General features: G+C 46.0%; 3 protein-coding genes and 2 long non-coding RNA genes across 6 annotated transcripts in view; 3 read left to right on the top strand and 2 right to left on the bottom strand.

The window, feature by feature from the left end:
* The first annotated feature begins 16696 nt into the window (after positions 1–16696).
* On the top strand, positions 16697–29633 carry LOC126983341 (protein obstructor-E-like). Its single transcript, XM_050836056.1, has 6 exons — positions 16697–16864; positions 24500–24730; positions 25725–25928; positions 26378–26573; positions 26959–27141; positions 28710–29633. The coding sequence occupies exons 1-6, from the start codon at positions 16813–16815 to the stop codon at positions 28966–28968; spliced, it is 1125 nt and encodes a 374-aa protein (XP_050692013.1). The 5' UTR covers positions 16697–16812; the 3' UTR covers positions 28969–29633.
* Positions 29634–33701: 4068 nt separating this feature from the next.
* Positions 33702–45442, top strand: LOC126983340 (protein obstructor-E-like). Its single transcript, XM_050836055.1, has 6 exons — positions 33702–33866; positions 36984–37193; positions 40528–40728; positions 42655–42850; positions 43157–43462; positions 43994–45442. Exons 1-6 carry the CDS (start codon positions 33821–33823, stop codon positions 44226–44228), a joined length of 1194 nt encoding a protein of 397 aa, XP_050692012.1. The 5' UTR covers positions 33702–33820; the 3' UTR covers positions 44229–45442.
* Positions 45443–52755: 7313 nt separating this feature from the next.
* LOC126983334 (protein obstructor-E-like) lies at positions 52756–68388 on the top strand. Of its 2 annotated transcripts, none has more exons than XM_050836051.1 (5): positions 52756–52920; positions 58779–59027; positions 63565–63777; positions 64321–64537; positions 67986–68388. In XM_050836051.1, exons 1-5 carry the CDS (start codon positions 52875–52877, stop codon positions 68098–68100), a joined length of 840 nt encoding a protein of 279 aa, XP_050692008.1. In that variant the 5' UTR covers positions 52756–52874; the 3' UTR covers positions 68101–68388. The 2 variants fall into 2 exon arrangements, with proteins under 2 accessions (XP_050692008.1, XP_050692009.1); XM_050836052.1 differs by lacking the exon at positions 67986–68388 and adding an exon at positions 65696–66438.
* Positions 64544–70673, bottom strand: part of LOC126983339 (uncharacterized) — an 89595-nt gene continuing 83465 nt past the window's right edge. The window contains exons 4-5 of the long non-coding RNA XR_007735803.1: positions 70503–70609; positions 64544–65297 (exon numbers count right to left, since the gene is read on the bottom strand). This is a non-coding gene — a long non-coding RNA (uncharacterized LOC126983339). The remainder of the gene's footprint in view (positions 65298–70502; positions 70610–70673) is intronic.
* Positions 68259–69916, bottom strand: LOC126983338 (uncharacterized). The gene is made up of 2 exons (XR_007735801.1): positions 68593–69916; positions 68259–68456 (listed from the first exon to the last, which is right to left on the bottom strand). It is a non-coding gene; the product is annotated as an uncharacterized LOC126983338 (long non-coding RNA).

The following is a 70673-nucleotide window of genomic DNA, read 5'->3' as shown; positions in this document are numbered from 1 at the left end:
GTGAAGTTCCCACGACCCGCAAAGAAACTGCGAGAGCCGCCGGTCAACTTCCCGGGCGGAGAGACGTCCCTAAAAACAGTGTTGACAGCCTTGGTGATCGCTTTATAGAGGTGAACAGTGAACACCAAACGGTCACGAAATGAAAGAATATTTTTCACTTTTAAATACATTTTCTATTATTTAATGAAATATTTTTATATGCCTATGGTCTCAAATTTTACTATATAACAATAACGGCATATATAGTGTATTCATTAAATTTCACATAAGAGTTTATTTCTTTCCCTATTAAACACACACACACACACACACACACACACAGGCTTAGATTACTGGGCAGCACCAGCCTGAAATCGTTACAATGAGTTGATAAAAGATACATGGATAGATAGATAGATAGATACAGTGAAAAGTAGATAGCTAAATAGATAGATTAGTTGTGAAAGAGAGAGAGAGAGAGAGAGAGAGAGAGAGAGAGAGAGAGAGAGAGAGAGAGAGAGAGGACGAAGGGGGGAGGTGTAGGGGGAGAACAAAGGTCGTAAAGGGAGACACAGGGAGAGGAATGAGAAGTTTGAAACGAAGGTCAAGGAGGTCAACCCTGGTCATTGTGGGAGGGGGGAGGAGGAGGAGGAGGAGGAGGAGGAGGCCGCATTGTCCCCTACCAAAACCTCCCGAGGGAATTAGAAGCTTCTTGATGTTCGCTTTAAAGACAATTATCAACATATTATTATTATTATTATTATTATTATTATTATTATTATTATTGTCATCGGACGTTCTTACCTCACACATGAAATCTATATATATAAAATCCATAACAAAACATAACCAAAATACTGCAACTAATGAACTAAACTATAATATAAAGGAAAGAAAACAATATAAATAAGAAATAATCGGTTGTTATTTCCTTCCTCTCTTGTGAATCCCTTCCAAACCTTCCCCTTCCTCCCTTGCCCTCTCCATTCCCTTCCTCTCCCTTCCCTTTCCCCTGTTTCTTTTTTTTTCCTTCCCTGTGGCTCCCTTCCCCACCTTTCCCTTCCTTTCCTTTCCTCCCTTCCCTTCCTTCCCCTCCATTCCTTTCCCTCCTTATCTTCCCTTCCTTTCCCTTTCCACCGTTTCTTTTTTTCTCCTTCCTTGTGGCTCCCTTCCCTACCTTTCTCTTCCTCCCTTCCTTTCCCTTCCTTCCCCTCCATTCCTTTCCCTCCTTATCTTCCCTTCCTCTCCCTTTCCACCGTTTCTTTTTTTTTCCTTCCCTGTGGCTCCCTTCCCCACCTTTCCCTTCCTTTCCTCCCTTCCCTTCCATTCCTTTCCCTTCCTTCCTCTCCATTCCTTTCCCTCCTTATCTTCCCTTCCTTTCCCTTTCCACTTTCTTTTTTCCTTCCTTGTGCCTACCATCCCTACCTTTCTCTTCCTCCCTTCCTTTCCTTTCCTTCCCTTCCTTCCCCTCCATTCCTTGCCCTCCTTATCTTCCCTTCTTTTCCCTTTCCACTGATTCTTTTTTTCCTTCCCTATGCCTCCCTTCCCTACCTTTCCCTTCTTTTCCCTTCCTCCCCTTCCATTCCTTTCCCTCCTTATCTTCCCTTCCTTTCCCTTTCCACTGATTCTTTTTTTCCTTCCTTATGCCTCCCCTCCCCACCTTTCCCTTCCTCCCTCTCCCTTCCCTTCCCGACTACTTCACCTCACACAAGAAGACTATCAACACCTAAACCTAGCACAACGTAGACTAGCAACCTGAAAAAATAAAAATAAAAAGTAGGTAAAACAATGAAAGAAAAAACATTAGATTACACAGACGAAATAAAAAGACAAAAAGAATAAAACCCCATGAATTTTCTCCTCATATAACACAATAAATCAAACCATAACAAAACCTAGAAAATAGATTAAAAAAAAAGTAAATAAATGAATGACAGAAAATAGAAATTAATAAAAAAACTGATCTTTCTCACCTCAACAAGTATAAACAAAAGAAAACAAGTATATTAAGCAAGTAATCAACCTATGAATGAAATTAGTGAAAGACGAGCCACATGGAAGTAGAAAAAAACATAAGGAAAATAAACAAAGCGATCATCAGCAGGCCGTTCTCACCCCACACAGCGCCAATTAAATGAGCATCACGTTCTCAAGCGACGCAACGGCCGCTCCGACAACAGACAGCGATGGATGCATAGATAGGCGCCGCTAGATAGATAGGGAGATAGAGGGCCAGAGAGGTGGGGCGCCGGGCCAAGGTGAGAGTAATGAATCACCTACCTGTCGCTTCCTCTACCCCTAAACCCTTCCTCCTCCTCCTCCTCCTCCTTTTCTACTTCTCCCGACTCCGCCTCCTCTTCCTCCTCCTCCTCCTCCTCCTCTTTACACCACTGTTTGCCTTTTCTTCTTCTCCTCTTCTCCCTGTTTTCGCTTGTTCAATTTTTCTGTTTTTTTTCCCATCTTATCTCACTACCTTGTCTTCTCTCTCTCTCTCTCTCTCTCTCTCTCTCTCTCTCTCTCTCTCTCTCTCTCTCTCTCTCTCTCTCTCTCTCTCTCTCTCTCCACACAACGTAATAAAAGCAAAAAAACAGCTTCCATACGCGCGCGAGAGAGAGAGAGCGAGAGAGAGAGAGAGAGAGCGAGAGGGAGAGAGAGAGGGAGGAGGGAGGGAAGCCAGGAGGAGGGAGAGAGAGAGAGAGGGAGAGAGAGAGAGGGAGGGAGAGAAAGGGAGAGACGGAAAGGGGTAAATGGAGGAGGAATGGAGGAAAGGGAGGGAGAGAAAAGGGAAGTCTTATCTCCATTATCTGTTTAGCGTGATTGTCTTTCTCTCACCGCCCAAGGGAGGGAGAGAGAGAGAGAGAGAGAGAGAGAGAGAGAGAGAGAGAGAGAGAGAGAGAGAGAGAGAGAGAGAGAGAGAGAGAGAGAGGGAGAGAGAGAGAGGGGGGAGGGGGGGGAGAGGTAAGTTACAGGGGGATGCAGTGAAAGGATTGAGGGGGGGGGAGGGGGAGAGAGGGAAGGGAGGGAGGTAAGGGAGGAGTGGATTCTTATCTCCGTAAATGCTTCTGTTCACTGCTGGGGTGCGAAAGTCCCCCTTCTCTCTCTCTCTCTCTCTCTCTCTCTCTCTCTCTCTCTCTCTCTCTCTCTCTCTCTCTCTCTCTCTCTCTCTGTTCCTTTCCTTTATTTCCCTTCATCCCTTCCCTTCCTCCCCTCCCATCCATTCCTTTCCCTTCATTCCTTCCCCTCTGTTCCTTTCCCTTCCTGCCCTCCCATCCATTTCTTTCCCTTCCCACTGACTCTCCCCTTCCTTTCCTTCCTCCCTATTCTAATAACTTCCTCCCTTCCCCTCTGTTCCTTTCCCTTCATCTCTTCCCTTCCTCCCCTTCCATTCATTTATTTCCCTTTCCCCTTTCTTCCTTTCCTTCCTCCCTATTCTAATCCCTTCCTCCCCTCCCCTCCATTCATCTCCCTGCCTCCCTTCCCATCCACTCCTTTCCCTTTTCGTCTCCCCTCCCTTTCCCTTTCCACCGACTACTAACTTCCTTCCCCGTCCCCTCTCTTCCCCTCCCTCCTCCACCATCCATCACCCCCCCCACCCTGTGCCCCGCCAGCCAGCATGTAGCCCTCAAGTATGAAATATGACGCTCGTTGACCCTTGATGAAGGCGTAAACGGCGACACGACTGGAGCGGGGAAGGAAGGCGGCCTGCAGGACACCACCCAGGCCAGTGCAGGACGTGGGAAGGCCGACCAGAGGCTTTAATTCAACAATGCAGCCGCGGACACTCATTTTCTTTCTCTTTTCATGGATTTCCCAAGATTTCTTTCCTCTTTTCTGGGATTCTTCGTTTTCTTTCCTTTTTTCAGGGATTTCTTACTTTTTCTTCCTCTTTTCACGGCTTTTTCACGTTTTCTTAATCTTTTCATGGATTTCCTTCACGTTTTCTTTCTCTTTTAACGGATGTACCTAACGTTTTCTTCCTCTTTTAATGGATTTACCTAACGTTTTCTTCCTCTTTTAATGGATTTACCTAACGTTTTCTTCCTCTTTTAATGGATTTACCTAACGTTTTCTTCCTCTTTTAATGGATTTACCTAACGTTTTCTTCCTCTTTACACGGATAAATACTAATACGACCTATGGATTCTTGGAACTCTCTCTAACGCTATGTTTGTGAAGGACACTGAATGCTAAGCCACAACAAAGTGTCTAATTCAACAATGCACCTGAGAAGGGCCATGGCACTATACACACATGGGATCAACTATCTCCAAAGGCTAAGAAGATCAGTCGGGTTCTAATGAGGGTCTTTTTAGGTTCATGATGCAGAGGAATGGTCAGACTACAACCAGGGCCATAAAACTACCTGATGTATCCTTCCTTACCTCATGTATCCATATAACAAGAGCGATAGTTTGTTAGTGTGCCTCAATGGATCTTTGCCAAATCCGTCCTGTGTCCCGCCTCGCTCTTGTGTTTACGGTGAGGGCTAATGCACCACGCTCCACACACACACACACACACACACACACACACACACACACACACACACACACACACACACACACTCCATATTGCGTAAGGGAAGGTTGAACGACATTATGCAGTCCTACAGGGAATAACAAACTGTCCCCCTGCACGCACACACACACACACACACACACACACACACACACACACACACACACACACACACACCTCACTCATGTCTGTGTTCCTTCACCCAACACCCAACGTTCATCACTGACACGGGAGGAGGAGGAGGAGGAGGAGGAGGAGAGAATGAGAAGTGAGAAGGGGACAAAAAAGAGAAAGAAAAAAGGAAATACACATGACTGAAAATACGAGGAGGAGGAGGAGGAGGAGGAGGAGGAGGAGGAGGAGGAGGAAGGAAAACTGAGATGAGGACAAAAAGACAAAAAAAGGGGAAACATAAGCAACTAGAAACAAAAACTCAGCACATATGCCTCTCTCTCTCTCTCTCTCTCTCTCTCTCTCTCTCTCTCTCTCTCTCTCTCTCTCTCTCTCTCTCTCACACACACACACACACACACTAGTCCCTCCTCCCCCTCCCCCTCCCCCACCACCCCACACAAAGCCCCTATAGAGTAAGCAAGAGAAGGATCAGAACCCCTTAAAAGGAGGTTCAACTTCGAGAGATAGAGGACTGAATGCCACTGAGGGGACGAACAAGGGGAGCCACTGAGGAGGAGGAGGAGGAGGAGGAGGTGAGGGTGGCACTGTGTGAGAATGAAGGGAGGAGGGAGATGAAGGGTGAGAGAGAGAGAGAGAGAGAGAGAGAGAGAGAGAGAGAGAGAGAGAGAGAGAGAGAGAGAGAGAGAGAGAGAGAGAGAGAGAGAGAGAGAGAGAGAGGGAGAGAGAGGAAGCTGGGAGGGAGGGAAGGGGGGATAAGGGGGGTGAGGGGGGATGTGACACTCCTGTTAGGTGGGACTTAATGGTGTTCTTCCGCTAGTTAAGAGCGAGACAGTGGTGGTGGTGGTGGTGGTGGTGGCATAACAGTGGTAGTGGTGGTGGTGGTGTTTTTTTTCTATATTATTTTCCTTTATTGAGTTTCTCCTTTTGTTTTTGCTTTCTTCATTTCTTTTTCATTTTTTCTTTTAATTTCCTTCATTATCGTTGTTTCTGGTGGTGGTGGTGGTGGTGGTGGTGGTGTTGGTGTAATACAGGTCGTCGTGGTGGTGGTGGTGGCGATGATGTGTGGGTGGTGATGGAAATGTTGGTGGTAGTGATGTTGGTAGTGATAGTTTAATAGTGGTGGTGGTGGTGGTTGGGGTGATGTTATTTGGGTGGTGGCAGTGATATGTCGGTGGTTGGTATGGTGGGGAGAGGGGGTAGCAGTAGTGGTGGTGGTGGTGGTGGGGATGAGGTGGTGGTGGTGCAGGTGGTGGTGGTGATGTGTGGGTGGGTGGGTGGTGGGGGTGGTGGTGGTATTTGGGTGGTGGTAGTGATGTGTCGGTGGTTGGGATGGTGGAGAGAAGGGGTAGCAGTAGGAGTGGTGGTGGAGGTGGTGGTGGTGGTGGTGGAGGGGATGATGTGGTGGTGGTGGTGATGTGTGGGTAGTGGTGGTGGTGGTGGTGGTGATCTGGGTGGTGGTAGTGATGTGTCGGTGGTTGGTATGGTGGGGAGAAGGGGTAGCAGTAGTAGTAGTGGTGGTGGAGGTGGTGGTGGTGGTGGTGGTGGAGGGGATGATGTGGTGGTGATGTGGGTGGTGGTGGTGGTGGCGCATCGGAAAGGAGAAAGAAAAATAAACAAAAAGAAAGAACCAAGTATAATTAAACCTTATCTGAAATCCGATCAGTAAATATTCCACAACAAAAAAAGATCAATCAACCAGTTATTAAAGAGGAGAGGAAGAAAAGAGGAAAAGAAAAAAAACGATAATGAACGAAAAGAAGGGAAGACCCAATAAAGAGGAAAAGTAGAAAAACAACGATAATGAACAAAAGAAGGAAAAATATGATAAAGAAAGAATCGATTAAAGAAAATAGGAAAAGAAAGTCGCAATAAAGAGGAAAAGTAAAGAGGAATTAAGAAAATCAAAGAAATATAAGAAAAAAAAAACAAGCAAAAAACGACAAAAACAAACAACTGAATTAAAAAGACTGCAAACAACAACAAAAAAGAAGAAATAACATGCATGAAAATAAACAATAAAAACCAGTAAGTTACAAAAATAAACCACATCTCAAACATCAAATAAACACAAACAAACAAACACACAAAGAAAACAGAAAGACTCCCAACAACAGCCTTCGTCTCCGCCGCCACAAGCACCACAAGCGACTAACAAGCCAATGAGGGGTCGAGCTCGTTAACCAATCAGGGACAAGCTCATTATTCGCGCGGTAACCTGACCAATGAAGGGAGTGCCTGTGCCGCGCCTCCACCAATGGCAGGGCTCCGCGGGCACCCTCCTGGCCTGTAATTGGTTCAGAGGGAGGGAAGGAGGGAGGGAGGGAGGGAGGGGCTAACAGAGGGAAGGTGATTAGAGCAGGTGATGGCTAATTAACACTGACACCAGGACGTATTAGCTTACACACACACACACACACACACACACACACACACACGCACACACAAGCACCCATGCATTCTTATATACCCAAGCTCACATATACAAATCTACATCCATGCATACACACATATATGCATATCATCATCCATACATACATACATACATACATACATACATAAAAACATACCTGTATACTTTCATACATATCATCTTACACACACACGTACAAGCACACACACTTTCATACATGCATACATACACATATACACACACTTCATCATGCACACACTTCACCCAAACACCTCTCCCCCCCCCCCCCCAGTGTGATATGCAGCCCCTCGCATGCACGGCCAGACAAACATATAAGGGCACTCACACGGCGCTATCTCCACAACCCGCCTAGGCTTTCACACACACACACACACACACACACACACACACACACACACACACACACACATACATGGGGGCATCGTAACCTCGCCTAAATACCCGCCAATCATGTGTCCCAAGCCTCTGTGTTTGGAAAGTGAAGTGAATCAGCATGAAGACCAAATATACAAGAAGCCTTTAAGTTATCATGAACAAAAACACTTTACTTTTATGCATCAGTGTGGTTGTAGTCTTAACCATATCAGAAGGTCAATCAAAATCACCCTTTTCTTTTATTAACCATTTCATTATATATATCAAAGTATTTGCGATTAGTTTATGCATCATCTATTTTGGGGGGTTTATATCATGGAACAAATTTGGCCCGTCGCTGCTACACGGTAAAGCCACAAATTTGGCCCGTCGCTCCTACACGGTAAAGCCACAAATTTGGCCCGTCGCTCCTACACGGTAAAGCCACAAATTTGGCCCGTCGCTGCTACCGGGTTAACATTCTACAGCTTATCTAAGAAAGCGAGGAAGCGAAGAATAACCGAGGGAGGAGGAAAAGTGCGAAATGGCTCGGGGAGGTGGAGGCCGCCAAGCACCTCACTCTGATACAGGACCAGCCCCTCACCCGATCATATTTGTATACTTAATATTTTCTCCCATATCCATTACTTCTACCGCCCCCCTCCTCAGAACTCCCCAAAAAATAGTGCTGCAGTAAAAGCTAAACAAAAAAAATGTATATACAAAAAACTGATGGAGGAAAATCCCGCAAGCAAATATCGATAGCTTGTTATTCGAGAGGTTTCTTTTTACTCCTCTCGAAAACGTCCCCGCCGTAGGAAAGAGGAGACAGCGAGGAAGGGAACTCGAGAGACAGAGCTAAATGTATTCCCGATTATGAAGCAAAGACGCATAACCAGCCGTAGGAAAGAGGAGACAGCGAGGAAGGGAACTCGAGAGACAGAGCTAAATGTATTCCCGATTATGAAGCAAAGACGCATAACCCGCCGAAGGAAAGAGGAGACAGCGAGGAAGGGAACTCGAGAGACAGAGCTAAATGTATTCCCGATTATGAAGCAAAGACGCATAACCAGCCGTAGGAAAGAGGAGACAGCGAGGAAGGGGACTTAAGTGACAGAGGGCTAAATGTATTCACCATTATGAAGCAAAGACGCATAACCCTTCGTAGGAAAGAGGAGACAGCGAGGAAGGGAACTCGAGAGACAGAGCTAAATGTATTCCCGATTATGAAGCAAAGACGCATAACCAGCCGTAGGAAAGAGGAGACAGCGAGGAAGGGAACTCGAGAGACAGAGCTAAATGTATTCTTGATTATAAAGCAAAGACGCATAACCAGCCGTAGGAAAGAGGAGACAGCGAGGAAGGGAACTCGAAAGACAGAGCTAAATGTATTCACCATTATGAAGGACAGACGCACATGCCAATATATACCCGAAAGCACTCCAAAAACCGTGTCTGCTTGGCCGCTGAAGTGCACGAGTGAAGGTGTGAGGTTACAAAGATATAAACTTAAATATACATAATCTCTGTGAAGCAAAGTGAAGCACATCCCCTTAAACATAGTGCTTAAGCTGCGTCTGCTCCTTGTAATCATTAGACTTCAAGGGGACGATAATTTCCTCTCATAATGCATAGTTAAGTGTTCTCTCTCTCATGAAGGCAGAGATGTATGTTCGTTCCACTCAACCCAAAGAAAAAGTCGCGGCCATTCCTTATAAACATTCAGCTACAAGAGGAACTGCGTGAGAGGGAAACATTGGGTCTAATTCCCTCTCATGACTCATAGTAAAGTGGGCTCCCTCTCGTCTGTCCCTCTCAACACACAGTAGAAGTCGTGGCTGTTCCTTGTAAACATTTGAGTCTAGAAGAGAACATGGCTTTTGTCCCACTCAACACTCAATAGAAACCGCGTCTAGTCCCTTGTATACACTCAGCGTCAAGGCGAAAGATGAAGTGCACCAGGGAAAACGTGAGGCGTGAAGGGGACACTCTCCTGTTTTTGCCGCCCACCTACAAAACGAGCGTCACTTGATCCTGGTGTAAGAGATTCCAACAGCAGGGGGTTCCTGGGAGGCGCCACGGAGGGAGGGGGGGCGTGGGTGGACGGAAGGGGGAAGAGTGAGTGAGTGAGGGAAAGTGGGAGGGCGTGGGCGGAGGGGGAGCGTGGGTGGAGGGAGGGAGAGGCGAAAGGAGAGTGTGGGTGCGATGGTAACGGGACGGAGGAAGGGACTTGGGGGTGCAAAAAGTGTTGGATACGACCCTTTCTTGCCATCACCCGGGACCGTGGAGTCAAATAGCTCTTCCGGGAGGGAGGAGGAGGAGGAGGAGGAGGGGGAGGGAGAGAGGAGCCTTAGATGACGCTATGCAGTAAAAGTGAAGGGAAGATAAGAGGGGAAAGGCTTAAGTAGGAATATTAAGTAATTTGTTTTTTCTCTTAAAAATCTTTACTGACAATGTTTATATTTTCTCCTTTTCTTCCTTTCCCCTCTCTTTTTCCCTTTCCACGCCATTCTCTCTCTCTCTCTCTCTCTCTCTCTCTCTCTCTCTCTCTCTCTCTCTCTCTCTCTCTCTCTCTCTCTCTCTCTCTCACACACACACACACACACACACACACACACACACACACACACACACACAATCCTTTCTCCCAAGCTTTCTTCATTTAACTTCTCCGTATCGTTTTTGCACTTTTTGTCCTCTCTTCTTCTTCCTCCTCCTCCTCTTCCTCCTCCTCCTCCCCCACTATCCATCACACCCTTCTCCTCCCCCATCCCGCCTACATCACCAACGCTAAAGATTTCGTTTGCCTGACACCCAACTCCTTGTGACCCGCCCATACGTAACACCCCTCCGCGGCACCCCCCTCTCTCTCTCTCTCTCTCTCTCTCTCTCTCTCTCTCTCTCTCTCTCTCTCTCTCCCACTTGAGGTAGAGTGATCGGCTGCTTCCTGAGGGCGAGCGGCAGCCTCCAAGGGGAATATTGCAATAATAAACCTTTCCCATCCTGCAGTCTGCTCTCTCTCTCTCTCTCTCTCTCTCTCTCTCTCTCTCTCTCTCTCTCTCTCTCTCTCTCTCTCTGTCTATCTATGTATCTACCTATCTATCTTTTTGGTCATCTATTTATATCCTATCTATCTATCTATCTATCTATATTTGTATTCTATCTATATATCTATCTATATCTCTCTATCTACCTATTTATTTATATATCTATCTATTACCAACCTTTCCCTCCCTCTATCTCATTCTCCTTAGCTATCTATCTCTTTGGCCATTAACTCATCCCTGAATCTTTCTATCTAATTATCTATGCCTATTTATCAACCCATTCTCTCTCTCTCTCTCTCTCTCTCTCTCTCTCTCTCTCTCTCTCTCTCTCTCTCTCTCTCTCTCTCTCTCTCTCTCTCCGTCGGGTTCCCACCAGCCCCCGCCAGAAGCCGTCTCAGTCTCAATTCTTTGTTTTTACTGTCGCGGGTCTAACACTTTGCTCCTTACGTTACATGAGCGTCTGGTGGTGGTGGTAATGGTGGTGGTGGTGGTGGTGAGGGATGATTGTGGTGGTGGGCGATGGTTGTAGCGGTGGTGGTAGCTGTGGCGGCTGTAATGATGGGAGTGATTGTGAGGTGGTGTTGGGGTGATTGTGGTAATGATGGTGGTGGTGGTGGTGGTAGTGGTCTTAGTGATGGTGGTGACTGTGGTGGTGATGGTGTGGGCGCTGGTGGTGGTGGTGGTGGTGGTAGTGGTCTTAGTGATGGTGGTGATGGTGTGGGGGGTTGTGTTGGTGGGTGGGATGGTGGTTGTTGGGCATGGTTGTGGTGGTGATGATGGTGGTGCTAATGGTGGTGGATGTGGTAGCGAGAGATGCTGATGGTGGCGGTGGTAGTGGTGGTGGTGGTGGTGGTGGTGGTGTTCTGGTTGTGAAATGAATATCGAGGTCAAATCAAACACAGCTTAATCTATTGTCATCAAGGGTATTTCCAAGCTGATCCATTGGTAACATTTATCATCATTACTCTTAAACCATGTAAATATCAGGGCAAGGAGAGTTCAGACCCACAAGTTATAAATTAAAAGACTAAAAGAGAACGAGAAGAATAAAGTTAAGGATAGGATGAAGGATTAAGGAAAGAGTTAAGGATAAATTGGATAATATAACAGCCAGATCCCACAAGTTATGAATCTTAAGGACATGATGAAGGATTAAGGAAAGAGTTAAGGATAAATTGGATAATATAACAGCCAGATCCCACAAGTTATATATCAAGAGACTAACAGAGACCGAGAAGGATAAAGTTAAGGACAGGATGAAGGATTAAGGATAGGATGTAGGATTAAGGAAAGAGTTAAGGATAAAATTGATAATATAACAGCCAGATCCCACAAGTTATAAACCAAGAGACTAACAGAGACCGAGGAGGATAAAGTTAAGGACATGATGAAGGATTAAGGATAGGATGAAGGATTAAGGAAAGAGTTAAGGATAAATTGGATAATATAACAGCCAGATCCCACAAGTTATAAACAAAAAGAGACTGACAGAGACCGAGAAGGATAAAGTTAAGGACATGATGAAGGATTAAGGATAGGATGAAGGATTAAGGAAAGAGTTAAGGATAAACTGGATAATACAAGAGGGATCATTAGGGTAAACAAAGTCACGTAAACCAACAAAATCAAGAAGAGAAAAAATACTTGGAGCAAAAAATAGCGTGAAATACTTAGTTATATTTAAGTTAGTATGGTGCCGTTGAGTGTGTGTGTGTGTGTGTGTGTGTGTGTGTGTGTGTGTGTGTGTGTGTGTGTGTGTGTGTGTGTGTTATTTGGCGCGTATACTAACATGCAAACCCCTCCTCACACACACACACACACACACACAGGAATACAGACAGACACAGACAGACAAAAAAAGATAGACACAGACCCCCCCCCCCCCCCGGGCAGCATCCCTCATAACGGCATAATGGAGGGAGACGTCCATCACAATACAACCACTTGCTCTCTCTCTCTCTCTCTCTCTCTCTCTCTCTCTCTCTCTCTCTCTCTCTCTCTCTCTCTCTCTCTCTCTCTCTCTCTCTCTCTCTCTCTCTCTCTCTAACGGTAGGCGTGCATGACCTCTCTTGTCCCTCAGGCCACTCCATAAGGCGGTGACCTGGGCGAGGAATTTATAGTGGGAGATAAATATATTTTTAGAGTCGAGGGAGGGAGGGAGGAAGGGGGAACACAGGCATACACTTCTTGCCTCTTCCTTGCACACTCCTTGCCCCCTCTTACAAGTCTACTGTATTAACAACCTCTATATCACAAACCCACCTTCCTGCCCACTCTCTCTCCCTATACTTTTGATATGTAATAATGAAAACAAGGAGGAACACAGGCATACACTTCCTGCTCCTTCCTTGCACACTTCTTGCCCCCTCTTACATAGTCTACTGTATTAACAACCTCTATATCACAAACCCACCTTCCTGCCCTCTCTCTCTCCCTACACTTTTGATATGTAATAATGAAAACAAGGAGGAACACAGGCATACACTTCAAGAAAACAAGAGTAAGAAGAACAATATCAAGAGGAAAAGGTAGAAAATAAGGAGTCTACAAGTTCCCAGTCAACTTCCACAGTGCAAGTCCAGTAAACTCAAATAAAATCACCTGTCCTCCTAATCCATGAATCCATCTAACATTTCCTTGAAGGTGTCTATCGTACTGACACGCACCACATGACCTCCAAGCCTGTTCCACTCGCCCATCACTGCACGCGTTAACTAATTCTTGCCTGTGGCGTTTTAAAATCTGAGAAAGGAGATGCATACAGGAAAAGAGGAAGGAATTCTACCGTACAGACACCCACCACATGACCTCCAAGCCTGTTCCACTCACCCATCACTGCACACGTTAACTAATTCTTGCCTATGTCGTTTTAAAATCTGAGAAAGGAGATGCATACAGGAAAAGAGGAAGGAGTTCTATCGTACAGACACGCATCACATGACCTCCAAGCCTGTTCCACTCAGCCATCACTGCACGCGCAAACTAATTCTTGCTCGTGTCGTTTTAAAATCTGAGAAAGGAGATGCATACAGGAAAAGAGGGAGTTCTATCGTACAGACACGTACCACATGACCTCCAAGCCTGTTCCACTCACCCATCACGGCACACGTAAACTAATTCTTGCCTGTGTCGTTTTAATGTATGAGAAAGGAGATGCATACAGGAAAAGAAGAAGGAGGTACTATTCTGCACTTCATCCTATCTCCGCAGACTCCTTCTATCCTTGCTCCCCTTCACCCCGAGACTATATATCTAAATTTGCTGCCACTTTTTATCCAGTACTGAAAGCCTGGCTGCATTTTTTTTTACAACAAAGGAGACAGCTCAAGGGCACAAAAAAAAGGAAACAATAATAAAAAAGCCCGCTAGTCGCTGCTCCTAAAAAAAAGAATCAGATGAGGTGGCCGAAAGAGGTCAATTTCGGGAAGAGAGGTGTCCTGATATTCTGATCCGCCAACACCAGCCTCGCCATCCAACTCCTCCCGTCCTTTCCCTGCCTCCAGTAATGACAATGATACTGAAAATCAGACTATAACAACATGTACAGGAAGAAAGCATCATATGAGAAGGCAACCCGTAATATTTGTAGGTAAAGTTAGCAGACAATCCGCAGAGTTTGAAAATATTGTTTAAGTTTACCATAAAATAAGCCGTTTTCTTTAGTTTTCAAGAGATGATAAAAGAGAATTAGGTTACCTTTAGGAATTTATGATATACTATGACAAATTCAGATTATTAATTTGATTTTGTTTTCCCCTTTACAGTCAGACGCTCTAACCTGCACGTAATCTCGGTGCTAATTTATGTACCTCTGATTGGCCTTAACCTGTGGCGGGTAAGAAGCCATTCACTCCAGCAGAGACATCTGGGTTACCTTCCCAAGTTTCCCCAAGAATACTTTTATCGACTTTACAGTGTTCAGTTTACGAGTATATGTACTAATATTGAATCAGATGCTTCTCTCTCTCTCTCTCTCTCTCTCTCTCTCTCTCTCTCTCTCTTTTAGATAATGCTCTACTTTTCAGAATGGTATATCAATAATTTTCTACGAGCTCCTCTTTGATACCGCTGACCAAACCCTGAGACTGTTCATGTAGCTTGGGAGATGATTGGGAGAAAGCCTTTCTTCTTCTTTCTTATATTTTGTAACAACCCAATTAGTCAGTCAACCCATCAGAGTTAAGGAATAAAAAAAATAAAAATAAAAACGTAGGATTAGTGCAAGGGTTGTCGTCACACTATGATAACCGTGATAGGGAGGCATGATGGATGGGTGGGTGGAAGCCTTCCACCCACCCATCCATCATGCCTCCCTCCCTCCCACTACTGTTGTGACGGCGGCCCTTCCACTAATCCGACGTGACCCTCAAGTGAAGAAAAATTGAGACGGCGTTAAGAAAAGCCTTCAGTCCTCCTCCTACCCGCCCACCCACTGAGCCTCCCTCTCCCTGCCCTCACCAAGTAATGACTGCAACACTTAACCAACGTGAACCACAGGAACGAATAGGAAAAAAAGGGTTATACGGCATGAAAACCCTCTCTTTACCCCTCTCCTCCGCCCCTTCACACAGCCCATAAGTTAAATACCTTACGTGTAGAAAAATAAAATATCGTCACCTTGGTAAACAAAGCGCCTAAGTCATTATTTTCTACTTTACAGGAAATCAGAAAAGAACTGTCATTATCTTATTTGTCTTAAGAGTTAGGCAGGAATGAAAAGGCCAATTCTAGAACACTCAAACCCTGAATGGCCATGGCAACTGTACACAAATGGCCGTCTCATGTTGAAAAATTGATGTAGACAAAAACCTGGAAATCTCTGAAAAATGACTTAGGCGATTATTTTATGAGGGTGACGATATGCTAAGATTTATAAGACATGACAGACCTCCCTCCACCTCTTCATTTCACCCTCCCATCCACCAGGACTACCAAGCCCTACCTTACCCTACATATACAGAGACTAAGGCACTGGCACTCATTTTACGTGGACCTCAGGCGAAGGAAAATGATACACATACTTCAGATACTCCCCATCCTCCCTGACCAGAGATACGACGCTTGATTAATCCGACCGAGTATTAGGAGACTGCACGAGGCCAATCACCCAGTTAGTTAACAAATGGCAGATCTTAAGAAGCAGTTCGTGACCTACTGTTCTCCATGTACATAAAAGCATAAACTTACAAGATTACATGAGAAAAGTCAGTCAGTCATCACAAGACAGCTCCTGAGAACCAGCTATTCACTATCAGTTCTCCACATCCACAAATACACAAGGAAATAATAAAACTCCAACTATTTCCTACACTACTAGTCTACTACACCTCCCTTTTTGTTCTTAAATATTACATTCTCTATCAATGTCTTGAAATTCCTTCTTTAAAAACGATTAAAAAAGTGCTCACCAACCACCCCGAGCGATCATCTATTTCCTCTGACTGACGGTGGCTGAGTGGTTAACGTGCTGGGCTCACATTCCCCACGCTACCACCTGGGATTTTTCAGTCACCGCCGAGTGGCCTAAGACTACCCACATGCTGTCCAGAAGACCACCCGGACTCTAGAAGAAACCGTCCAGAGAATCAAGAATGAGTTCCGGGGGGGCAGCATGAGCCAAGCATAGCTGGCGCCACTATAAAAAAAAAATGCCTGCGCTGTGACGGGCCTGGGTCGACCATCTGGACCCTGAAGAAAGCCTACCGGCGCTATAGGCGGGGATGTAAAAAAAAAAATTAAAAAAATAAAAAACCTGCTCTCAGACCCTCACTACCCATTTATTTGTGTTCTTATAATGTTACATCCTTTTTTAAGTCAATATCCTGCATGCCCTGCGTCACTACAACCATGAAAAAACATGAACACCACCTCCCCGTGATGTATGTGGCCTAGGTATGCGCCTCAACCCTTGCTCTTCACCTCCTCACCGCCACCACCTTCAAGTCATTGCTGGAGACTCACAACCCGCTGTCTTGCATGCCATAGAGGCTCAAAACAGCACGAAGTAGACCGGTGTTTAGACAACGATAACCTGTGTACTGATAAAGCAAATGAACTTCTACTGTAATATCGGCAAGTAAAGGCAAGTATCGGATTAGGTACAGTCATCGTTTTGTGTGTACTAGCAACATGAAACTAAGAAAATGACCTAAAACCCGCAACCAACGACTTCAAAGTGTCATCAGAAATAGCCCAATCGAGTGGAAAACCGCCTGGAAATGGTGGGGCAAGGAATAGTCACGGCGCGGGCACGGTGCTCGGCGCAAGAATAGTGTCGGAGGTGAGAGGAAAATTTCTCGTCTGAAAGGTTTGCCGCGAGGGCCGAGGCTGTGGCGTGTCAGTGTGAAGATGTGGTCCACTGTGGTAGCGCCCCTCCTCCTCCTCCTCGTCGTCGGCCTGGGTACGTGCTGAGGCGGTCTTGTAAGCAATTAACACAGTATGGATTTCTTAGCCTTTGTAAAGTGACGAAGCACTTTGGATATTTGTAAAAGCCACGGCTCACTCCCTTTGATTTTTTTTTTTTTTTTTTTCAAAGCGATGTGGTGTTCCGTGCGCCTCCACGTGATATTAATTGTGCTGTGCGTTACCTGCTAGTCGCATTCCTCTATAACACAACTTTACTAACCTTCAGTGAGCTATAAATAAAATAAAACAACTTTTTATAATTGATGTGAAGGTGTTCAGTGAGCCTCCACCTGTTAATTGTTCCGAGCGGTACCTGGCAGCCATATTTCTCTGTAACGCACCTAAGTGATTTATGAGTGTGACATGTAACACCATCTACACCATTCAATAAGAAACATGTGTAAGCTCTGTGTTGACCAACCGACTGACCCCTCGGAGGGCCTCATACTGACACCAAACTTGTAAAAGACAGATGCCGACAATAAATACTGAAAAGCCAATTTAATTTTCAGTGTAGACTTTTCTCATCACATAAATCGACGTGCGTTTGATCCCGCTTGTGTGTGAGTTAAAAGGACAAGTGGAACGCCAAAGGGGAGAACATTAGATTCGAGACAAATTGAAGTTGTCTCGCTTAAATAGAAGAATGGAAGACAATAGATGAACTAAATTGACAGGAAAAACGCGTAGACTTTTGTATAATGAGGAAGAAAGGAAGGAAAGAAGGATTGAAGAGCGGAGGGAAGAGACGAAGGAATGAAGGAAGGGGAGGAAGAAAAAATAGAAAGACGAAATTAAACTCATCCATTACTTAAGTCCTTTTTATAATGAACTTAAAAAAAACCTGCCTTCCTCTTCATTAAGCAAAACAATCGTATAGAAGTTTGCCTCAGACTTAAAAACACACGTAATATGAAGTGTCGCGCGTTATTGGTCAAACATTCAAGTCTTTCCTTTGGTCGGACAGAAACGGAAAAAGAAAAGAAATAAGAATGAAAAGAAAAAAAGAAGAAAAAGCGGAGGTCGAGTAACTGGTTCAGCGGAATTCAGAGACAAAAAAAAGTGTGTTCTCGCCTTTGTCACTAAAACAATGCCAACCAGACCTTTTTCTTTTCTTTTCTTTTCTTTTATTTTTGTAACATGACATTTTATGGATCTTTCTCGTCTCACTACTTTTTACATTCTTCTTTGACCCTGTTTATCGGCGTGTTCTTGTTCCCCTTTACGGCTGATGGGATAAAAGGTTACTATATTAATCTCTCTCTCTCTCTCTCTCTCTCTCTCTCTCTCTCTCTCTCTCTCTCTCTCTCTCTCTCTCTCTCTCTCTCTCATGACAGTTAAAATACTCTCAAGTTAACTTTCTCTTTACTCTTTCTTTTTACCTTCCTTCCTTCCTCCCTTCCTTCAATCTTTCACTTTTCATTGTTTCCTCCTTCTTTCCTTCATTTATTCCTTCCTTCCTTCTTCCTTCATTCTTTCCTACCTTTTTTACCTCCCTTCCTTCCTCCCTTCCTTTTTTCTTTCGCTTCTTTCCTTCTTTCTTCCTTCTTCCCTTCATTTATTCCTTCCTTCCTTCATTCATTCTTTCCAATATTTTTTCTCCTTTCTTCCTTCCCTTTGTGTTTCTCCGTGTTTCTCCTCCTCTCATCACTCTCTCTTCGTCTCTCTCTCCCTCCCCTTCCCTCCCTTGTGTTGGCCACGACTCAAGAGAAACCTGAAACTCACGAGTGAAAGTATTTAGACAGGCACCGCGGGCTCACACTTTCCTTTCTGCATTCACTCACGCTGCTATGACTGGCAGGGAGACAAGAGGGAGACCACGACTTTGCGCTAAGGTCCCGAGACGCTAAATAAGACACGTTAACTGTACGGGCTTGGGAGTGGTATTTTCTCATATTAAAAACTTAAGACGAACAGGACACATAAGAGGGTAGAGATGCGTGCTACAAGATCTCTATGTGTTATGCTGAGTAAGAATAGTTGTGCTAGAGGCTTGGGAGAGGTGGGCATGGTAGTAAAATGTATAAGAGCCACTGGTTTAGAGCGGCTGACAGGTTGATACCGATTTAAAACTTAGTAAAGAATAGCCGGTAGACGAACAGGATATATAAGAGGGTAGAGATGTGCTACAAGATCTCTATGTGTTATGCTGAGTAAGAATAGTTGTGCTAGAGGCTTGAGAGAGATGTTAAGACTAATAATGAGAGAATCGAAAGAGAGGATCAGATGATATATATGAATCCAACGCTCTAGAGAAGGAAGAAAGATAAATAAACAGTAACAAAGACGCCAAAGATGATAATACACAATGCTAAAATGCCAAACGAGTGCCAGAACAGTGCCAAAAAGTGCCAACCAAAAGGACGCTCAAACATGCCATAGAATCTAACTCCAAGGATACCGGGTGAGTTAAGGATCCTACCCAATGCTGCCAAAGGATCCGAGAGGGTGCCAGGATGTCTCAAGGGGAGGAAGAGAGGGAGGGGGGGGGGGGGCGAAGACAAGTATACAAGATGGCTCCGTTACCTGGTTGACCTTGGCTTGGGGGGGGAGGGAGGGGGGGGAGAGGACGTCTGGGATGGTGTGAGAGAGAGAGAGAGAGAGAGAGAGAGAGAGAGAGAGAGAGAGAGTGTTAAAAGGAGGTGACGCAAGAAACAATAGAGAATAAAAAAATGTCATGGAGGTAGGAAGGAAAAGGAAGAAATTTAGTTAAGAAAATACGAGTAATTTCTGGAGGAGGGGGAGACAGAAAAAGAATGAGGAAAGATGGTAGAGAAAATGAGGTGTGAGGAGAGAGAGAGAGAGAGAGAGAGAGAGAGAGAGAGAGAGAGAGAGAGAGAGAGAAAATGGAAGAGATGGGAGAGAGGAGAAATAGAAGAGAGGAAGGGAAGGGAAAGAAAATGAAGAAAGAAATGGGAGAAATGTGAGATGAGACTCGAGAGAAAAAAAATATTAAGGGGAGGATACTGGAAGAAGGAAACGAAGGAGAAGAAAAGGAGAGAGGAATGAGAGAGAAAATGGAAGAGATGGGAGAGAGAGGAAGGGAGGGAAAGAAAAGGAAAAAGAGAGAAATGGGAGAAAAAAAGGCGATATTAGAAAAAAAGTAAAGGGGAGGAATTTGATAACTTAAAGAAAACAGAAAGTAGCAGAAAGAGAAAGGGAGTCGAGGGGTAGGGAGGAGGTGTGAGGCGTTGTGAAGGTAGAAGGCAGAAAAAAAAGGGAGAGGAAAAGGATAGCGAAGGGGGAGGGAAGGGGAAGGGGGCAGAGGGGAAGAAGGGGAGGGGGACGACTTCCTACATTCAGGTCGTCGTCGAGGGTCGTCGTCTGGCTACTCTTGACACAATTCTGAACTCTTTTTTTTCTTGCCCTTTAAAACTTTCATCCATTTTTCCAGTTACTGAATTTGGTTCCCGCTCGTTAGAAAATATCGGTTGTGTAAGGAATAGTCAGTCAGTCAGTCTCTCTCTCTCTCTCTCTCTCTCTCTCTCTCTCTCTCTCTCTCTCTCTCTCTCTCTCTCTCTCTCTCTCTCTCTCTCTCTCTCTCTCTCTCTCTCTCTCTCTCTCTCTCTCTCTCTCTCTCTCTCTCTCTCTCTCTCTCTCTCTCTCTCTCTCTCTCTCTCTCTCTCTCTCTCTCCCCTATCTTCCTATCTATCTATCTATCTATCTATCCATCTATCACCTGGCCGGAAGAGAAAGCAAGCCACCCCTCATCGGCCTCGCACGTGCAGTACACAAACACGCCAAAGATCAATTATTATCGGGTCGAAAATGCCACGGCCGCCCACCAACCCACACCGACCCCCTTCACCTCGCTGGGCTCCGTATTGCCGGGAAGGGGTAGCGGCGGCGGCGGCGGGTAGAGTTAATTAGACAGCCAACACCATACACCTGTACACTCCTATGCTGTCTCTCCTTAAGCCCTTAATGTACCTGCCTTCCCTTTTCCCCTAGCTGTACATTCTCTTTTCTCTTCCCCTTACTGTACCTCGAACCTACACTCCTATACTGTCTTTCCTGAACCACTTACTGTGCCTCTCTTCCCTCTTCCCCTTGCTGTATATTCTCTTTCCTTTCCTCTTACTGTATCTCAAACCTGCACCATATACCTGTTCACTCCTATGTTGTCTCTCCTCAACCCCCTACTGTACCTGTCTTCCCTTTTCCCCTTGCTGTACCTTCTCTTTCCTCATAAGAAAACCCAAAGTGAAGAAGTAATGGATATAGAAACTCAGATTGCTTGATGATTTCCACCTATAGCACTGACCAAAGAATTTTCACCAACTGTCTAAATATTCAAGTCACCCCTAACTTCCAACGGCTTAGGTCAGGAGGAGTCTGGCGCCGGCACGGGCTAAGCAAGTCACACAAGTCATACATCAGGGCAGTCTCTATTATTAACATTCTTGCCCTCCACTAACGGGCCGGGGCTCTCAAGAACGGCTACCGACGCTATGAATTACCCTCAGGAAAGCCAACTAAAGAAAACGCGAGGCTTGTGGAACTTGCTGTAGAGTTATGATGAAGGTCCATATAATTAAATGTCTCGGGCTGCCATTATGATTCTCTCCTAAGGCCCCAGAGAAGATTAACCGGGTGTTCATGGGTGGGTTTTCTCGTTCAAGGTGCAGAAGTCGGGTAAAACTATCACTGGGATCACGAAACAGTCCATGAAAAGCCCGGCATCTTCTACGAGAGGGTTTTCAAACAGGGGAAGTGACTTAAGACCCACAACCTATTTTTCTTTCTATTGGGTGAACAGTGTATCGATATGAACACACACACACACACACACACACACACACACACACACACACACACACACACACACACACAGTAGCGGGGCGCCTCGTCTGACCAGAGAGCAATAAGGAAACAAAAGCAAGGCTGACTGACCCCTTCGCTTCCTGCTGCGGTGCTGGAGGCGAGGACGGGAGGAGGAGGAGGAGGAGGAGGAGGAGGAGGAGGAGGAAGAGATGAAGCAGGAGGAGGTAGAGGGTGTACAAGGTCATGGTGATAATTACAAGGTGGAGTGTAATCAGAGTGGGTTATGAAGAGGAGGAAGAGGAGGAGGAGGAGGAGGAAAAGGAGGAGGAGGAGGGTTAGTGTTCTTGTTTAAAGGTAAAGGTCACGAGCAGGACGTTCTTATGGATGTTGCAAGGTCTCTCTCTCTCTCTCTCTCTCTCTCTCTCTCTCTCTCTCTCTCTCTCTCTCTCTCTCTCTCTCTCTCTCTCTCTCATTACCTTGTCATAATTACCTGAGTTTCCCTTCTTTTGCCAGCACCAAACTTGTCCCTCCCTCCTCCCTCTCCTTCCTTCCTCATACCTTTCTCTCTCTCTCTCTCTCTCTCTCTCTCTCTCTCTCTCTCTCTCTCTCTCTCTCTCTCTCTCTCTCTCTCTCTCTCTCTCTCTCTCTTCCTCTTCACCTTGTCACAGTTACCTTCGTCTCTCTTCTTTTGATACCACATAATTAGTTTTGCCTCCCCCATCCCCTACCATCCTTCTCTCCTTCCTTCTCTCCTTCCTTCCTTCCATCCTCTCACCCAACCGCAATTATTCCCTTCCTCGTTCTCACCTAATTTCTCTCTCCTCAACTTTACCTTGTCGAAATCATCCCCTTCCTCTCATAATTTTTGCAGACGGGACAGAAATGGGGGGGGAATGGGGAGAGGAATGGGGAGATGAGGATGGGACGGAAAAATAAAGGATAGGAAAGAGAGGAAGAGGATGGAATGGGAAGACAGGAGGAGGAGGATGAAAGGAGGATAGGAGGGGAGAGGAAGTTATTTACCATGTGGGAATGGGAAGACAGGAGGAGGATGTAAGGAGGAAGAAAGGGGAGAGGAAGTTATTTACCAAGTGGGAATGGGAAGACAGAGGAGGATGAGAGGAGGAAGGGAGGGGAGAGGAAGTTATTTACCATGTGGGAATGGGAAGACAGGAGGAGGATGAAAGGAGGAAGGGAGGGGAGAGGAAGTTATTTACCATGTGGGAATGGGAAGACAGAGGAGGATGAAAGGAGGAAGGGAGGGGAGAGGAAGTTATTTACCATGGGGGAATGGGAAGACAGAGGAGGATGAGAGGAGGAAGGGAGGGGAGAGGAAGTTATTTACCATGTGGGAATGGGAAGACAGAGGAGGATGAAAGGATAGGAGGGGAGAGGGAGTTATCTACCATGTGCCGTCTTCATCAATAAATTTAACTTTAATATTTCTCTAACAGTAAAGGAGGCAGCTCAAGGACACAACAAAAATGAAGATAAAAACCACTGTCTATTTATATTACCTTTCCGTTGTATTAACTAACCACAAAATGCGTTAATTCGTCATTCGGCCTAGTGGATAAGGTGGTGAGCTTGGGATCGGACTGATGTCGACGCATGGGTTCGAATCCCCACCAGTGCTACCTTGAAACTTTGTGTCATTTGCCGAGTGGCTTAAAATCACCTACATGTCACCCTGACACCCGAGTTCTAGTTGCATAGCAATAAAGATGAGCTTTGGGAGGGTAACATGGGCCTTTCAGGTGCCACTATAAAAAACCCGCGCCCGCACCACTAACGGGCCTGCCTCTGAGCAACACCGAAGAGGCAGAATATTATGGGCTAACACGTAAAAAAAAAAAAAAAAATATTCATTCATTCCTCTTTTCATAGACCAGTTTTTGCCTTGACATATAGTCGGGGTTTCCATCTCCCTATTCAAAACATGGCAGCCCCCACACTGCCCCGCACTCCACCAACAACGTTAACATTAAAAGCATAACATGGACCGTAGAACAAGTGTCTGATCGTGTAACCGTCGATTTCCTGTCATAGAGAAGATGGCGCCACTATAAACACTTGCCTGCGCCATGACGGGCTGGGGCCGAACATCATCCAGGCCCCTCAACCAAGCCTACCGGCGCTATAGGCGTAGACGTAAAAAAAAATTTAAAAAAAATAAAAATAATAATAATAATAATAATAATAATAATAATAATAATAATAATAATAATAATAATAAAAAAATGTTAGGTAACACTCCCTGTCTCTCTAAGGGCAAGGACATGCTCAGCTAAGGGATAACTTAAATAACCTCGTGGAAAACTGGTATCCCCTTAACAGTCTCCTCCCATAACTTTACCATCCAAGATCGTTCAAGAAATGAGGCTCCACACGAGTTTGCACGACACGTCGCTCATCGCCGATCTGTCAATGAGCGCGATCGTTTGTTACCGTGGTTAGTGTGTTCCGTTGTGAGACATGCAGTGTATCTCACAACGCAATCCATCGCCCCCGCCCAGCCAATGACCGTGGCCGCCGACCAGCTTTTTTTAGTTATTCTTACAACGTTATACAGACTTAAGACTATGCTTAGCACAGTCTGTGGTTGATATACGTATTGATATGTTGGTTTAAGACGAATGATATTGACCTCAGACTAAACTTAGCACCGCCTGTATATTGGTGTATTGATATTTGTATGGCTGTGGACGCCTTATTACTGCTACTACTACTACTACTACTACTACTACTACCACCACCACCACCACTATTACTACTTCTCTCTAACTTCCTTGTCCTTTCCTTCCTCCTCTACCTCTTATCACCGTCACCACCACCTTTGTCTCCTAACCGTGTCCTCTCCCCCCAGCCGAGGGCCAGCGGCCGGCCACGCAGGGTAAAGACAGGGTCGTGTCGGAGTGCCCGCTGCCCAACGGCTTCTTCGCCGACGCCCAACAGTGTGACAGGTACTACGAATGTGTGGACAACGTGATCACCGAGAAGGTGTGCCCCGACGGCCTCGCCTTCGTGGACCACAACCCCCGCGCCGAGAAGTGTGACTACATCAGCGCCGTGGACTGCACCGGCCGACCCGACCTCCGTGAGTACCGTGTGCAGCGGGGCTTCAAAGCGGCCTTTCAGTTTTATTGTAAGCATCACCCTTTTGCTTGACACTACTACGGGTTATGAGCCTCCCGCTGTCGAGTAATTAGTTATCTATTTGTTAACAAGTCGAGCCCAAGAGTAATAGCTACGACCCAGTACTTGGGGGCGGCCTGTGCTCTGGAGAACATGGTCCAGGGCCTCGCTGTGACGCTGCGGACCAAAGGTTAGGAAGCAGCGGGGCAAGGAGGAGATTTACAGAAAACAGTGAGATGAAAGTCAGGCAAAATTTGAGAGGTGGTACCATCAAATGTATGCGTGTGAGGCTGTGCTGTCCGGCCTGAGCTGTGTGGCGTGCAGGTTCCCGCAGCGACGCTTTGGCCTGGAGGTTTGGAAGCATGTGAGGAGCGGGGGAAATTTTTATGGAAATAATAGGACAAAGGTCAGGCATAATTAAACATCTTGGTAAGGGCGAAACAGCTGCCTCACACGTGCTGAGCCATACAGACCCTCACGGCCCACCCAAAAGCAAAAACATCATTATATTCCTAATTATAAAACCTTCCACAGAATTATAGCTAAGAACCACAATACAGAGTCGCCCAAAGCTTAGGTGAACGGGTCGCCACACATTGATTCCCAGAGAAACTATAGCAGCACAATATGTAGCTGAGGATGAATATAATTAAAGAGAGATAATATTGCATTTTTACCGTAACCTCTGCATTGTAAGGTTTATGTAGCAATACTCTATTTAATCGTTTCCCAATGAACACACTACCGTCTCCCTGATGCTCCTGTGATGGCGTCCTGTGGGCCGCCCTGCAGACCTTAACACATGCAGAGGGATCATGTATCCCAGCCTCCCCGTCTGTCTGCCTCCCATTCCTATCTCCTCCACCTTACCCTTTATCACTAACTCCCCTTTCAACTATTTTCCTAACCTGCTATCAGATGTTATCAGGCCTAATAATCTCTCGTTCAATCCCCAGAGCCAGCTCAGCCTGCGGGCGCGTGCCTGCGACAGAACGGCTACTTCTACCACCCGGACCCGACCATCTGCAACCAGTTCTTCTTCTGCAGCGAGGGCAAAGGCAACCTGGTCACCTGCCCCGTCGGCCTCGTCTTCAACACCAAGACCAACAACTGCGTGTGGGCCGATGAGGCGGGACGCACGGGCTGCGCAAGCGACACCGGTGAGTGTGGCGGTGTGGCGGTGTGGGGTGGCGGTGAGGATGACTCTAAGGACGCAGAGCTGTGTGTGTGTGTGTGTGTGTGTGTGTGTGTGTGAAGGGGGAGGGGGGGGGGGCTACAGTCATGGATTCGAGCAGTGTTTGGTACTAAATTACAAGTAAGAGTACAATACATCCTAAATCAAAGTGCAAGTATTTAATTTGTAATTGAACTCGAGTACAAGTTTAAATACTACTGCAGTGTGCTTGAAGCCAAGTTTTACTACTTGTTAATCACTTTAAGCATTGAAATTTGTTCTTGGAATTTCTTCTAGCAGTATAATCATAAGGAAGGATAGAAGGCTAGAAAAATGAAGTACTCTAACACCAGAGAGAGAGAGAGAGATTTGGGGGACGCTGGAAAGGTCTTTGTCCTGCGGTGCACTGATAACAGCTGCCCCTTCCACCCCCAGGTAACCCCGCCTTCGAGTGCCCTAAGGTGACCCACGACGTGGCCGTGACCCACCCGCGCTACGCCGACCCCAGCGACTGCCAGTTCTTCTACGTGTGCATCGACGGCGTGAACGCGCGCAGGAACGGCTGCACCTTGGGCCAGGTCTTCAACGACCTCGTCGGCACCTGCACACCGCCGGCAGATGTACCCGAGTGGTGAGTCGTTAGGGCCCGCCGCGGTGGGAACCATTATCTCTCTCTCTCTCTCTCTCTCTCTCTCTCTCTCTCTCTCTCTCTCTCTCTCTCTCTCTCTCTCTCTCTCTCTCTCTCTCTCTCTCTCTCTCTCTGCTCTATTATGTCTCTGCTATGTCTGTCTCTGCTATGTCTGTCTCTGCTATGTCTGTCTCTGCTATGCCTGTCTCTGCTCTGTCTCTGCCCTGTCTGTCTGTCTCTCTCTCTCTCTGCCGTCTCTGCCGTTTCTCTCTGACCTGTCTGTCTCTCTGCCGTCTCTCTCTGCCCTGTCTCTCTGCCCTGTCTCTCTCTGCCCTGTCTCCCTCATCTCATCTCTGCCCAGCTAACTCTCATCATCTCATCCCCGCAGCTCCAACTACTACAACGATTACTTCGACGATTACTTCAGCAAGCTGAGCCCCGGCGGACGGCCCAGCGGGGACATCATCGCCGCCGCGTTCGAGGCAGGCTACGACATTCCCCTCGCCGCCTTCGGCAAGGGCGACAGGACGCCCAACAGGCGCCCAGGCACCGACGCCGCCCCCGCCGGAGTGTAAGTGGCTGCCAACGATATTTTTTAGTTATTCATTTGTACTTTATAATTTAGTTCAGCTCACTTCTTTATTCGTATAATCACTGTACGTTCGTTTCCCAGTGACCTAATCGATCTTAAAATAACATATATCAGTTTTATTTGTAAATGATGAAAATAAGAGAATAAATACTGATCTAAATCAACAATCATATACACAAGATATTATACAATCATCTCTCGTTACGTTGCGGTTCACAGAGTATCTAGAAAAGCTTTGACCCCTTCACACTACAAGTTACTTACTGTCCACTTTGCCATGACATATCTATATCTACTTATTTATCTATTATCTATCTGTTTATATCTATCTATCTATAGGGTATCTTTAAACACGCAACGGGCATTATCATAACAAAAAATCGACAAAGAAAGAGCTCACTTTGTTAAACAGAAAGTTTCATTACTGAGGAAGCATATACGAATTTTTCAACAAATACGAGACACAAATATGGTGACATTTTGTTTCTTAGTAAGGTAATGTTATGATCATCTTCAAACATTGACAGCCGGGAAATTAAGAAGACAAATCAAAAACAAAAACATCTTACTCTGATAATTAGTCTCATTATTGCAGAAGCACATCGTCACCCTCATAAAATAATCGCCTAAGTCATTTTCAGCAATTTCCAGGTTTTTGTCTACATAAAATTTCATCGACGCCCATTTCTGTATAGTTGCCTTCGCCATTCAGGGTCCGAGTGTTCTAGAATTGGCCTTTACATTTCTGCCTAAATCTTAAACCAAATGAGATAATGACAGTTCTTTTCTGATTTCCGGTAAAGTAGAAAATAATGACTTAGGCGGTTTGTTTACGAAGGAGACGATATGTGAATTTGCAGAGTAAATAAATATAACTGGTTTGTGGTTAGGCTAAGTTTAGAGTATCTTCAACAACATAACAGGCAACAAATTATCGCAGAAAAAGAGGTCACTTTGTTATATGATCATTAAGCTTCATTGCTGCGGAAGCATTTATGAATTTTCTGAATTCAAAATTAGGCTAACTGTTTGTGCTATAGTTAGAGAAGGTTAAGGGAATCTTCAAACACATGAGAGGCAGAAACTTGTAGTAATAATCATCAAAGAAAGAGCTCATTTCGTTGTACAGAAAGTCTCCATGCTGATTAAAAAGTAGACTAAACACAGATCATAACTGTTTGGGCCGTAGTTACATCAAGCTTAGAGTATCTTCAAACTCATGAGGCAGAAACTTGTAGTAATAATCATCAAAGAAAGAGCTCACTTCGTTGTACAGAAAGTCTCCATGCTGATTAATAAGTAGACTAAACACAGATCATAAATGTTTGGGCCGTAGTTACATCAAGCTTAGAGTATCGGGCTTTTTTTTCATAAGTAGCGGGCTTTTTTTCACATTTGTCTCCTTTTTTTAGGCCCTTGAACTGACTCCTCTGCTGTAAAAAAAAAAAAAATAAATAAATAAAAATCTTCAAACTCATGAGAGGCAGGAACATTAAGGAACAAGCTCCCTGCCCGCACCACCTGACACTTACGGCTTACACCCTCAGGTCGGGCGGCCCGCGCAGGAGACGACCATCCTCCCGAACCGCCGCCGCCCCTGCCGCCGCCCCCGCCCCGGCCGCGCCACAAGCCCCTCTTTCAGTCCCCATCCCTACCCAAGCCGCTGCGCCTGCCGATAGCTTCACCCTCTCCACTGACTTTGGAGAGCCCGCACAAGACGCCCCCGCCCCCGCCCAGGCCGCAGACCCACCCCGACGCCGCCGCCCCCTCGTCAACGTCAGAAAAGCACCTAGGCCTCAAGAGTAGGACAGTTGTAGTAAACCTTCTTTAGCAATGTTTTAGTTTATACTGCAGTGAACTTCCCTCAGACAACACTCAGACACACCTGCTGACGACGACGGTCTCCACGGATGCCAGAGGAGAGTGGAGAGGTACCTATTCATCTCTAGAAGTAATTGGTCACGCAGCTTCTTAATTCTTTCGATACTCACGGAAACTATCTTATCTTTGAGTCCTCAGCAGCTATACAACGCCACAGAAACATTACGCCATTAGGGTACGGCCACATTACACGCGGTTTGCTGCGAGAGTAGAGGGTAGCGGGACGCCTAGCGGGTCAGAGGCAAGAACAAACACATGTTATCTAATCCGAGTGGCAATACAGGACGCGGGTAGCGGGTTCCCTCCAAGCTTACCCGCTACCCGCGTCCTGTATGGCCACTCCTATTAGATAACATGTGTTTGTTCTTGCCTCTGACCCGATAGGCGTCCCGCTACCCTCTACCCTCCCAGCAAACCGCGTGCAGTGTGGCCGTACCCTTAGAGTCTACATCCGGACAGCCTGTATACGCGGCCAAACTCCCTGACCGATCACGTTCCTCGGTGGCACCATTCCTCTTAGTAGATGCCGCAAAAAAGCATAAAGACATAGGCTACCATGTGTAATATACAATAAAACACAAGACAATTAACCGTACGTCATTACCCTTACTAATGTTACTGATATGTTTGAGTAGCGGGCATTTTTTCACATTTGTTACCTTTTTTTGTGTGCCCTTGAGCTGACTCCTCTGCTGTAAAAAATAAATAAATAAAAAAAAAAAAAGTTAACTAAGCCTATACAATACCAGGGAGGCCTACATTATATCAACTATGAAAAATATATACCTGAAGTCAAAGCCAAACTAGAAAAACGCAGCATCAATTAGCATGGCACACATATCAAGTCAGCTCGGTCGAGTTCGGAAATATCAACAACTGAGGGCGTTAGAAGCACCCCCTCTACCTCCAACTCTTTCCCTCAATCGTCGTAACAAGAGCAGGCACCTTCATTTTTGGGGTCCACTGACGAGCCACTAAACTAAATGAAATGTAAATCTCCTGAAATATCAACAAATGAGGGCGTCAGAAGCACTCCCTCCTCCTCCAACCTTTTCCCTCACTCGTCCTAATAAGAGCAGGCAGCCTCATTCATCGGGTCCACTGACGAGCCACTAAACTAAAGAAATGCAAAGCTCCTGAAATATCGACAACTGAGGGCGTCAAAAGCACTCCCTCCTCCTCCAACCCTTTCCCACACTCGTGCTAATAAGAGCAGGCAGCCTCATTCATCGGGTCCACTGACGAGCCACTAAACTAAAGAAAAGCAAATCTCCTGAAATATCGACAATTGGGGGCGTAAAAAGCACTCCCTCTTCCTCCAACCCTTTCCCTCACTCGTGCTAATAAGAGCAGGCAACTTCATTCTTTGGGTCCACTGACGAGCCACTAAACTAAAGAAATGCAAAGCTCCTGAAATATCGACAACTGAGGGCGTCAAAAGCACACTCCCTCCTCCTCCAACCCTTTCCCACACTCATCATAATAAGAGCAGGCAGCCTCATTCATCGGGTCCACTGACGAGCCACTAAACTAAAGAAATGCAAAGCTCTTGAAATATCGACAACTGAGGGCGTCAAAAGCACTCCCTCTCCCTCCAACTCTTTCCCTCATTTCTTTTAGTGTTTAGGGTAAGAGCAGGCAACCTCATTCTTCGGGTCCACTGACGAGCCACTAAACTAACGAAATGCAAATCTCAAACCTCCCGAAACAAGGTCACCGAGAGGGCGTCACCGTCAAGATATATATGAGAAATACCTCGATGCTTTTACTGTACCAAACTCCCGTGCCTGACATTTACTGACGGGACACTAGCCTAACGAAATGCAGATCTCAAACCTCCCGAAACAAAGCCACCGGGAGGGCGTCGCCTTGAAGACATAAATGAGAAATACTTAGATGCTTTTACTGTGCCAAACTCCCGTGTCTGACATTTTACTCGTTGTTTTGGTTAGGAGTGCAGCCTCACCCACGCCGAAGGAAGAGGGTGACCTGCTCCTCTCCCCCCCTCCTCTATCCTCCCTCACTACTGTTAAACTAGACTTAGAAATGAACGGATCAGAGGAACAGTTAAGGCGATAGAAGTGTCAACAGCTATGAACGAGAGGAGATTGCAGTACTATGGATATGTAGTGAGGGAAAACGAGTATTACGTAGACAGGAGAGTGTTGGAGATGAAGGTTGCAGGAGTAAGGAAGAGAGGACGGCCTAGTAGATGGATGGATTGCAAATAAGAAGAAAAAGAAAGTTTCGTTTAGTCGGCGCAACATGTGGTCATATGCCGGAGACAGACAAAAGGGGAAGGAATTATAGGAGAAGGGAACAGATACCGGGAGACGGGACACAACCCCCGATTAATACCTGGTACCCATTCACTGCTGGGTGGACATGGGCGTAGGATATCGGAAAAGCCGCCCAATTTTTTCCATTCCGCCCGAGCATATAAGGAGAGAGCGATGGGATAGGACGAACGGGACGCAAATAGTAGGAGTAAATAGGGATGACATAACAGGAAAAGACAAATAAACGTTGAAGGCAGAGGATACAAGAATAAAGAAGAGAGGAAAGCCAAGATGGGAAGAATGAGTAACAGAAGACGACCGCGAAGGAATTGGATGAACGGGATGTGAAGGGTAGGTGTAAATGGAAACGGCATAGCAGGAACAGCGGCCAAAGAGGAAAGATTAGAAAAGCTGAAGAAGTTGCGACGGTTAACCAGAAGCCATTACGTGTTTCCTCGACGCTGCAGTGCCCGAGTTATGCAGCGCCACGAACTATACTTTCAAAGTCAATATTGCCCTTTTGTCCTCCCGGTGCCTCGCTCTTTCCAAATCCAAGAAGAAAAACAAAACGACTTTCTGGGCGTCAAACTGCGATGCTTGACCTTTTGACCACTTACTTATCATTCTGCTGTTTTTTTTAATCCAGTTTCTTGTTATTTCTCAATCCAAGAAAAGGTTCAGTAAGGGAATTAATTTATCAGCCGATGATCCAAAACTCTACTGAAGCAACTTAACTAAGCCACAGAGAATAATTATAATATGTAAGTTGCTGGGAGCCGCGAGGAACAAGAATAAGATAATGGCAAGGTAGTTTAGGCCACAGAAGCCAGAGTCCAGTATCTTCCCTACCACACCACACCCCTGCCGCCCCATACACACACACACCGCCACATGCTATCAGATCTACTGTAAAATTATAAAAAAAGCAGCTACCAACCTAACACTATCAGCAGGAAGATGTTTTTCGATGTTTTATATTAATATGTTAATCTAGCAAACAGATTATATAGTATTATGAGTCACTACATTTTCTAATCATAAATTTCATTGACAAACAAAAAGCAATCTGTTTGTTTCCGCTCCCTTGGCGTTGTGGGTACACTGCTGCCCCTCTGGCCCTCACCGCCCCCCTGGATTTTACCGCCGCTCCCTGGAATGTAGTGCGCCTACTTGAGAACCATTACAGTAGGCGGTTCCTTACGAGGTCAAGTGTTGGGTGTTGGCAGCCACGCTGGGCAGGGCGGCGGACCCTACGGGGCAGTGAAAGTGTCCCAAACCTGTCGGGCGGGTCATCGTGGTCACCTGTATCGGGGTCAGGCCGGGTCAGCGGATGGTTCAGATACAAACACTTACACAGGGGAGGAACTGGTGTGCCCCTCCCTCCCTCTGCTTCTCCTCTCCGCCTAACTCCCCCTTCTGTTTCCTTCTCATTTTTTTTATTGATATTGCTCTTGTTCCTGTTTTTCTTGACCTCCATAGCCTACCTGCCCTCTTCCCCTACATCTCACCGCTGGGCCATTCACAATCACCCTCACCACCACCACCACCATCACGCCCTCAACTGATAGGCATTTTTTTCCTCTCCCATTTATCCTCAGACCGTTCATATGAAGCCGAATAATACTTTTTGATGCTATTGCTTATACTACTACTACTACTACTACTACTACTACTAAACTATCCTTTCACAATCCTCACCAGCACTACCACTATCACGCCACAAGCTGACAATCATGATACCCATTTTTTTTTCTTTTCCCAGTTGTAGAAGAGGCCGTAGACTTGATGTTGTGTACTGCTCTTTTCCATGTAACTACTACTGCTACTACTACTATTGCTACTACTGCTACTATTACTACTACTACTGCTGCCACTACCATTGCTAGCGTCGTATAAATGTCAAAACCGCAACCACCACCGCCTCCATCCTCCTTCCAAGACTCCCCCTCTCTACCCCTTCCCCTTATTCCTCTTACTCCTCCTCCTCGTCTTCCTCCTTCTCCTCCTCCCCTTCAGGCTCCTAACCGCACCTCACTTTCTCTTTAACCCGCTCGCACACACACACACACACACACACACACACACACACACACACACACACACACACACACACACACACACAAAGATAATATTTACGTAACCAACGTCAATGCAGGTATACAATCTTAAACAAACAAAAACGCACACAATCTCTCTCTCTCTCTCTCTCTCTCTCTCTCTCTCTCTCTCTCTCTCTCTCTCTCTCTCTCTCTCTCTCTTTTTCCCACTCTCTCCTATACACACACACACTCGTCTCGGTAAAATCACGCCCACCACAAGGGGCGTCAGCAGCCCTCCGCCCGGCCAAGGCGTGGGAGGAGAAACTCTAGTCACCGCGCCGGGCCTTCGGGGAGGGAGAGGAATAGTCACCGCACACAAACTCACACACACACAGGCAGGGAGGGAGGCGAGTCGAGCGAGACCTCAGAGCCGCGTCGTTTTTGTTGTCAGTGTGGAAGATGTGGCTCCTTGGTGTGGCTGCGTCGCTCCTGGCGGCAACTCAGGGTAGGTGGGGTTCTGGTGACAGTTTGGCCACACTGGGTGAGGTGTGGCTACAGGTCTGGCTTCACGGCGGGCGTGGCGAGGCGGTGAGTGACTCCGATGTGCTTGCGTTTGTTTCTCGTCCTCCTTTCTCCCCTGCGAGGGAGCCGAGGCTCAGGCTGGGCATCCATCTTTACGTGATTCGTGCTGTGTGTCCGTGTCCGTGTCCGTGTCCGTGTTAGTGAAAACCCGAACATATGGATGAGGCCGAGCAGCATCCATTGACCCCCCCCCCGCGGTAAGAGCGGTGGCGGTGATGGCAACACTCTCCTCGCCTTTATAATTGCCTGCCTATCTCAAAGGCCATTAGGTGGAACTAAACAATATATTTAATACACACAGAAGACTGCCATGCAGACATAGACCCAGACACAGGCCCGGGCCACGGACCGATGGCCGCCCGATCAGAGGCTTCGGTGTGAACCGTTCCTGGCCGAGGAGAAAGGCGTCCACAACACCAACAGCTGCTGGCCGTGGTGCTTCCAGGCGTCGGGTGGAGCCCCTTGGCCTACAAACGGGGAGCTTGATCGCCGCCGCCCCAGGGCGACCCGAGGCGATCCGTTGCTTGACGGCGCCCCGCGTGTAACGGTGAAGGTTACGGTGCCGCGGCGGGGCTCGGGAAGACGGGCATCCTGCCACCCTTAAGGCACCGCCGTGACACGTGATCAGCAGCGTCCTTCACAGGCACGCCACTTCCCTGAATTACAGCCTCGTATTCCTGCGTGCATTATTGCGTCACCAGCCTCAAGGTGAACAATGGCTGACGGGATGACATCGCCATCCGCAAACCGTGAAAGTGAGAGATTTCAACTCACAAAGGATAGTAAGCCACTGACGGCACAAGGGTATGCATGGATACATATTAGGACACAGAGATATTGTAAGAGGCCGGTCACCCTGCACTCCTTGGAGTTCATCATTCACCACCTGCCATTCCCGGCAACAGATATAAACTATATATAAAGCTTTCCGACTTTTTCGCATTGATCACAAGGCTTTTTTTATTTTATTCATTCATCCGCTACTCTGTACACGATCCTAGGTATAGATGGCATCCTAAACTCCTCCACAAATGCCCCGAATTACGTTCCTGGCTGACACGTTTCTTGCCATGGCTGTCGGGCGTGTTACAAAACTGTCTCGCGTCTCAGGGTCACTCCACATTCACCTCGGCGCCTGCTGGCCTTACTTCACAGCCCGTACTGGCTCGCAGGCCCCCGGCGCCACGGCGGCGAGTGTAAAGGGCACTTCCCCGCACACACCTTGATGCTGAGGCCGCTCTTGTTGTTGTTATTGATTGTCTGGCGCAAAACCTGTTGAGAGAAGGCTTGCGGTTTTCCCCATCGAGCACACGCGCGCGCACGTGTGTGTGTGTGTGTGTGTGTGTGTGTGTGTGTGTGTGTGTGAACGAAAGGGAAAAATATAAATTTCTGAAAACGTAAACGAAGAAAATGTAAAGTCAAGGAGGAGGAGGAGGAGGAGGAGGAGGAGGTAAAGGTGAAGGGAAAAACTAACATTCTCTCTCTCTCTCTCTCTCTCTCTCTCTCTCTCTCTCTCTCTCTCTCTCTCTCTCTCTCTCTCTCTCTCTCTCTCTCTCTCCTGTTCCTCTGTAACCTAGATAGATGAGAGCTACTTTTTACGATAACATTGATTTGCCTATTACGGCCACCCCCCACTCCTCCTCCTCCTCCTCCTCCTCCTCCTCCTCCTCCTTCCGTGTAGACATAGAAGACCCTGACCAGGTAAACAAGGCCTTCCTCTCCTCCTCCTTGGTACCTTCAAGTCTTTACCTTTGACACGAAATTCTCTTCCTTTTAAAACTTTCACTCTTGTTTCTGTAAGCCTGACTCTCTCTCTCTCTCTCTCTCTCTCTCTCTCTCTCTCTCTCTCTCTCTCTCTCTCTCTCAAGGTCTCTCAAAAGAAAATGAGAGAGAGAGAGAGAGAGAGAGAGAGAGAGAGAGAGAGAGAGAGAGAGAGAGAGAGAGAGAGAGAGAGAGAGAGAGAGAGAGAGAGAGAGAGAGAGAGAGAGAGAGAGAGAAGGGGTAGGGGGGTGCTGTCGTTTAGGTACATGCGCTCCACACCTTTACGAGGAACACTGAAAGGGGTTGAATTCGGGGAGTTCTTGAGCAACAGGTTGGAGGGAGGACAGGGAGGAATTGTACCTTTCTCCAAGCCATGTCTGTCCCGCCCCTTCCCTTCCCTTCCCTTCTTCTCTTCCATTCCCTTTCCTTCCCTCCCCTTCTCTTTCCTTTCCTTTCTCTTCTCTTTCTTCTACTACCCTTTCCTTTCCTTCCCTTCACTTCTCTCCCTTTCACTCACCTTCTCTTCCCTTCCCCTTCCTCATTTTACTTCCTTTCCTTTCTCCTTCCTTTCTTCTCCTTTCCTTTCCTTTCCTTTCCCTTTCCCTTTCCCTTTCCTTTCCTTCGCTTCCCTTTCCTTTCTTTTCTTCCTCTCCCCCCCTTCTGTGTATGTGTCTGTGTGTGTGTGTGTGTGTGTGTGTGTGTGTGTGTGTGTGTGTGTGTGTGTCGGATGAGGTAAGACGACCAAGGCGGGTGTGTCATTAGTCATCTCTATTGAAACATACACACACACACACACACACACACACACACACACACACACACACACACACACACACACACACACACACACACACACACACATTACCCAGCCATTTCCTCTCCTGTTCACCCTTGAGAAACTTTTCCATGTACAGAAAAAAAAAAAAAAAAGGACCAAAAAATGAAGGACGATTGGACTGCCTAACCCTTCACTTGCTTAACCTGATGGCTGGAGGTCCTGAAGGTTATTAATAAAACTAATTAAGGTAGAAACCATACCTGTAGCTACCTTAATATAGGGCTACCTTCGTGTCCTTGTGGTAGAAGTAGTAGTAGTGGTGGTAGTAATAGTAGTAGTAGTAGTAGTAGTAGTAGTAGTAGTAGCAGTAGCAGTAGTAGTAGTAGTAACGTTTTTTTTTTATAGTAGTAGTAGAAATAGCAGTAGCAGTAACCCAACATCATCCCCCCCAAACCCCCACCCCCCTGAAACACCAGTACTGACCCCTCTTTCCCCCTACAGGCAGCTTCGGTCAGGACATCGCCTCAGAGTGCCCGGCCCCCACAGGTTACTTCGCCGACGCCCGCCAGTGTGACAAGTACTACAAATGCGTGGACAACGTGCTCACCGAGAAGCTATGTCCTGACGGCATGGCCTTCAACGACATCAACCCCCACGTGGAGAAGTGTGACCTGCTGGCGGTGGTCGACTGCTCCGGGAGAACCCAACTACGTGAGTGTGAGGGAGGAGGTGACGGGAGATGGTCGTGGGAGGATGCGAGAGGAGAGGGTTGCAAGGGGACTATACGAATACTTGTGAAGAGTAAGGAGAGTTATGAGAAGGGGAAGATGCGAGGAGAGGATTGCAGGGCGACTATACGAATACGTGTGAAGAGTAAGGAGAGTTATGAGAAGGGGAAGATGCGAGGAGAGGGTTGCAGGGGGACTATACGAATACGTGTGAAGAGTAAGGAGAGTTATGAGAAGGGGAAGATGCGAGGAGAGGGTTGCAAGGGGACTATACGAATACTTGTGAAGAAGTAAGGAGAGTTATGAGAAGGGGAAGATGCGAGGAGAGGATTGCAGGGCGACTATACGAATACGTGTGAAGAGTAAGGAGAGTTATGAGAAGGGGAAGATGCGAGGAGAGGGTTGCAAGGGGACTATACGAATACTTGTGAAGAGTAAGGAGAGTTATGAGAAGGGGAAGATGCGAGGAGAGGGTTGCAGGGGGACTATACGATTACGTGTGAAGAGTAAGGAGAGTTATGAGAAGGGGAAGATGCGAGGAGAGGGTTGCAGGGGGACTATACGAATACGTGTGAAGAGTAAGGAGAGTTATGAGAAGGGGAAGATGCGAGGAGAGGGTTGCAAGGGGACTATACGAATACTTGTGAAGAGTAAGGAGAGTTATGAGAAGGGGAAGATGCGAGGAGAGGGTTGCAGGGCGACTATACGAATACTTGTGAAGAGTAAGGAGAGTTATGAGAAGGGGAAGATGCGAGGAGAGGGTTGCAGGGGGACTATACGAATACTTGTGAAGAGTAAGGAGAGTTATGAGAAGGGGAAGATGCGAGGAGAGGGTTGCAGGGGGACTATACGAATACTTGTGAAGAGTAAGGAGAGTTATGAGAAGGGGAAGATGCGAGGAGATGACTGAAGGAGGAGTAATGACAGCCTATGAAAAAGCGACTTACGAGGAGGCATTTGTGTTTAGGTGTACTGCTTGAGCTTAATTCATATGACCACTTAGCCCAAAAATATCACTTATAGGAATTATGGAACTTGGAGAGTGTAAGGGACGGCTAGGATATCTTAGAGGGAGAAACGAGGATAGGGATGGAGGGAGGAGCAGATGAGAGGATAATAACAGGTAATTGTGAGGATGTACGCCTTGCTGGCACTAATATGAAGGGATGGAGGATTGAGAAGAGGCATTGAGATTAAAAAGAGGACAAAAATGCCTGAGAAAAAATGGCGCCACTATAAACACTTCCCTGCACCAAGACGGGCTCGAGCCGACCACCAGGCCCCTCAAGAAAGCCCACCGGTACAACAGGCTTCGACGCAAAAAAAAAAATAAATAAATAAATAAAGTGTGTGGCCGGACAGTATACATTAGGCGGGTGCGCTAAGAGAGCAAGGGGGATATATAAAGAGTAAGAACAGGTTGATTACAGGAAGACAATGATAGAGAAATAGAGATAAGGAGGTTGTGAGAGTTTAAAATTAACCCGGTAGCAGCGACGGGCCAAATTTGTGGCTACCGTAGTAAAGGAGAGCCAAATTTATATTATGCCATAAACCTCCCAAAATGAATGATATGAGCTGATCACGAACGATTGATGTATGATGATATATATTATGAAATGGTTATTCTTTCTCATTTTTTCATTATTTTACCTTTTAACCAACCTAACTAACCTAACCTAACTACCCAGTTAATAGAGATCTGCAGGAAGATAGTCTGATGTGTGGAAAGGCACTGCAAGAACGTAGGCACTGACATTTTTGGATAGGAATAGATGGAGGATTGAGAGGAGACACCGAGCTTGAAGGGAAAGAACGAGGGAGCTTAGAAAGGGTGACACGAAGAAAATGATGGAATGGAGGAATAAGGGTGAGAAAATATGGATAAAATAAATGAAGTTATGGGCAGGGGATGCAGACGCTGTGAGAAAAGAGACGCAAGGGTGAGATAGGTTATATTATTATTAACTGACTGTCTTCAACCTTTCAAAGTCTTCCCTAATGTATAACCTGCTTTCTGAACTTGTTAGCTTCCCGACTCCATCCTCCTCCCGCGGCCTTTTTGCGTAAGACTTTCTACTCAAGCTCATCCCTAAACTGCAAAACTAACTAATGCAAGAGTTAACCAGTCTCCTCATGCTTTCATCACTTTCACGGATAAACTCTTATGTAGGTTTTCTTTCCCTGTAATTCCACATTCCACCAACGACTTAAAACACTTCTAAGATATAAGTATAAGGACACCTCGAGGTAAATGATCATTGTATATAGTTCGTCCACCTCTGCATTCCTTTGCATAGACCCGAAGGTTATGGACATTATTATATATATTTATTTAGCTTCTGCTCAGTCTCCTTACGGTAAAAATAAGTGGATTATAAAAAAACCAGACGGGGCAGAGAGAGAGAGAGAGAGAGAGAGAGAGAGAGAGAGAGAGAGAGAGAGAGAGAGAGAGAGAGAGAGAGAGAGAGAGAGAGAGAGAGAGAGAGAGAGAGAGAGAGAGAGAAAGAAAAGAGAGAGAGAGAGAGAGAGAGAGAGAGAGAGAGAGAGAGAGAGAGAGAGAGAGAGAGAGAGAGAGAGAGAGAGAGAGAGAGAGAGAGAAATAGGCGTCATCGGCAAGAACAGGATACAGATGGAGTGAGAGAAATGAAGAAACTAAATTCCAGGAAAGGGAAGATCGAGGGATGAGTGGTGAAATGATGGACGATGAGAGATAAATACAAAATAATCGAAAATAGAGGATTGCGAAGGATCAGAAGTCACACACACACACACACACACACACACACACACACACACACACACACACACACACACCGGTACTCTGGGCAACGGTAAATATCCGTCCTTCAAGCTTACCTCACCTGCCTGCCCTGCCCCCCCGTCTCTCTCTCTCTCTCTCTCTCTCTCGAAATATTAAGATAGAATAGTTTGCCTCTAAATATTGACTCTGTGAAGACGAACGATTTCTTAAAAGGCGGAAATCACTGTGTCTTCAATGCCAATACCTATTACAGAAAACCTCCCAAAGGCGCAAATCACTGTGTCTTCAATGCCAATACCTATTACAGAAAACCTCCCAAAAGCGCAAATCACTGTGTCTTCAATGCCAATACCTATTACATAAAGCCTTCCCACCTAGCTCCTACTCCTCTTCCTCACCTATTTCTTTGGGGAGCGAGCGGGTGGTTCAAAGGGTCTGAGTCTTGCCACGCGGTCCAAAGGCTAAGAGTTGATTTCCAGCTCACGGCATGGCTATATGGCCTTTTAGCTACCTCGATCAGGGCAATATTTAACCACCTTTCTCATCCCCACAGAGACGCCGAAACCAACGGAGAACTGCGAGAGACAGAACGGCAACTTTCCAGTGGTGGGAAGCAACGACTGCAGCCAAGCTTACCGGTGCCAGGACGGGGTGGGCACCCTTATCACGTGTCCAGTGGGCCTCTCCTTTGCCCTGGACACCGGGATATGTGACTGGCCCGATCAGTCTGGGCGTAAAGGATGTCTGACAGAAGGTGGGTGTGTGATGAGCGTTAAACCTTTGCCGGAGCAGGATGGAGTACACTAACACCAGGCAGAGAGGTGAAGGATGTTAGGAAAGGTGTTTATCCTACACTGAATTAGAAATGGCTGATGGTGACGAGTGTGTGTGTGTGTGTGTGTGTGTGTGTGTGTGTGTGTGTGTGTGTGTGTGTGTGTGTGTGTGTGTGAGAGCTTGAACAGAGGATGGCGAAGGACAGTCGTGCGTGGAAGGGAGTTTCGTGGAAGGCTGATGGCGAAAAACAGGTTCTCAGGAGCTGTTGTGTGTGTGTGTGTGTGTGTGTGTGTGTGTGTGTGTGTGTGTGTGTGTGTGTGTGTGTGTGTGTGTTTGAAAGCAGAATAATATAATGGGAAGGAAAAAGAAGTGTGCAGTGCGTGTTAAGAAAGGGGATAAAAACGGGACTGAAGAAACTCTGAAGGAAGAACTGAGCGTGTGTGTGTGTGTGTGGGGGGGGGGGGGGTTGAGGGGAAGCATGTGTATGTTTATGTGCATGTGTTTGTTGGTGATGGATGGGACAGCGTTAACGGTTATCGAGACTGGGGACTGTGAACGATGGAAAAGAGAGGAAAGAAAGAGTTTTACCCACAGCAAGACTTGACTCAGCCGCGCCGTAAGTCAACTCTCACCGGAAACTCCCAGACAGAGAGACAAGAGGTGGTATTATAAGACATTTCGTCACCCAAGAACACCTATTTGACAAGGCTTTCGCAGGAGTTGTGGGCATTACCAGTAGTAGTTTTATGACCCTGGTGGTAGTGTGACCCTTCCTCTGTACCCTGAACCTGAAGAAACACAGATTAGAACCCGACTGACCCCCTCTTTGACCGTTAGAAAGAGATGATGTGAGAAGCCCTGGGAATCGCAAAACAATGTCCCACCACTAACCACCTCGACCTCGCAGCTTCCACAAAGAACGACGAACTTTTACTGAGACAAAACAAACTTCCTGTCTTCATGGCCTTGGCGCGGGGGGGGGGGGGGGGGGTAGCATTTCCGTACCGATGGCAAAACCTTCTCATGGCGCAGTGAAGGAAAGTAAGACGGAGAGGTAAAAAGGTGAAAAGGGAAAGTAAAGTTAAAGTGAGGTCGAAGTAAAAAAAGTTGAGTAAAAAGTAAAGAAAAAAAATAAATAAAAAGAGAAGTAAAGGAGTAAGACCTCATAACTTCCCGCTGAGACGATAACCTTTCCTTGCTACTAACCTTCGTCTTTCCAGTACAAGTGAGACGAAGCCCTTCTAAGACATTTTCCTCTCTTGCGATACAGGAGACAGTTTTAAAAGGGCAAAAAAAATCCTTTCCATGATCGACTTCTTTTTCTCTTTACGGTACAGGCAACAGTCTAAGGGGCGAGCAAGATAATTTAATAGGAAAATCCCATCAACATTCTGCAAAAGACAATGATCAAATTTAACTTCAGGCATGTCTTGGTGTTCCCTTCCCGAGAGAATTGAAATCGTATATGGAGGAGGAAATACAAAGGAAGAAAAAATGTGCTGTCCCAGAGTTTACCCGAGAAAGGAACACAAGAATAATGATACTGATAACATTTTGCATTAGGGAGTTAAGCAGTATAGGGATGCGCTTGTGCAGTTTTATAAGCTGACCCAATGTTCATTTTTCTTGTCACTGACCTATCTCCGTCATGACCTCATCTTCCCCATTAACGCTGCCCCTTCCCAAGACTGGTTTGATCTCGTGAGCCGACCTTTGTTTTGCTTCCCTGCCACTGACCTAACGTCCTTGTGACTTGATCGTTTCCCTTCCAAGACTGATCTAACCCCTATACCCTTTTTTCCCCTAAGACTCAGTCCCATCCCAACACTGATCTGACCCATATATCCTTTTCCCACAATACACAGCCACCCCCCAAGACTGATCTGATCCCTTATAACCTTTCCAGAGACGCAGAACTTCACGTGCCCGCGCGTGAAGCAGCAGGAGGCCGTGGCCCACCCCCGCTACGCCGACCCTCATGACTGCCAGTACTTCTACGTCTGCATCAACGGCAAGACACCGCGGCGGAACGGCTGCAAGTTCGGCCAAGTCTTCAATACCAACACCACCGCCTGTGGCCTGCCGCAGGAGGTGCCCGAGTGGTGAGTGGAACCCCATGATTTACGACGCGTTCCAATGAAAGTTTAAGTCACACACAATTCAGTTCATCCTGCCTATTTGGGGATGCAATCTTAGCGTAAAGCGAGGGATAGTTGTATAGTTATTTTCTACAGGGTACCTAAGAGCTAGCCATTACCAGCATCAGTCCTCATGCGAACATTAAGTCTCCCTCCCCGGTCATTCCTCTTATGACATCTTCGAAATGTCCTCACCCTCCATCTTGCCAATCCTCCTCCTCCTCTTCTCCGTCTCCTCCCCCCGCCCATAACAACGCCTCCCACCCTCAGCGCTGACTACTACACGGAATTCTTCGACGAGCACTTCGCCTTGGTGGAGCAGAACCCGTCTGCTCTGAGCGAAGACGTCCTGGCGGCGGCCATCCTCGCAGGTTACCCGGTGCCCCTCATGGCGGACCGGGTTAGGATCACTCCCGGGGGAGCCAAGGGTAGCCCTCTGGAGCCCAGGGAGCCCGCCGAGCCCGCCGAGCCCACGCCCCGCCCAGGCCGCACACGCCTCTCCCCGCAACGGCCGTCCTCCCAGAGCAGCCCGCAGGCAGACGACAGCAAGCCCGGAGACAGGCCGCTCAGGCGAAGGTGAGTCTCCTGTACTGTACTGTATTGTAAGGTAAATGAGGCAGGTCTGCAGGGACAAAAAAAAAAAAAAAACGCAACAAGCTTTTCCTATTAATAAGAGTACAGAAGATGCTGAGAATGATAAATTTATACTTGAAGTAATTTGGTACTCCCTTTTGTAATGGGTTGCATGAGTCAGAGTGAAATACAAGTGAAGGTTGTTCCACAATCTATTCCTGAAAAAAGTGAAAGAGTGAACACATTGGTTAACACTCGGGACAGGAAGCTGGGGAGTACTGGGATGAGCTCGGGTAGAAAGTTTTGAGCAGCAAGGCCGCGGGAAGGGTGAAGCCATTCACTTAAGAAAATTGCAAAAAATCCGTAAGTAAACTTCCTGCACTGAGGACACGATGTTTACCAAATGCTGCTCCTGGTGCTCTGCAGCTGTCTGCCTCTCTGAAGGTAAACTTAGCTGTCCTTTTGTTGCTGTTGTTAGGCAGCCTGTCCTGTCTGTTCCCTGCTGTATATCTTTGTGCCCTTTGCTTGCTGCAGGCGCCCCGGCACAAGGCGAAGGAAGACCACCACCACGACCACCACCACCACCGCGGCGCCCGAGTACTACGACGACGACTACTACTATTACGAAGACGAGGCATACGTCGACGACCCCGCCGCAGGAAAGGCTGCTGACACTACAGGCAGCGAAGTCGAAGCCAGCCCCGCCAGCAGCGACCCGGCGCCCCCCGCGTCCAGATCGTCGTCCTCTCGGTTCAGACCCTCGGCCTAGGACGAAGTGGCAGACCTATAACCACGGCTGCCTGTCAACAGCCTGTCGGAGTGATATCAACGTTCTAAGATAGGTTACGATCGCCTGCAAGAGTTACTGGCAGAACAAAGTAACGCGTGCCTGGGAAACAACAAAGCCGAAGCAGCGTTCTCGTGGATCTGTCACTGCAGCACGTCACATCAGACTCCCGTGAGGGCGTGGGCGGCGTCGCAAAGGATAAATCACCAAGTTCTCAGGGCAGCATGGGAAGGCCGACTGCCCTCTTCTCGTCCCATTGTGCCCATGTGTATCCCTGCAAGCAGCGAGGGCATGTCTGGGCCGGGCAGGCGATAGTGAGGCACCAGCAGCCGTGATTACTGACCGCCAGAAATACAGTAAATAACCCAGACAAACACTACCGATGCGTGCCAGGCCTGATCACAAAACCAAACACCAAAATAACGGCATTGGAACATACACTGCTGTTCCTTCAAAGAAAAAAATTAAAAGACTATTTCAGTTCCTGAGGCTTGTTGAGGCAACTTTTTTTATCTCCTCAGTTTCCTTCTCCTCCTCAACATACACCTCTCTACTTCCTCGTTTTTGCTGTCCAACAACCGCTCCAACACCCTTTATATTTCCTGGGGCTAAATATACAAAGGCCTAGATATTTTACCCTCCTCTTCTTCGTCCCCAACTTACTGCTACCTTCTCCTTCCCCCTCTCAACATTACTATAGTTTTGTATTACAAGGGTTTTGTTATAGAAAGGCCTCTAAGACAATCCTTCTCTTCCTTCTCTTCCTCGTCACAAACTTACCCCCCCTCACCTTCCCCTATCCGCGGCTCCACAACCCCCTCAACGTTACTGTAGCTTCAAGTCCACACGATACTCTCACACGAATATGGGACAAAGATTTCATTCCCTGGTCCTCTTCCTCGTCACAAACTTACCACCCTCCCAACCTTCCCCTCTCCGCGGCTCCAGAACTCTCAACGTTACTAGTTTCCAGTCCCCACACAGACGCCCTCACGCCCTCCACCTGTGACTCACGAGACGCCACCTGTATGGATGAGTCCCACCTGTATGGATGAGTGCCACCTGTATATTTTGTGCATAGCAAGCATACCTGGACACTAGGCGTATATGTGCATCTCTTGTATTCTAATCAATTCTTTTTTAAATTTATGATATGGATTTCCGTGTTGTGCTACCAATACACTATAAACAATTTTCATCCTGATATTATTTCCTCCGTGACTTGAGTTGGTTATTATTCCCACTTGGTCCTGTTGTACATCACGCGTCGTGCACTGAGTGGGTGTCAAAAATACAACACTTTTATGTAACTTTATTTCCCTTTACCCTTCCATATATTAAGACGAACAGGGTTGGATTACTTAACGTGCTGTGACCGAGGTAATTCTTAATCCAACTTAACGGTTTCCAAAAATGACTGACTTCTCTTTTATCTCTTTCACACCCGTTGAAGTCTCTCTCTCTCTCTCTCTCTCTCTCTCTCTCTCTCTCTCTCTCTCTCTCTCTCTCTCTCTCTCTCTCTCTCTCTCTCTCTCAAGAAAGTCATGAGTGAAAGCCAAGCAACTATAGAGATGCTCAGCAAATACTAATGAAGATGGAGGAGGAGGAGGAGGAGGAGGAGGAGGAGGAGGAGGAGGAGGAGGAGGAGGAGGAGGAGGAGGAGGAGGAGGAGGGAGGAGAAAAATAAGCAAAATAAGAATAAGAATTGTATGGATGAGAAAATAATGAGAGAGAGAGAGAGAGAGAGAGAGAGAGAGAGAGAGAGAGAGAGAGAGAGAGAGAGAGAGAGAGAGAGAGAGAGAGAGAGAGAGAGAAGGGGGGGAGATTCTGGCAGGAGAACGGAGAAAGTTTAAAGAAAAGGGAAAGTTGTACAAAACACTGGACGGCATACATGATAAAAAAAAAATAGCAGGAGGAGGAGGAGGAGGAGAAGAAGAAGGAGGAGGAGGAGGAGGAGGAGGAGGAGGAGGAAGATAAAAGGAGGAGGAGGTACAACAACAACAATGATAATACGAGGGAGAGGAATTTAGGAGGAGGAGGAGCAGGAGGAGAAAGAGAAGGAGGAGGAGGAGCAGGAGGAGAAAGAGAAGGAGGAGGAGGAGGAGGTAGTGGTGGCGGTGGCGGTGAAGTGGAGGAGTTATGCCCTTGAAGTCACCTTTCTCTCCATCCCTCCCTTCCACCCTCTTGGCTGCATCGACAGACCAAATTCCAGAAACCCTCCCCACTGAACACACGGCAGATACATAAGCCACACAATCGCTAATTCCTGATGTCTTTTGGGGATCGTCAAGTGTTAAAAATTAGTAAACACGATGCTCTAAGTACAACAATCTGGCAACGGTGATGAAAATAATGATAACACTGCCCCTTAGTTTAGTTCTCCCCCCTGAACCTTACCTCGGCGCTTAACAAATCTTATCTTGCCCCGTACCAAACCTTATATACCTCGTCCCATGCCAAACCTTACCTCGGCGCTTAATAAATCTTATCTTGCCCCGTGCCAAACCTTATATACCTCGTCACATGCCAAACCTTACCTCGGCGCTTAACAAATCTTATCTTGCCCCGTACCAAACCTTATATACCTCGTCCCATGCCAAACCTTACCTCGGCGCTTAACAAATCTTATCTTGCCCCATACCAAACCTTATATACCTCGTCACATACCAAACCTTACCTCGGCCCTTAACAAATATTATCTTGCCCCGTACCAAACCTTATATACCTCGTCCCATGCCAAACCTTACCTCGGCGCTTAACAAATCTTATCTTGCCCCGTACCAAACCTTATATACCTCGTCACATGCCAAACCTTACCTCGGCCCTTAACAAATCTTATCTTGCCCCGTACCAAACCTTATATACCTCGTCACATGCCAAACCTTACCTCGGCGCTTAACAAATCTTATCTTGCCCCATACCAAACCTTATATACCTCGTCACATGCCAGACCTTACCTCGGCCCTCAACAAATCTTATCTTGCCCGGTACCAAACCTTACCTCGTCCCATTCCAAACCTTACCTCGCCACATGCCATATCTTACCTCGGCCCATACAAAGCCTAACCTATCAAACGAACGGTCAGCAAAACCTTATGAGAGGCAACATTAAACTTCATCTTGGCCCATACGAACTCTAACCTATTCAAGAACAAGCAGACGGCGGTCCTCTCTCTTAACCTTACCTCGGCCATACAAAGCCTAACCTATCAAAGGCTTACCAAAGAACGGGCAGCAAAACCTTATGATGGCCCACATCAAACTTCATCTCGGCCCATACGAAATCTAATCTATCCAAGAGCAAGCAAGCAGCCGTCCTCTTAATTAACCTTACCTCGGCCCATACCAAGCCTAGCCTATCTAACCCCAACCAAGCAGCGGTCAACAAAATCTCATCTCGGTCCATATTAACCCTTCTTATCTCAGCCCATGACAAGCATAACCTATCTCAGTTCAAGCAAGTAGTGATCAGCAAAATCTAATCTCGGCCCATACCAAGGCTTATCTTAACTGATTAACTTGCACTTGATGGGGCCAACCACCACCATAAGATAAAAAAGAAAGAAGAAAGAAAAAAATCTAAGCGTTCCACGGAGAGAGAATGAATAAACAGTTAATCTTCTCTTCCCTTTCCTTCATAACAGTCACTTAGGAAAAGACATACGATACATACGCTCACTATCGCTTTTAACACTTCTAAATCTTCCCCGGAGGATATGATAACCAAAATAACAAAGTGCAGACCTGGAGATAAGATTAAGTGCGCCATTAGCAAATAAATAAACGCAACGTCAAAAACCATTTCAAGAGAGGGTAGTTCCTGGAATCGTGTGTGTGTGTGTGTGTGTGTGTGTGTGTGGAGGGGTGGGGGGGAAAGGTAGTGGCTGGGGCTCGCGAACAAACAATACCTTTTTTTGTTTTTTTTTCGACCTCCATCCCGAAGGAGCTGCGTTGTGAGGGGCGCGTCCTGCCCTTCACAAAACAGTCCATTGGCCCCAAACACGCCAATGGTTGTGGTCGTCACCCATATACATGTTTTTCCTACCCATTTTCCTACCCATTTTCCAAAACAATTTTCATACACAATTTTCCTACACAATTTTCATATCAGTATTTTTCCCTACCCATTTTTCTACCCATTTTTTTCCTACCCATTTTTCCCTACCCATTTTTTCCCTACCCATTTTTTCCTACCCATTTTCCTACCCATTTTTTCCCTACCCATTTTTTTCTACCCATATTTTTCCTACCCATTTTTTCCCTACCCATTTTTCTACCCATAGGACAAAGTAGACTAAGTAAGGTCGCTCCAGAGGTCGCTAGTGAATGAAATGAGTGAAGCTACTGGTTAACTCTTGCATTAGGAAGTTGAAATGCATGAGAATGAGCTTGGGATGATAAAATAGCATGTATTGATAGTTTAGATCATAAGGAGGACAAAGTAGACTAAGTTAGGTCGCCCAGTGAATGAAATGAGTGAAGCTACTGGTTAACTCTTGCATTAGGAAGTTGAAATGCATGAGAATGAGCTTGGGTTGATAAAATAGCATGTGTTGATGGAGTGTAGGTCATTAGAAGGATAAAACGGACTAAGTTATGTCGTTCCAGAGGTCGCCAGTGAATGAAATCAGTGGAAATACATGTTAACTCTTACGTTAGGAAGGTGACGTGTATTGGGTTGAGCTTAAGATGACGAGCAGCAAGGTGAGGGAGTGGCAGGGACATGCACTAGTTGTTGTTTGATGATAGTCATGTCATTCTGAAGAGACCAATGCCAAAAACATGAATCTGGGTGGATCCGGCTGACGACTTTTAACAAGGCGGCGCAGACAGTCCCGAATTCCCCTGCGGTCAAGGACTCTACTTACGGCCTGAGGGAAGGGCCTGAGCCTGTTTACACATTATCATACATACATAAACACATAACCACAAACATACACACACACACACATTCATTAATACATACATACATACAATCGTCAATATATACATACGTAGATAAAGACGCAAAATATATAAAAAAAAAACCATCTAAACCATACATCTCATAGCACACACACACACACACACACACACACACACACACACACACACACACACACACACACACAGGGGTCGCATAGTCTCTCATTCGTAAAAATAAAACCCAAAACCCACGAATGCGCAGGGCAGCATCATAATTTAAAGGAATGCGTACGACAGAGAGACCACCTGGGTTCGTATGACAGATAATGTAATGAAAGTTGTATACATGCAGATAGGAAACTCTCTCTCTCTCTCTCTCTCTCTCTCTCTCTCTCTCTCTCTCTCTCTCTCTCTCTCTCTCTCTCTCTCTCGGCAAATCGTAGTTACTGCCGAGGTTGACGACCGAGTGAAAGGACGTAGAAACTCCTCTTATGGAGAGAGAGAGAGAGAGAGAGAGAGAGAGAGAGAGACACAGACAGACAGACAGACAGACACATACATCGATAAAAATAGAAGAGACAGAAAAGCAACAACAGAAAAAAAATTAGACAGACAAAAACAAACTGGCAGACAGATATAGTAGACACACACACACACACACACACACACACACACACAGACAAGCGGACATCAAGAACATTCATCACTATACATTAATGGACACACCGTCATGTAGGCTTCAGGGAGCGGACATGTTTAATACATGTTGTTATATACATGACTCCCATGGACTCAGGTAACCCCAGAGTAGTTAGGGAGGCCAGGTGGTTCTCTCTCTCTCTCTCTCTCTCTCTCTCTCTCTCTCTCTCTCTCTCTCTCTCTCTCTCTCTCTCTCTCTCTCTCTCAGGTATTTTATTTGTTTTTTTCTCCTGTACACTTTCCCTTACTAACTGCTTTCCTCTCGCTCCGCTCCTCCTTTCCTCCTCTTCCTCCTCCTCCTCCTCCTCCTCCTGGCAGATGTCCAAGATAGGTCAACATCCCATCCTAACCTTGACCCCTCCAGCGCCTTCGCCCTCTTCTCTCTCTCCCTTCCTCCCTCCTTCTTCCCTCCCTTCCCTCCCAGTTCACGTCCCTTCCCCGTCCCTATCTTCATCTTCATCACTGTATCTACTCTTTTCATCTTTCTTCTTTTTTCTTACGAGTCTACTTTTCTCTCTTCTCTCTTCTTCCCTTCTTTCTCTTCTCCTCTTTTCTCTCTCTCTATCTCCACTTCAGTCACTTAATCTATTTTTTATGGCTTTTTTTTTCATCTTCTTCTTCTTCCAGTGCCTCCATCTTTTTTCTCTCCTTTCCTCCTCCTTCCCTCTCCTCCTCCCTCTTATCTTCCCTATCTTTCGTCCCATCACTCCATCATCCTTCCTCCTTCTCCTCCTCTTTCTTAGTCTATTTAACATCTCGTCTACGGCTCACTGTTCCTTCTTTCCTCTCTCTCTCTCTCTCTCTCTCTCTCTCTCTCTCTCTCTCTCTCTCTCTCTCTCTCTCTCTCATTGCACTAATCCATATCGTTGGTAGCAAAATCCTATGACCTTTTTTTTTCTCTTCGTCTCTATACTGATTAACACACACACACACACACACGCACACACACACACACGCACAAGGAAGTCTGAGAAGTACAATGCAAGCAGGAAAAAACACACTCACTATAATGAAACAACTATCATCCAGCGTCCCTCAAGGCAGGGCAGGGTGAGTTTTCAGGGGCGACTCGGGAGGAAACATGGAAACACGGAAGAGAGGGCAACATGAAAAACCTGATGACCTATAACGATGCTGCCTGCTGTAGTGGTTTATTTCATTTGTCAGGCACTATACATCGACCTGCGGATCAGATGAAGGCACTTGCTGTGTATATGCGCGGAGACATTCACTATAGTCTGTTCACTGAAGTCTGACCCAAGCTGACAACGTTAACCTAAGCGTGTTCGTAAGCTCAGTGCAGATTAGCAGAAAGTGTTGCGTGAGATAAACACAAACAGAGGTTAAAGAAAACTTGGAAGCCACAGCAATAGCCAATCAGCACCCAGCTTGCAAACACCTTGAAGTTCATGTTGTCAGCTTGGATCGGACTTACGTGAACAGACTATAGACGCATGTCGCAACGAATTATTATGGTCAATGCGATTTTTAAAGAACTAATTGTTTTCACACTAGAACTTCAGGAATAATAATGTTCCACTGGTGAAGGGCTGTGTGATAGAACAACTTAACATGTTCACGTATACTATCGCACTTCTTGAGCCTGTCGACCGTGTTATCTATTTATTTATAGGGCGAGTTTGGAGTTTAAGAAAGCGTGATTGATGTCGCTGTACCAGATTCCGCCGTAGTCGTCTCTCTTCCAGCGTCGTGCTTTACGTAACGGTGCCCAAAACAATGGCACCACTTTCGCTCTTCGTCGCCGCACTCTCTGAATTAATTCAACGCCACTCTTGCAAATGAGGGCCTGAACTGCACTGCATACTCCAGGTGAGGTCTTGCTAACGCGTTATACAGGGAAAACATGACTCGCGAGGAGGAGGAGGAGGAGGAGGAAAAGGAGGAGGAGGAGGAGGAGGAGGAGGAGGAGGAGGAGGAGGATATGAAGGACAAATGAAACAGTAATAATGACTAAACAGGTTCTGTGAACATATAAAGGCACATGGATCGCCGGAAAGAAATACTGAGAGAGAGAGAGAGAGAGAGAGAGAGAGAGAGAGAGAGAGAGAGAGAGAGAGAGAGAGAGAGAGGAAGGGGGGATAAATTAATATAGGAACATAAGATGGAAGGGAAATAAGAAGGGATGAAGGAGATGAGGAAAAATATATTATGAGTAAGGACGAGAGGAGGAGGAGGAGGAGGAGGAGGAGGAGGAGAAGGAGAAGGAGTAGGAGAAGTAGGAGAAGGAGTAGGAGGAGGAGGAGAAGGAGTAGGAGAAGGAGGAGGAGGAGAAGGAGGAGGAGGAGGAGAAGAATAAGGTGTGGAAGCGAATGACGGTACATGATGATTGAGGATGAGGTAAGAAGGAAAAAAAAATATAAGTATAGGAAAAAATAATGATGGAGGAGGAGGAGGAGGAGGAGGAGGAGGAGGAGGAGGAGGAGGAATAAAAAAGACAAGAACAAATACAACAGCAACAACAACAACGATGACAACAAATGGATAGGCAAAAAGGAGGATGACGAGGAAGAAGATGAAGATGAAAAGAAGGACGAAGAAGATAAAGAATAGCAAGAATTAAAATACAAATGAAGGAAAAAATTGAAGAAGGAGTAGGAAGGAAAGGAAGAGACAGAGGAGGAGGAGGAAGAGGAGGAGAAGGTAATGGTGATGGATGAGGAGGAGGAGGAGGAGGAGGAGGTAGGAAAAATAGGGACGACAAAGAAAAAGAAATGAAAGCAGAAATAGAAAGGGAAGAAGAGACGAATGATAAGAAGGAGAAGGAAAAGGAAAAAAAAGGAGGAGGAGCAGGTAATGATAATGGGGATGGTTGAAGAAGAGAAGGAGGAGGAGGAGGAGGAGGAGGAAGAGGCAGGCAAACAGGTAGAAGGAATGGCCGGGCTGGTGATGGTGGTGATGGTGGTGGTAGGTGCAAGAGGCGACGGCGGCGGCGGCGGCATCAGCGACGGGGGCGTGGGCGATCCGAGTGGCCGGCAGTAGCCTGACAACTCCCGGCAGGTTAAGATGTGTGTCCCCCTCCTCCTGACGCTCCTCGTTCCCCTGGCGGCGGGTAAGTACACTAGGAGCAGCGTTGTCAAATTATCGTACTTATAGCATTGCATTTTCGTCGTTTCTGACCGATAACTACAGCAAAAAACAAATAAACATCAATAACTAACAGTTTTTTAATGCTAACTTTGATGATTTTCTGTCGATATTTGTGTAGGTACGAGAGTTTGAGGCTTAAAAATGATAAATAAGTTGTGGTGAATACGATACTCTGGCAACGCTGACTGGGAGGCCCTCTGGTACAGCTCTTGCCCTTGTAGATGTAAGACTCTCAAGTAGATGTCGAAGAAAGGTTTGGTATGTGATGTTTTGTGATGTTATGGTGGTCAAATTTTTTCTATTTCTATTTTTTTTTTACTTTGCTTCTTTTTCTTCTTCTTTTTTCTCATTTTTTCTTCATTTTCTGTTATTTCTTCCTCTCTTTCTCAATTTTCTTTTTTTTCTGTCTTTTTCCTCCTCTTCTTCTTCCCATTTTTTCCTTTCTTTTCTTTTTCTTTCTTCTTCTTTCATTATTCTTTTACAGTTTTTTCTCATTCTTTCGTCTTCTTCTTCTTCTTCTTCTCTTTCCTCCTCCTCCTCCTCCTCCTTCTCCTCTTCGTCTTCGTCCGGTAAAACATACAGCCATGACGGAGCGGAAAATGAGAGCCTGGAGACTGTCCTTAAATAGTCCTAAACCCACTGAACCGCTGACTCATTCTGGCCCAAGAGTACAGTATTTCTTCCCCACATTTTCCCTAAGCCAACCAGCGCACTACCTCGTCCTCATAACACGGTAAAACAGACATGACAACACTTAAGTAAGGTCGTATTCTTAAGTCATTAGCGTCAGACTTTTCCGCCCCTGACATCATCTATTCCCAAATGCCCCGTTCACACTGTTCCGACTCTGGACCACGACAACCCAGCGACTTTTCGGCCCCCTTCACACTGTGCGACTCAGCATCCGGCGATCGTTTCAAGACCTCTCTCCGACCATGTGCGACCTTTTCACATCAACATTTCACACCCAAGACCCCGAGTACCCTGAAGGAGATAAATCGGGTTCTCGTGGTACAGAAGAAGGGTTAAACTACCGGAAGGATCATAAAGCTACCCCTGGAAATGCTCAAAACTCCTACGAAAGTCTTGTCGGATGCGTACTAGGGCGCCGAAATGTTAAAATAAGGCCCTTAAAACATTTCAGAGGCCAAGTAAACATACATTTGACAAGGCTTTCTTAGTGGTTTTTGGGGCATTTCCAGAGTGGTAGTTTTATAGTCCTAGTGGTAGTTTGACATTTTCCGTACCATGAAAATGAAAACACACTCATTAGAACACATTTAACCTCTCTTTGGGACTACAGAAATAAAGACTGTTAGAGGCTGAAGCGTCTACGAATACCAAGGTTAGAAACTGACGCGACAAACTGTAAATCTTCACAATAAGTTTAACCTGCGCCATTTGGAAGGAATTTAAGCGCCGAGTCACCAGACATTTCATAACGACAATTTCATGGAAGAATATGTGTGTGTGTGTGTGTGTGTGTGTGTGTGTGTGTGTGTGTGTGTGTGTGTGTGTGTGTGTGTGTGTTGGGACGAAAACTATATATATATTTTTTTCGACCTCCATCCCGAAGGAGTTGCGTTAATAGGGGCGTGTCCTGCCCTTTACGACACAGTTCATTGACCCCAAACACGCCAATCTATCTATCTGTCTATCTATTTATCTATCAGTCTATATGTCCACTCTATCTATATTTCTATGTCTGTTTCAATCTACTTTTACATTGGTCTACCGCCTATCTGTCTATCTATCCATCTATCTATTTGTCTACCTGTCCATCTATCTATCTTTTATCTACTGCTGTGATGTTCATGATAAAGGAAGACTTTCTCAATAGGACTTCAGGGTTGTTTCCAGGCGCGCACTCCCCCCCCCCCCCCCACACACACACACCGTCTCTCTCTCTCTCTCTCTCTCTCTCTCTCTCTCTCTCTCTCTCTCTCTCTCTCTCTCTCTCTCTCTCTCTCTCTCTCTCTCTCTCTCACACACACACACACACACACACACACGACGGGTCTATATCATTCACAATCCGTGTCGGTCGGTGATGAAAGTGAAGGTGGAAGTGAAAGTCGGCCGCTCGCTCGTACTGTTGATATGGAAAACAGGATACAACAGTTACCCTTCAACTCCCTTCACTTCTAATGGTCCTAGTAAGGGATGGGAGGAATAGTTACCCTTCCCTTCCTTTCCCTTCCCTTCACTTCTAATGGTCCTAGTAAGGGATGGGATGATTAAGTTACCCTTCCCTTCCCTTCCTTTACCCTTCCCTTCACTTCACTTCAAGGGATGGGATGAATACGGTTACTCTCCCCTTCTTTTCCCTTCCCTTCACTTCACTTCTAAATGGTCCTGGAGTAAGGGATGGGATGAATATAGTTACCCTTCCTTCCCTTCCCTTCCCTTCCCTTCCCTTCCTTTCACTTCACTTCTAATGGTCCTGGAGGAAGGGATGGGATGATTAAGTTACCCTTCCCTTCCTTTCCATTCCCCTTCCCTTCACTTCCCTTCTGAACAGTACCATAAAAGGAAATGGGATAAATCAAGCTCCCCTTCCCTTTCCTGCCTTTCTCTATCTTCCCCTTCACTTCACTTCAAAACACGATAAGGACGATAAGGTCAAAGTGTGTGTGTGTGTGTGTGTGTGTGTGTGTGTGTGTGTGTGTGTGTGTGTGTGTGTGTGTGTGTGTGTGTGTGTAAACTAACAATATATTTTTTTGTTTTTATTTTTTGACCTCCATCCCGAAGGAGCTGCGTTGTGAGGGGCGTTTCCTGCCCTCCACAAAGCAGTTCATTGGCCCCAAACACGCCAATGTCTGTGGTCGTCACCCATATACATGTTCTCTACTCCTATAACTAAGCTTTGACCATAAACATCCTAAAACTAAACACTTGATCAATGTAACTCCACGCTGGTGAACTCTGGAACAATCTCCATCTGTATTTCCGCCTGCCTACGACTTGAACTCTTTCATGAGAAGGGTATCAGGACACCTCTCCTCCTGAAATTGACCTCTCTTTTTGGCCAGTCCTTTGACCTCTATTCAGGAGCAGTAAGTAGCGGACTTTTTTTTATAATATTTTTTTTACGCCCTTGAACTGTCTCCTTAGCAGAAAAAAAAAACCACCCTTCTCTTTCTCTATTTTCAAGCAGTTTTCACTTCTAACAATTCACCGAGTAGGAGACGCAGGACATTCACAGGTGCCCTCCTTTCCTTTCACTTCTGCCTATCCCTGGAGTCACCCTCACCTCCCTTCACTTCTAAATGCAAACCGAGAAAGAGACGGAAGACAATCTCAGTTGCCATTCCTTCCCTTCGTTTCTAATCATCCTTGTATCTACATTTCCTTCCCTTCTGAACACTATTACAGCTTCCCTTCCATCCATCCCTCTAGCTACCCTTCCTTCCCTTCCCTTCTGAACACTATTACAGCTACCCGTCCTTCCCTTCCACCCATCCCTCTAGCTACCCTTCCTTCCCTTCCCTTCTGAACACCATTACAGCTACCCGGCCTTCCCTTCCACCCATCCCTCTAGCTACCCTTCCTTCCATTTACTTCTAAACATCCTCTACAGTCCCCTTTCCTCGCTTCCCTTTAAAATGTTCCCAACGCTTGCACTCCCCTCCCTTTACTTTCTGAACAACATCTCTACAACAAACATCTCTACGGTCACCCCTTCTTCCCTTCACTTCTAAACATCCCCCATAGCTCCCTTTCCTCCCTTCCTTTAAGATACTCCCTTCAGCTACGTTTTCCTCACCTTCCCTTCTAAACAACTCCCCAACCACCAGACTCTCCACTTCACTGAACCTTCAAACATTCCTGCACAGTTACTTTTTTTCTCTCTTTGCCTCAAGACATCCGAGGAGAAAGAGATACAAACATTATACTCCTTACTTTCCCTTCCCTTCTTCACTTTCCCTTCATTCTTAACCTTCTTACTTTCCCTTACCTTCCCTTCTCTCCCTTTAACCTTTCAGCTACCCTTCCCTTCCTTGGCCTATCCTACCCTCCCCTTCCTTCCTTAACCTCGATACTTTCCCTTCCCTTCTTCCCTTTCCCTTCATTCTTAACCTTCTTACTTTCCCTTACCTTCCCTTCTCTCCCTTTAACCTTTCAGCTACCCTTCCCTTCCTTGGCCTATCCTACCCTCCCCTTCCTTCCTTAACCTTGATACTTTCCCTTTCCTTCTCTCCCCTCATGTCACTCCCCCTGCTACCCTTCCCTTCCTTCGCCTGTCCTTCAATGCCTTTCTCTTTCTTTACTTCCCTCTGTCAGTTGCCCTTCCTTTCCTTCGCCTGTCCTTCCCTGCCCTTCATACCCTAACCTATTTTCCCTTCCCTTCTCTCCCTTCCTTTCTCTTCCGTCCCTTCCTTCGCCTCTAAACAAGTGGATAAAGAAACACAAGTCGTACACACATATTTCCCGCCCTTCACCTCCCTCACACTCCGTCCCCCATCCCTACCTTTCACCTGCGTGGCTTTACCTGTTAACTTGCTCCAGGTGAAAGGGACCAAAAGGGTATACTGAGCCCCCGCCTGCGACCTCTCTCTTTACACCTCTCCTTTTTTTTCTCCTCTTCCTCTTCTTCCTCCTCCTCCTCCTATTCCTTCCTTCAAGTACATCTAGTGTCATATTCGATTCGGCCTACCCAACGGAACGGCAATTAGGTGTGTGTGTGTGTGTGTGTGTGTGTGTGTGTGTGTGTGTGTGTGTGTGTGTGTGTGTGTGTGTGTGTGTGTGTGTGTGTGTGTGTGTGTGTGTGTGTGTGTGTGTACTTTTGTAAGTAAGTCACCTTTCTGCTGAATGATAAGTTCAACGTGTTTTTTTTTTTTTTTTTGGTGTGTGTGTGTGTGTGTGTGTGTGTGTGTGTGTGTGTGTGTGTGTGTGTGTGTGTGTGTGTGTGTGTGTGTGTGTGTGTGTGTGTGTGTTTGTGTCGGGTTGGAAAAAAATAAATACCTGTTTATTTTGTTTAATTAATTAAGGTGCCAGGCTTCCTTGCATCAATTATTATTTCTCTCTCTCTCTCTCTCTCTCTCTCTCTCTCTCTCTCTCTCTCTCTCTCTCTCTCTCTCTCTCTCTCTCTCTCTCTCGACTTAATTCCACCTTTTTCCACACTCCACTTTACTGACAAAAACGTAACGCAGCACCCTTCCCGTTGTTGTTGTTGTTTTTCTTACAACAAAGGAGACAGCTCAAGGGCACAGAAAAAGGAAACAATAATAAAAAAGGCCCGCTACTCGCTGCTCCTATGAGTGCTGCTAAAGAACGCATAAGCAGAGTAACATTAACCAATTTACCTTTGTTTTCACTCAAACCTTACTTCCATTTTCCTCTCTGTCAATGTCCATCGCGCGGCAAAATAACTCATAACATATTAACCCCATTTAACACTATGACTCTTGGTATGAAACACAGATCTACAATAATTGAGTATTCAGATTTTTCTCTTAGACGTCGCACGAGTCCCTGGATAGGAGCTTATGTGAAATGTCAAAGAGTGAACACAAGCTAAGTAGAACGGTCTGAAGCTGTTCGGTTAATACTAGTTTTGCACACACACACACACACACACACACACTCTCTCACCCCCCCCCCCCACCCCACACACACACATTTACCCTTTACACACACACACACACACACACACACACACACACACACACACACACACACACACACACAGTTACCCTTCCCCACACACACGCATTAAGATCATATTAGTGACACTCCTAATGACCCACTCAATACCTATTCATAGAGCAAGAGTAAGGTTGCTTTCCCCCTAATTGTAACCCCGTGCCCCTCCCACAGGCTTGCCCCAGGGAGCCAAAACCACCGCTGACAACACGCAGCCAATCTACGACGACTTCACGTGTCTCGAGGACGGCTTGTTCGAGGACCCGGAACAGTGTGACCTGTACTGGGAATGCAAGGGCAGCGTGGCCACCCCACACTACTGCGAGGACGGCCTGGTGTTTGACCTCTTCAAGGCAAAGGCGGGCCACGTTGACCCCTGCGACACCCCCCTCGTCGTGGACTGCACAGACAGGCCGCTCATGCGTGAGTATCAACGGGTGGCTGCCTGAGACACCGGCACCGCTTTACTCCCTTTGTTGGTTAATGTTGGTACTGACCCAGAAGCTGAAGGCCAAGTTACGGGAAGCAGAATGTAGGTATGGCGAACGCTTGCTGCAGAAACTATACTGTACACACGGAGAAATAGACACCATGGGCAGAAGCTGAAGGGATGATTTAAGAAGAGTCAGGGAAGCTATGGGATGGAAATGAAGGAAACAATACCTTATGAAAGACCTACAAAGGGACCTCTGCAGGCGTACCCGGCGTTCAGATGAGAAGGGTGAAGTGAGAATAGTTAACGAACACCAAAAAAATGTTAGGATACGTTTTGCACGCACACACGAGGTGGCACTCAGGATGTTATAACGATATACTTTCCAGGTGAGTTTCTTAAACCAAAACTCTTTGCCAACCGAGCTAAAACATGCTCGATACAAGTCATGGGAGTCCACCCACCAGACCAAGACTATTGTTGCGAACACACAACTCACGCCATATTCCGTCACTTGTTCCTGAAGTTAACGTCCACAGCATGACTCAAACGCCTCTTGCAACAAAGAATACTGATCGCCATTAAACATGTACCAGTATCTAGGTGTAGGTATTACTATAAAAAAAAATAGGTGGTCTATGGACATAAGGCACAGGGTGAACGTATCCAGTCAGCTGAACTTCACGACGCGACACGGTCAACGCCAGTCATTCGTAGGCTCTCTCAACATCACTCCCATGCCCGCCCCTTCCCAAGCCAATACCCGTCCGTCCATTACAACCACTCGAGAAGCTGAGATAATAATAATGAGTCACCTACAACAAAATTCATCCCTCACAAACCTTCTGAAAGTTGAAAAAAATCCACGTATGACTGCCTTACCATTTCATACCAAAATCCCCCCCCCGCAAAAAAAAAAAAAAAACACTCGTCGCTTTCAAAACTCAACCAGTACCTTTCAATATACATCACAGTCATCGAAACTGTACCTGCTAAACATAACGATAAAGACGACGATTGAAAAAAAAAGTACGGTACAACATCGCACGTTCTTCCCTGGGGATTGGAAGAAAATCAGAAAACAAAACGGCACAAAATGAGAATAACAATAAAACAAACATAGGTACGTCACCACATCCAGCGACGCTCAGGCTGCCTCACACACCTCACGCTCCTTCCTGCTCAATGGGGGAAAGACATGCAAAAACACAGCACAGAACAAAACCTATGAAGGGGTACGTTACCATGCCAGCGATGCACAGGCCCCTCCGTGCGGCCGTCCTGCAGAGATGAGACACAGAGGATGAGAACACAGGCTTATGACAATTCTGAGGAAGGGTTCGATAAAGCAATGTTCCCGCTTGAAGAGTTTTGTAATAGACGTTATGGGTGAATACGATAGGAAATTTACTGTATGGAATGGTAACGAGTTTAAGGAAGGGTTCTTTAAAGCAGTAGTAGTAGTAGTAGTAGTAGTAGTAGTAGTAGTAGTAGTAGTAGTAGTAGTAGTAGTAGTAGTAGTAGTAGTAGTATCATTATTATATCATTATTATTATCCTCATTTTCATTCCAATATTACAAAGAAAGTTGATTATTATGCTCATTATTAGTAGTATTAGTATTATCTTTATCTTAAGAAAGCAAGTTAGTTATTATCTTTTATATTATCATCATCATCATCGTTAGAACATTAGCAAGGAGGAGCAGGGTGGGTGGGTGGACTTACCCTGGCTCACACCGGGGCGGGCTGGGGTCCCTTCGCTGGCTGGACACACGGGCGGCCCTCGGCGACGCTTCCAGCACACTTGAAGCACACAATAAAACACTCGCAAAAATTTCACTGCAGTCCTTCACCTCATCATCATTGTCATCGCCACTTATTTCAAATGTTATTCTTTTCCATTTTCTCACTTCATATTTTGTTCCTTTGTCACTAAACTTGCAGACTTTCACCTCCGTCCAATCATGTCAACACCAATGCGTAAGAATTTTCCTTTTTTTCTCTCTCGCGCAGCACTCCCATTTTTTTTATTTCATTTCTCTGTAGTGTTCTCCGTCTAATATTATGCACTTCATTCACTTCTTACTTCTTTTCTTCACCACCGGCTTGCACACTTTCACCTCAGTTCACTCATGTTAGCTCTAATCAGAAAGTGGTTTTTCATTATTTTTTGCACAATATTCCATTTTTTTTCATTTCGTCTGTCCACATTGTTCTTTCTCTAACGTTATGCACTCCATTTTGCTCTCACAAAGCTTCTAATTTCACCTCTTCACGTGGTATTCCGTCTGATGTTACTGTTTTCAATCCTGCTCCGGGAAAGGTTCTGAACTCATCCCTCCACCATTTTGCTCTCTAAGGTTTTTAATTCACCCCTTCACACGGTTCTCTGTCTGATGTTAGAGTTTTCAATCCTGCTCCGGGAAAGGTTCTGATCTCATTCCTCCACCTACTTGTACTACGGCCTTAATTTCTAAAGTTTCTGGGTGACGACTCTGCTGATTGCTTGTCCATCTCTTATTGTTCATTTCTCCTAAGTTTTAATTTTCTTGCACTTATCTTCTTTATCCACTATTTTCACGGCACCAATTACTTTATCTCATGAGCACTTTTCACTTTCTTACTTTTTTTATTTTCATTCGCTAGTAAGTTTTCTCTTTTCATCACACTGTATTTCATTCTATTTGCCTTTCGTTTATTCTCAATTTTCATTTAACTCTTTGCTTTCTTCTAGGGTACTTTTCATGGTCTTATTTCATTTGGTCTTTATTTTTCAGCACTTTTTTCTTTTTACCTTTTTTTTCATATTACAAGTCGTCCTTTATGTCCACTTATAATTCTTTTTACTTCAAGCACTTTCACAAATCTTGACATTGAACAGCCCAGGGCGGGGCAGAGCGGAGCGGTGCGGTTAGGTGTTCGCATATAAGAAGAGCAGAGCGACCTGCCCAAGAATCATTCGCAGGCAACAGCCCGATAAACTCCTCGGTGTTTATCTGAAAGGATGTAACGATTTGCAAAGGAACATGGAATTTCGTTGTTAAAGCCAAGTCGCATGGCTGTGTGGGTATAGGATCAGAATTTCACCAAATTAGCTTTTCTAAGCATACGGCTATTATATATCGTTGAATTGTACCTCAGCTATGTACAATCCGATCAGTTTTTGTAATTTTGGCTTCAGCAATAAAAACTCACCTATATAGATAGCTTCTTGGCCATGCTGATTGAAGGGTGGAGCCGTGGAGGGCCGCTAGCTGCGAGCAGCAAAAAAATCGACCAAATTTCCCGAGCGTACCGCTCCGCTCTGCTTGCGGTGTGAACAACTGAGCGTCTGTACACTCAAAACTATCTAAAAATTAATGCCGCTACTAACCACTCTGCCCTGCTCTGCTTGTAGTGTGAACGAACCCTTTTAGTCCTCAACCTCCTTAGTTCTGCACCTCGTATGCTTGTTTTCTGACCTTCCGGGTCACAAGCAGAACCGGATCGGGGTCGAGGCTCACACAGCAATCTCGACCTCAACTTCTTGATTTGCCTTTTGCCAGTAAGGATTTTACAGGGAGGGGTTGCAGGCCCCACCCCAACCAACCCAAATCAGGGGCTGGACTGACTGCTTGCTGTGGGCAGGAACGCATAACCCCTGGGAGGATAAATCCCCTGGCCACCCGTAAAGAAAGAAGCACGAACAGGAAGGGAAGAAAGAGAGATAAGCAGCTCGGGGAGGTTGAGGACGCTGCGCTCCTCATCCAGACAGACCTGCCCCTACCTCTTATCCGGGACACAGGGCCAGTGTGACATCCGGGTTAGCACAGTCTATCTTCCCCAGGTCTCCCAAGGTACCCATTCATCGACCACGGCAAAAGGGAGGATGAACAGCTGGGTGAGCGGCACTCCGACAGCCCGGGCCGGGATTCGAACCCGGGCTCGGGGAGTAGTAGCTAGGCACGCTGACCACTTGACCACGGAGGCGTATACATACCTCTGATCAACCTCCCAAAACTCTTCTTATCATCCTCTCTTTGCCAACACATCTTCCATCACACATATCATCACCACCAACACTACACCCGACCAATACCTGCCCTTGCCTCTATTAACCTTCTAAAACCCTTCTTATGATCCTCTTTTCACCATCATACCTTCCTACTGTTAGTCTCACCACCCTATCACCTCCATCATCCTCACCACCACCACTGCAACCACCACCGCACCACAACCCAAAGCCCTGACTCTCTCCTGGTTCCTTAATCTCACCACCCTACTACCACCTTCATCCTCACCACCACTGCAACCACCACCGCACCACAACCCAAAGCCCTGACTCTCTCCTGGCTCCTCAATCTCACCACCCTACTACCACCTTCATCCTCACAACCACCACCACCAGAACCACCACACACCACAACCCAAGCCCCTGACTCTCTCCTCACCCCTTAGTCTCACCACCTCACTCTATACCACCATCACCCTCACCACCACCACAACCACCACCATCCAGCGCCCTGACTCTCCTCTCGCCCCAACAGAGCCGGCTACACACCCCAACGAGTTCTGTCAGAGGAGACACGGCGTCTTCCCTGACCCGGACCCCACCATTTGCAACCGCTACCACAACTGCAAGGACGGTTACAAAGAGGACACCGTCGACTGCACCATCGGCCTCCACTTTGACCCCGTCGCCGGCATCTGCACTTGGCCCGATGCTGCCGGAAGAGTGGGCTGCGTGGAGAAGGTTACAGGTGAGGCAAACGAATTACTGGCTAACATTTTTGTAATCAAGGGTATAGTAAGAAGAGGAAGTGGGTTAGTGGTTGAGGAAAATTAATTACTAGTTCACTTTTTTTAATCAAAGGTAGAGTTAGAAGAGGAAGTGGGTTAGTGGCGACTGTGCAGGTGGCGGGGAAGGCAAGACAGAAGAAGTGTACAAACTGCTCCTGAAAACCCCACAACTCCTTCGAAAGCCTTGTCAGATGCGTGATCGTCGAAGTGTTGAAGAATATAACCCTTAACCCCAATGGCCCTATTCTTAACCATTGCGGCACACATAACTGACACGGTTTCTGTAGGAGTTTTGGGCACTTCCAGTAGTTTTATGACCCTTGTGGTAAATTGAGTCTTCTGCGCCTTGAACCTAAAAAACACTCATTAGAACCCAATTGATCCCCTGTTGAGCCTCCAGAAATAGCTGATATGAGAGGAGAAAGCGTCTAAAAATACCAACTCAAGCCCCTCCATCACGCATACCATCATACCTCACTCCTCTCTCTTTCCCTTCGCCTCAGAGTGCGTCAAGAACGGAAACTTCTGCTGCACCGGCCAGGAAGTGTTCAGTGCTGACGGCGTGCTCCTTCCCCACCCAAGCTTCATCCACGAGTTCGACTGCCAGAAGTTCTACATTTGTCTCCACGGCAAGACGCCCCGAGAGTCCGCGTGCGCCCTCGGCCAAGTGTTCAACGACAAGACGCAGCTGTGTGACTACCCCGAGAACGTGCCCGAGTGGTGAGTGCAAAAATAATGATAGTAATAATGTTAATAAGACTGGATGATTGATTTAAACTGATTGATTAACTGACTGATTTCGACTGATTGCTATAGACTGATTAATTTAGACAGATTGATTTAGAATGATTGACTGATTGGGGTATATCTTCATGGCGCCGATACTAGTAAAAATAAGAGGAACTATAATGAAAATAAGAATAATGATAAATAGTGCTGAAGGAAACTAGCACAGGACAAAAGACGGATACATTACATAGCCGGGGCTGAGGAAAGTAAAAAAAAAAAATGTTGTAGTAGTAATAACAAGAACTAGAATAGGAATAAAAATATGAAGGAGACAAAGAATAATGATAAATAGTGCTGAAGGAAATTAGCAAGAGACAAAAACGGGATAAATTAGGTGGCTGGTCAACAAAATAGTATCAAAAGGTATATTGTAGTAGCAATAGCAATAAGGAATAATGAGAAAAAAGGGGATTAAAGGACATTCTCACGGGACAAAAAAAGGAATGTATTAGATAGCCGGGGCACAGGAACGTCAAAATCTGAAGAAAGGTAAAATAACAAGGGAAAATAACGTGTTTCTTACCTAAGATGAGGAGTGGCGAGTTGGCGGCCTCAAGAAGGTGCCCCGAGCTACATATTTTCCCTTCCTTTTATCTTCTTGTCGTTATTCTCTTCTTTGTTCACTGCGTTCACTTGCTCAATTTTTTTCTTTCTCTCAGTGCACGACGATCGGTGAGGCGGATTTGGTAGTCTATTAAATCATCAATATATTATTTGTTTGCTCCTCCTCCTCCTCCTCCTCCTCCTCCTCCTCCTCCTTATGCCCCTCTGATAAGATGTCTTTTCCCCTCCCTTTCCCCTCTTCTTTCCTCTCGTTTCCTCTGTGTTTTCTACCTCCCTCCACCTTCCCTCCACATCCCTCCTTTCTCCATTCTCTCTGTTTTCTACCTCCCTCCACCTTCCCTCCACATTCCTCCTTTCTCCATTCCCTTCCTTCTCGCTCCCTCCTCCGCTTCCACTCCCTCTCCCTGTGTTATCTCGAATGTCCCCTTCCCTCTCGCTCCCTCCGCTCACAACTATCCCTACTCCTTGCATTCCCCCGTGTGCTGCCGTCCCTCTCCCCCCACTCACAACGAGTCTGTTTTGCAGTTATGGCTGGTACAGGGACCATGAAGTCTTTCAAGACTATTACTACGACGAGCCGCTAGTGAAGGGCGACGTGGGCTCTCAGGATACACCGCAATAAAGTCCACCAAACCAACACCCACACACATGATGGTCCCTTTACTTTAAACACACAACAGAACACGTGAAGAAAGTCCATCTTCTCAACGCCAACACCCATGATCACGCCAATGCCTATTCCTGACATATACAACTTAGATCAACAGAATAAAGTCCACCAAACCAACACCCACACTCACAATGATCCCTTAACCGGACACACATGACCCACGACACGTATAGAAAGTCCATCATCTCAACGCCAACACCCATAATCACTATATGACTTAGGACACCACATGAATAAAGTCCACCAAACCAACACCCACACTCACAATGATCCCTTTACACACACGACACAGGACAAGTGAAGAAAATCCGTCATCCCAACCCCAACTTCCATGATCACGCGATGCCATTACACCCAACAAAAGAATGAATAAAGATCATCACGTCCACACTCATCCATGGCTACACTTCATCCTCAACCTTGGCCACATATCATTTTTTACCCAACACCCATGACTCATTCAACACCCAAATCCACACTCGACATATATGGAGTAAAGCCTCTCTTGTTTTACGCTTCTAGATTCCGTGATTAGAAAAGAACGCGATGTAATAATACTCGTTTATGTTAAGGTGATTATAGTGTACAAGACGGGGAACTGCTTTGATTGAATCCCCTCCGCCACCACCTGTCTGATTCTGGTATTTAGGGCAGGTTAGGTTTGGTTAGGTATGGTTTGGTTAAGTTAGGTAAGGTTAGGTTAGATTAGGATGGGTTAGATTGGGTTGGGTTCGGTTCGGTTAGATTTGGTGAGGTTAGGTTTGGTTAAGTTAAGTTAGGTTAGTTTAGGTTGGGTTCGGTTCGGTTCGGTTAGATTAGGTGGGGTTAGGTTTTGTTTTGTTTGATTTGGTTAGGTAAGGTAAGGTTAGGTTAGGTTTTGTTTTGTTTGAGTAGGTTAGGTTAGGTTAGGTTAGGTTAGGTTAGGTGAGGTGAGGTGAAGTGAAGTTAGATTAGGTTTGGTTTGGTTCGTTTAAAAATATTAGATAAATTCATAGACAGTGATGTTAGTTGGGATTAGGAGGTTCAGAGGAGCTGCCTTGCATAGACCTACCGGCCTCTTGCAGACTCCTGATGTCCCTATGTTCTATTCCTTCCACATTTTTCACATCCACATTTTCTTTCACATTTTTTTTTTTTACAGCATAGGAGACAGTGCAAGGGCGTAAAAAAAAATAGTGAAAAAAAAAAGCCCGCTACGTACTGCTCCTGATTTAGTATTCTTTAATTTTAGTATTCTTACGTTTTTATGTCTTGTCTTGAGTCTGTCCTCCATTCCTCTGCAGCACGGACTACTCTATTTTCCACGAGTGTTCTTGGATTTCCCTGAGGTTTGTATAATGTTAGAATCCTTCCGACCTCTGCCTTCTGAGTCTGTCTCCCATCGTGCATGCCAAACCTTGTCTCACATTGTACTTTTCAGAGTGGACTAGTATATCTACCACTTGTGTTCTTGCATTCTTCAGAGGAAACGTTGCCAGATTGTCGTACTCAGTTTCTCATATTTCCCGATTCCCAACGCCAAAACTGTCTCCTGTGCCCCAATAACTGGCTTTTTATGTTGTTATCGTTGAAATGGTTAATTATTCTTGTTTCCTGGTGATATTTAAAGGGTGAGAACCCGAGATTTGTGATGCTCCGAGTACGATAGTCTGGCAAAGGTGTTCAGAGGTTTGTATAATATTAGTATCGTTATGGTCTCTGCCTTCTGAATACTTTGCAGCAAGGACTACTCTTCTATCCACTTGTGTTCTTGTATTTTTCAGAGGTATGTAAACTATCAATATCTTTACGACCTCTGCCTTCTGAGTCTGTCCTCCCATCCTGCATGCCAAGCCTTGTTTCACATTGTACCTTGCAGCGAGGACTCCCATCTGCACCGCCTGCTCTTCAATGACAGAGTATTTTTCCATGCTGGTAATACTTTCGATTCTTGCCTTCCCTGTCTTGTGACCCTGTCCTCTCGTCCAGCAAGCCCATCCCTTGTCTCATGTACTTTGCAGCAAGGACTTCTAAATCAACCACTCGCTCTTCGAAGCCACTGTATTCTTCCATGTCCTAAATCGGATGTTACTGTTCTTGCCTTCCCTGTCTTGTTATCCTGTCCTTCCGTTCTGCATGCCAATCCCTGTCTCATGTACTTTGCAGCAAGGACTACTACATCAACGACCCGCGTTTTGATGTTCTCTACGATGATGCCGACGCCGACGGGCTCCGAGACTTCGCCGACCGTCGGGACTTTTCTCAAACCTCTATCAACTAAACTGTCGCTCTGAATGCCTGTGATTACCCTGCCTGCCTGCCTGCCTGAGTGTCTGCCTCCTAGTCTGTGTGTTCGTGTGTTCTGTTCCTAATACGCCTGTTTGGGTGATCTCAGCCCGTCAGTTTCTCCCTCATTCACAGTTTCGTAGTTAATTCCAACTTCATTCACTGTCTTTTCTTTGTATTCTGATTTCAAGGCTAGTTTTACCTTTCTTTCGGCTTGTTCCTATTGCTACTTTGTTTATTATGACGTTTTATTATCTCGAGTCACGTTGTAAAATCCACCTTCGACTATTGTCTTCCTTTTACTTCAATCAAAGTCATTAGTTTGTATTTAAATTTCAAGGCTAGTTTTACCTGTTTTTCAGCTTGTTCCTATTGCTACTTTGTTTATTATCTTGAGTCACGTTGTAAAATCCACCTTCGGCTATTGTCTTCCTTTTTCTTCAATCAAAGTCATTAGTTTGTATTCAATTTTCAAGGCTAGTTTTACCTTTCTATCGGCTTGTTCCTATTGCTACTTTGTTTATTATCTTGAGTCACGTTGTAAATTCCACCTTCGGCTACTGTCCTTCTGGTACTTCAATCACAGTCATTAGTTTGTATTTAAATTTCAAGACTAGTTTTACCTGTTTTTCAGCTTGTCACTATTGCTACTTTGTTTATTATCTTGAGTCACGTTGTAAATTCCACCTTCGGCTACTGTCCTTCTGGTACTTCAATCACAGTCATTAGTTTGTATTCAATTTTCAAGGCTAGTTTTACCCGTTTTCAGCTTGTTACTATTACGTCCTTGTCTATCACGACGTTTTTTGACCCAGAGGTGCGTTGTTAGTTCCACCTTCAGTTACTGTCTTCTGGTTTAGTGTTCATTCCACGGCAAACTTCAGTCTTATCTATTCTGTGATTTGCATGTGTTCTGCGACTTCCTAATAGTATTCTCTGTATTATCATGACATTTTCTTATCTAGAGTTACATTGTTGGCTCCATCGTTTTAATACTCATTCCATCGTAAATTTTATCTAATCTATCCTGCGACTCCTTATTCATTTTTTTTCATTAGTTTTCTATGACACTTGTTTTTGTTTGTGTTACGTCGCTAGCGTCCGGCGCCGAGGTGAGTGTCCCGGGCATGGTGTTGCATTCCTTTTACAACACAAAGACGTTATTCTCGTTTTCGGCGTTCAGCCTTAACACGTTGTTGTATAACTTGATAATACAATACCCAAGTTGAAGGAGTTTGTTATCCTTTGTCTCCCAACCTTCTTTCCCGTGACCTACGGCTGAAAGACTATCTGTTGTTCCGAGGCCAAAAAGAATATGGATCGGGGGTCTCATGAGTGTTTTCCTCGGGGCTGTGGCTGGTGTTATGCATGGTGTGATGTGGCAGATAACCATGGGAAAGGAAATCCAGCCACGGCAACATCACCCATACCGAGTCTCCAGAGAGAATGAGGAGATAAACAAGAAAAAGAGAAAGGGAAAGAGTGAGCTATGGGAGGTGGAGGACACTCGGCTCCTCACTCAGACAGAACCTGCCCACCAACGCTCATTATTTTTGTCTTTGTGGGAACAGCGATTAGCGGCTTTTTATTTACACCTTATTTTTTTGGCCATGAGCTGTTTCTTTAGGTGTAAAAAAATAAAACCTGCTGGTCACTTACTATTAGGACTGCACACATGTTTATATAATTCTCTGCGCCTTTGAAATCACCTCAATAGTATAATCCGCTGTCTACATTCCTTACACATACCATTTTGCATCGTTCAAATCACCCCACTTTCATTTTTAGTTAAGGAAGCAGTTCAAGGGCAAAAAATAACTGAGAAAAAAAAGGTTCGCTAATCACTGCCCCCATGAAAGAGAGTATAGATGAGTTCCCAAAAGAGAGGTCAATTTCGGGTGGACCTCCCCTTCCCTCGCTTACACTCTCCCTGTGCTTCCCATTCCATTGATAACTTAACATTGGGACTGCACACAAAATCATCTCTTACTCTGTACATTTGAAATCGCCTCACTGATGTAATAACCGTTGTCTGCTTCCCTTATACTGATAACTTAATATTAGAACAGCTCAAAAGTTCAATTATTACTCTGAATCGTTCAAACCTCCTCACTAATGATGCGTGACTCCCATACACTCCTTTAATATTAGGACGCCATTCAAGTTCATATATTACTCTGAAACCGCCTCACTAAAATATCTGTTGTCTGCCTCCCTTATACCGACAACTTAATATTGGGACAACTCAAAAGTTCAATTATTACTCTGCATCGTTAAACCACCTCACTAATGATGCGTGACTCCCATACACGGACCCCTTAATATCAGGACTCTACTCAAATTCATATATTACTCCGAAACCGCCTCACTAAAATATCTGTTGCCTGCATTCCTTACCTCATTACTTAACACCAGGATGTATCACACAAGGGAAGGTTATGCGTTCCCCTCTCTCGTCTTGTATAACCTGGAGTCGCCTCTTGGATGGGATGAATGTTTACAAGCTGTGGAGAAAAAAATAGCGAGTTAGCATTTACATAGTGAGTTAGTATGAAGTTAAATGAGTTA

This window comes from Eriocheir sinensis, chromosome 53 (genome assembly GCF_024679095.1).
Source record: "Eriocheir sinensis breed Jianghai 21 chromosome 53, ASM2467909v1, whole genome shotgun sequence".
NCBI classification, from domain to species: Eukaryota; Metazoa; Arthropoda; class Malacostraca; order Decapoda; family Varunidae; genus Eriocheir; species Eriocheir sinensis.
This window is presented reverse-complemented; position numbering and strand designations above follow the sequence as displayed.

Bases quoted from the DNA above. Each gene is read 5' to 3' on its own strand.
- LOC126983340 (XM_050836055.1), top strand. From the start codon at position 33,821: ATGTGGCTCCTTGGTGTGGCTGCGTCGCTCCTGGCGGCAACTCAGG. The intron at 37,194-40,527 runs GTGAGTGTGAGG...TCATCCCCACAG, and splicing joins CTCCGGGAGAACCCAACTAC to AGACGCCGAAACCAACGGAG. The intron at 42,851-43,156 runs GTGAGTGGAACC...TCCCACCCTCAG, and splicing joins CCGCAGGAGGTGCCCGAGTG to CGCTGACTACTACACGGAAT.
- LOC126983341 (XM_050836056.1), top strand. From the start codon at position 16,813: ATGTGGTCCACTGTGGTAGCGCCCCTCCTCCTCCTCCTCGTCGTCGGC. The intron at 16,865-24,499 runs GTACGTGCTGAG...CTCTCCCCCCAG, and splicing joins CCTCCTCGTCGTCGGCCTGG to CCGAGGGCCAGCGGCCGGCC. The intron at 24,731-25,724 runs GTGAGTACCGTG...TTCAATCCCCAG, and splicing joins CACCGGCCGACCCGACCTCC to AGCCAGCTCAGCCTGCGGGC.
- LOC126983334 (XM_050836051.1), top strand. From the start codon at position 52,875: ATGTGTGTCCCCCTCCTCCTGACGCTCCTCGTTCCCCTGGCGGCGG. The intron at 52,921-58,778 runs GTAAGTACACTA...CCCCTCCCACAG, and splicing joins CCTCGTTCCCCTGGCGGCGG to GCTTGCCCCAGGGAGCCAAA. The intron at 59,028-63,564 runs GTGAGTATCAAC...TCGCCCCAACAG, and splicing joins CACAGACAGGCCGCTCATGC to AGCCGGCTACACACCCCAAC.